Here is a 72,089-nt window from a genome sequence, read left to right on the forward strand (position 1 = left end):
GCCCGATGCGGGACTCGATCCCAGGACCCTGAGATCATGACCTGAGCCGAAGGCAGAGGCTTTAAACCACTGAGCCACCCAGGCGCCCAAATTCTAGACACTTTATTAAAGCACTTTTTTTTTGGCAGGAGGAGTGTTGTCTTTTCTGTGGGGCCCCCACCAGGCCTGGGTCGTAAGTGTGTTTCCACCGGGGTCGTCCTGCAGCGCGCACGCACACGTGCCTGGGACGGCCGCCTCCCTCCCGCCAGCCTCCCTCCCGCCAGCCTGGCGGTCCCTTTGCACGGCGTCCCTCTGCATAGCCTCTGACCGGAGCAGACAAATGCAGTATGGGCCCCTCCTGCCCGCTCCCCCGTCACCCTGGGCAACCCCTGTGTTGGGTGCAGGACCGGGCTGAGGCTGGGGGCCGGTGAGGATGACACAGGGCCGCAGGCCTCCGGCACCGGTGCTCTTGTTCTGTTTGCTCATGAAGATGACCCACACACCCTCCTCCCACCTCAGACACAGAAAGACATGCACTATTTCGAAATTTAGAAACATCACTCTGGCCGCAATAGAAAACAGAAAGTTGGATGCCATTGAGAAATTGTAGGTAAAAGATATTGGTGACCTCAGTAAATGTAGGTAATGGAGTGTGGTATTAAATAATTCATCAGAATTAACATGTGAATGATTGGGAGGGAAGCAAACAGTAAAAATGATGCCATTTCTGTTTTATGTAACTTGGTAGTTTGAACTTCTGCTTTTATGTAAATGGTAGAACAATTTAGTCTATGATAGAAGAGATTTTGGAAGGAAAGAAAATGAGTTCAGTTTAGTTGAATATGGAAAATCCACAGAATGCCCAGTTAGTACTTAGATATGTGCACTTGATATTGTAAGACCAAGGATATGTATATAGGTATGGCTGTTATGCGTATATACACAAGTAAATGACAGAAGTGTCAAATCCCAATTAAAGTAAGAATGAAAATGAAACATTGACTCTATTGACAAATGTCATGGAAGTGCCCAAGAAACATGAGCTTTTGAGAACAATCTGAATGAACATGAATGTAGAAGCCAAAATATCACTGGTTGAGAAATAAGAAGTGAGGAAGCAAAAGCAGTGAATGGAAGCTACTCTCTCAAGTAGATGGTTGCTAAGTGTAGGACAGATACCACTGAACAATGCTCGCTTAAAAAAAAAAATATTCAGTATGTTGCTCAAAAGAGTTGTATTTTTTTTTCATATATATAAAGCAAAATTCTACCAACTGTGTATTATTGCTAAGCTAGAATTAAACCACCAAACATAGGTCTGAGATTTATTAGGCTTTGTACATTTTGCTTTCCTTCCCTTGTTAGGAAAATCAGGATGTTTACCATCCCTGGGAATACCATTTGGCTTTTATTTTCATGTGTAATGTCAAGATTGGGTATAAGAGTCAGAGAAAAAAAGAAGAGAAACTTGAGCATATTTCTCTTGGGTTTGGATCAGCTGAGATTCTCCCTGAAGGTTGGAAGTAAGCTTATTAAAATGAAAGTGCCTGCTCTCTTTTAATTATTATTTCAAAATGTCAGATCACTGGCTTGAAGGCCTGACTAGCTGAGCGTTAGCCCTTGAAACAGTCAAAAGGCACGGCATAAGAAAGTGAGTTCAAGTGTGAGAAATCTCCCCGTTCCATTGGATTGTGGCAATCAGAGCCATGGTAGGTTAGAGCAGCTACCCACACTAAAGGTCAGCAGAACTGGGATGCTAATGTACTTCTGCAGAGACCACTATCAACTTAGTGTGCAGAGAGATTGTACACTAAATTTACACAGCACAAGGATTTTGGTCATAATTCTTTAATCTTTGTTAGTGAAACAATGGACTGAATTTTGCATCCAGTGTTGACCTGATGCTGTAAATCTGTAAACTGATAAGCTAAGAAATTTGTCAAACCCATGATAATTATTTCCCAGTGCAGAGCATTTCTAATTCATTGGTCACCTTGTTGAGTGGGCCATACCATGCTCTGACAGCTGTGTACGATAAGATAATTAGGTAAAAATTCTTTGATCATTTGAGTTCAAATAAGGGAAGTGATCTAAAATATCTTAAAAACTATTTGCAATGTAATTGGTTGAATTAGCATCTAAATCATATTTTATTAGGCTTTTTATTTAGTAAACTCATCTAGTATATATCATTAAAATGGCATTTACTGTTCCTATTTAGTTAGCAATTTTTTTTACCCCAAGTAATATGGGATGAAGCTGTAATATAGGAGGTAAGAGCCTGGGATCTAGAATCAGACAAACCTGGTAAGAATTTCAGTTCTACTATTAACTAGCTGGGTAATCTTGAGTTAACTATTGCTTTCCTCTGTGTCTCAGTATCCTCCTCTATAAAAAGATGATAGGAATGGCAACACTTGCCTTGAGATATGAGGACTAAAAGAGATAACTTAAACCTTGCTGTAATAAACATTCAGTAAGTTTTAGTGGGTCTGACTTTGGTATTTACTGCTTGCTCTGATCCCCAATTGTTCATAACTAAGTTACCTGGCATATCTCATAGGTTGATCTGGGGAGCAAGCAAAATAGCCATAACCTCTGAAAGAATGATCTGGGCAGCTTAGCACTGGGAAGGCCCACAGGAGGACACAGACTGCCTCTTGCTTCCGCCTCTGCCCCTCGCCTCAGCTGTGCGTCCAGCTATGGCTCTTCTGCACTGACGGGGCTCATGTTGGTGTAGGCTGGACTGCTTGCTGCTGCATATACTCCTCTTGCTGAAATTGCTGGGCCAGCTCCAAGTTGCTGGAGCCCAGTGTGCCTTGTGGCTGCTCCCACTTTTTGCTTCAGGCCAACCTACACAGATTATGTATATACACATATATGTATATATTCATGCATGCATGTGTATGCATGTATATGTGTGTGTAAACACAACATTATAGGCACACTTTATGCTATATAAAATACATGTGCCTGTTTTCCCTTATATTTTAACAATGGAAATATATTAATTTTAAAATAATAAAATATAAAGAGACAAAATGACTTCCTTAAAAGGTAACTATTATCTTGGACAATAATTTTCCCTTATTCTAACAACTAACAGTAAAAGACTTCAAATCCATCTTGAGATGTCACATAGTTTATATATGTGACTAACATATTCTGTGTTTCTCCTGAAAGAAAAATAAAAGAATCTCTACATCATCTGATACTAACTTCATAATGGGTTCAATTGAAGAAGTGAAAATGGGCAATTTGAATTTCATTGTTATGAAGCTTGGTTACTCTTCTAAGCCCCATATAGTTATATTTTACTATCAACTATTATAAACAATTTTGATAGGAATGATGGAAATGACTGTGCCTATAAAGATTTTGTCCAAAATTTATAATCAATGTCAACAAAAATTGTTTGCAAATGTACATGAGATCATCAACAGAATTTCAGTAGAGACAAAATACTTCTTCTGTGTGTGTGTGTGTATGTGTGTGTGTGTGTTTTAATCCATTAGAAGATTTAGTCTGGTCTGCCTGACATAAGGGTGATAGGTTTCTATCTCTTAGTCTAATTAACACCTTTAATCTTTTTTAATGGTTAGGCCTTCTCTCTTTGGTTTTGAGGCATGCTAGAGATAAAAGCACGGGAGGCTGGAGGTTAATCCTTCCTGTATTTTATTTCTTAATTTCTGCCACAGGGATTCCCTTTCTATCGTGGCTATTTATTCAGGAACCCTGATGATATGCTTTGAGTACGAGACAACAGATAGTTGGTTTAGAACTATCATTCAGTATTACTTAGACATCAAATTACAGGGGCTATAATTAATAGTTAAATGAACACAACTCCAATTTCTTATATGTCTTTTTTATTATTATTCCTAAGAAATGAACCAAATTAGTGCTTTTAGAATTGATATTGAAACCAGATGGCACCGTACCTTGAATTAGTCTATCAAAATGGTAACAACAGTGGCAAACAACCCTAGATTTAGTGAATCAAGGATGTTACAGATGAATACTGGCATATTGATGATGGCTTCCTTTTTCTCATTAAATGAAGAATATTGAATTTCCTGGTATTGATAATAGAAATATGTTGATTAAAAATTGGCAATCAATAGATTATAGAGATTTGATTTTTCATTTTAAAATTAGGACTTTTTTATGATTAATGTCTTACATAAGGTAAAATGTTTTGACCATTTGCCCCAGAAGCCTTAACATATATATATATTTTTTAATGAATTTATTTATTTGAGAGAGGGAGAGAGAGCACAAGCTGGCAGAAGAGCTGAGGGAGAGGGAGAAACAGACTTCCTGCTGAGCAGGGAGCTGGATTGGGGGCTCCATCCCAGGACCCTGGGATCATGACTTGCACCAAAGGCAGCTGCTTAACAGACTGAACTACCCAGGCACCCTGCCCTAACATATTCTTAAGAAAAAAATTTTTTTCAGAATTTTTTAAAATATACTGAGATTTGATTTGTAAAAATGTTCTCTTTGGAGAGAGCATTCAAAATCCTCCATTTGGAATTTTAAGCAAACTTAGATTTTTAAGTATTTTGAAATTATTAAAACCTCTTTAATACATTTGTATGACTTGAGATTTTGGCTCCAATTTTATATATTCGATATATGTATATTTATATATCTTTAACCAATTTTGCTTTAATTGAACCAATATGCCATCTCTTCAGATTTGTAACTGAGGAAGAGCTTTTTAAAATGGATTTGTTTTCTTTAAAGAAAACAAAAGAATTAAAATTGTCTCAATTTGATAAGAGTTATTAAAGTAAACATTCTTGCATTTTACACACATATGCACACACACACATTCTAAAGCTCTCTAAATAATTTTAGGTAGAAAAACTCAGGAGTCAAGGATGTTAAATAAATATTTTAAAATGGGATACATTCCCTGGAGAAAGTTAAAAATATAAATTATAAATTAAAGCACTTTCAGAATTCTCTATTATGAGCTTTTTGGAATGTTTTGGTAAAATATATATGTGGAACACATTTGCAAAGAAAAATACAATAATCAGCTCTATCTTTACTTCCTGCTATGGGCACTGCTTTTATTCTGCATATATAACTACATAAGGTAAAATATATCGGTCTAAAAGATTTGTTTTCTTTCTGAAATATTCTCTTTAGTGATTTGTGAAGGGAAAAAAAGAATAATGAATAATGTAACAGCGGTCTAATAAATTTGAGTATTACCTGCTTTGTGTCTTCATAAACCTAACTTCCCTGGTACAAATAGATGATTATTATTCATTCTAACTTTTCTTTATTTTTTTTTTTTTTGGATTATGCAACTTTCATGTGCTTATTGAGGAAAATCCAAGTACAAAACACATTTTTTTCTGTCCTGCCTCCTCTCCTGCCATTCCATTTACTAGCTGCTTGTTCTTGACTGGAGTAATAATTGACCTAGAATAACTGTTGAATTCCACATCTTTAACTGAAAAATGAGGATTTGCCTGCTTTAGAGAGTATGTGTGTGTGTGAAAAGAAAATATAATTTTTACAAAGTTCCTAGCACACAGACTACCCTAGACAAATATTAAGGGTGCCTCTCCTTTGAAAGATTTTCCATCTTGTAAGTAGTTTTATATTACACTACTGAGTTGTGGTAGTTAAATGGATATAATTTGTCATCTTTTGCAAAGCCAGAAAATCATGATTCAAATAAGTATTAACCTCTCCCAGGGCAGATTGTCTTTGTTCTTTTTTTTTTTCCCCTTTCCTTCATTATTTTTTATATTAAGTGTCTGAACCAAACACTTTGCTATCTTTCCAGATTCTTCTCCTTTTCTTTTACAGTCATTGGCTTATAACAACTACAACAAGTTTATCTACAAGAGAAATCAGAAAACACAGCACATGTTAAATCTGTAGAGATTAGACAGTGCAGTTAGATGTGTTGGAGTGATGTAGGCCACACACTAGAATGAAACCCTGTGATCCTGTCCTTAGGTCAACCCCTCACTGTCCTGTCAGGAGACAGAAGACCTAGTCCTTGGCTTTGTTTCCCTTTGGATGTCTGCTCCCAGGTCATTTTCATGGGCCTTGTGACCAGATTGGTCACACACATTCAAAAAAGTCCCACCGTTGGTGTTCAGTACTTTGCTCTCTGGTGTTGAAATTCTTAAGAATTTTATCTGTAAATTTACGTCTTGTGTGTGAAGCAATATAGGATAATGGAGCATGTGGCCAGGACTTGGAGACTGGCACTCACGCTGTCCTCCTCCTCAGGATGGGTTCTCAGGCCAACTCCCAACTCCCTGTCTTCTGCTCCCTCATGCCCTGTGCCTTCCTCCCATCCCTCCCCCATGACTACTGATGCCCTCTGCCTGGGGTGGCCACCCATATGAGACTCTTTATTTCTCCATCCCTCTTTGACCTCTGTGAAGGCTGGATAAGGACCTGGGATGGATTGGGGTCAGGAGTACATGCCCAGTGATATTTCAGGGCAGAAAATGGCAGTAGTATTCCTGTCCCAATAGACAACTCAGTGATGTTGATCCTGTCACTCATCCTCTGGGGTCCAGGAGTACAGTATGTTTAGGCACAGGAGCTTCAGTCTCTAGGGAAGGATGCTGGCAGGTCCACTGTGTGTTGGCTATCAGTAGTGGGAAGGGGAGGTTGACTTCCCTATGCTCCCAGGTCTGTGGGTCTATCAGGTGGCTTTAGGTAGGTGTCCTGGCAGTGGTGGCCTACAGATCCTTGCAGGTGGGGTCCCTGGGCTCCTGCAAGGGTCTGCTTTTTCTGGGTGAGTATTTCCGTGGCAAGTGAGGGTGTCATTAAATAGCAAACAAACGCAACATGACAGGTCAAGAAAGAAACCACAGAGTAAGGAACAAGTTTTATATTTTATTACCTGTAATGACACATTTATCCTTTTGGGTTTTTTTTGAATAAGGGACACTGCATTTTCATTTTTTGCTCAGCTAAAATTGTATAATAAGTCTCACCTATTGATTTGTTCTCTGAATCTTCTGCACTGGCTACCAAAGACTGTATATTCACTTTCCTTCCCTGTTCTCTCTTTCAATCCAACCAGTTACTTTGAACTCTAGCCAAAGAGAGTTGGTCTGCTGAGGGTCAGGGGCAGCCACATTGTCCTTTGACTTCACATGCCCTACTGGGGCTTAAGCATTTGTTCCCTAAGAAACAGAGCCTTGATTCAAATATTAACTCCAAAATTTATGGTAATCACACTAAGGGGTCCTTAAAAGGATGTTGAAAATATTCACACGTATTCCTAACATTGACCCTACTATACTATTCCTTAATGTTTGTCATTTAGCATTTTTTCTATTTAATCAATATTTCTTGATTGCTTACTAAACACCATCCACTCTACCAAATACTGGGGATACATTCATTTATTCAACAGATATTTATTGAATGTTTACTAGACTCTGTGTTCTATTCTAGAGATTAAGGATACAGTGGTAAACAATAGAGCTAGGATATTTGCTCTTGTGGAGTCTATATGTTAGTGGAATGAGGAGCAATAGACAGACAATGAACAACTAAATAAATAATGCCCTACTTTTCCAAAGTTTAACAATACTTAGAAGATCCTGAAATGGTTTGAATTTTTAAATTACCTTTATAGAACAATGCACACACACACACACACACACACACACACACACACTCTTTTACTTATTAGAAATATGGGTTGATTTTTCTAGCATAGGGAATTACTTTTCTAGGGATCATATATTATCAATAACCAATGGAAGTTAGTGATATAATCAATAAATTCCATGTGACTACAGGTGCAAAAATGAAAGAAGACTAAAAAGCTTGAACGGATTATGAAAAACAGAGATATTTGGCAAATTCTATTTTTTTTTTTTTTTTTTTTTTTTTTTTTGGTAGAACTGTGGTTTGTTAAGCTATGCCTTAGTACAGGCTCTGGGGCTTGCCCATGGTGCTCTTGATGTTCTGCCAGTTCTTCTGGAGCAGTGACACCAGGAGACTGATAGCTACATGGATGTTGTACACAAGCTCATCATCTGTTACCTTCATGTGGCCAATGGCCACCGCCAGGCACAGCACCTTCTTCATCTGTAATTTGATCACGGACTTCATCCATTTTGCCACCATTTTCTCATTGAGCATCAGCAAGGAAAGGAACTTGCCAGCCTTCTTCAGGCCTGGGCCCAGGATTCATGGTATCTACTTGACCAGGGATTCTGAAGCCAAAAAGATATTATATTTCTGGGCCAGCTTCTTGACTAATATTTTTATTCTTGTTGAGTTTCTTTAGTGCCTCACTGTCCATGTGGGGAGTATCCACAGCCTTGGCCTCATCACAGTGCTGCTGGTCCCCCAAAATACATAAGGAGAACTTGAGGTGAGAAGTGGATTTAAACCTGATGGTGCCCGGGAAACATTAAACCTGATGGTGCCCGAGAAATATGACCCTTCTGAGGGTCATAGTTCTTCAAACTGTATCTTCAGCTCCTCTGTCTGCAAAAACTTGCCGTGAGCCTCTTACAGGGTATTGTGGGAGACTTTGCTGCTCATGGTGCCTTGTGCCACAATAATAGGAGAAAAGTAGGCAAAGAATTTTAGGCATTAGTTTGTAGATCATGTAAGACACTAAAGATCTGGGTGAGACATGACTGGAAATGAGACTTTTAAAAAGATTAATGTAGTGTTAATCTATTTGGTGGCATGACTCACACAGAAAGTAAAGGTGAGGGATAGATTATGATGTTGTGGAAAACTACACAATTGTGAAGTGACAAAAGTTTGAATAAGGATGAAGGCATTTGGATTAGACATGAAATGTGGGATTAGCACGATTTGGAATGGGTGCTATGGAAGACAGAAGACTCAAAAATGACTGAGGTTTTCACCCGAAGTGGTGAAGAGAAGTATGGAAACTTTCACAGGATCAAAAATAGATGATGAATTTAGAAAAATGAACAACAGCAGCAACAAACTAAAAAGCAATGTGTATCTACAGCATCCCACCACCCAATGTTGTTAAAAGCTGGAACCCACCGTTCTCCCTCTTCACTAGCTCCTTGACTGTGTCAACTCAAAACTTGACAATGTGGCTGACAGTCCCATTTGCCCTTAGAGGCCAAATAGCATTCACTGTCATTGCAAATAACAGCATTTCCTCAGTGAAGGTTGAACTAAATTACTTTAACAAGGCTAAATTAAAAATCAAACATGTTGATGCATTTAATGTGAGGTACAGAGGACACAAAAGATCATCAAAAATGAGTGGCAATATTGATTGTCATAAACAACCCTTCATGGAATAAAATAGATTCAGTGTTGACCCCTTGAAATGCAGTTACCCTATTTCTAGTATATTTACTTATAGGTTATGTAATTTAGGAGAATTATTTCTTTTTTACCTTTAATGTGTTATCTTAACCTTTCTTTCCTCACCACAATCTATTTTTCTCATAAATGAGGATAATGATGATAATAGTAATTCCATATTAAAGTTTAGAATTTTATGAGTCTTTCATTCCTTTATATTAAATGTGTAAAATAGATGAAATATATGTAATTATAACAGGCTTTTATTTATAAATAAAATCTTACGGATTTTAAAGATGTTCTGACAAACAACGTGGATATTATGAAGCAGTACAATTTTTATTGACTCTGCTGAACTTTTACTTTATTTTCATCCATTTTCTAATGGAAGAATGTGCCCTACCTGAGCCTTACTATTTTGGAAGTTTTAATTATGTAAATTAGCAGAGGATGGTCTTTTAATTTGGTTGTGTTATAAAATGCTGGAAAACATCATGAAATTATCTGAAATTTGTTTAGATTAAATCTTTACAAAATATCTTAGATTAAATCTTACAATTCATATCTAAGAAAACTTTAGATGAAGTTAAAAAATTATGGCAGAAATTCTGGGCATTAGTATGATAATTTGTTGTTGAAAATTTGGTGATCTTCTTTTACTAATTTAGAAAAAAAAATATTTTTTAATATTGATTCTTTATCTTCACGGACAGTTTCACCAAATCCTAGAATAACATGTGTCAAACTATGGAAAATATTGTTCCATGAGCTTAAATATAAATAAGTACAACTTGGTTTCTATAAATTTATGATTGATCCAGCCACATTATGCTATTATAAGAAGTTAGAAGTATTTTTGGAATAAATGCATAAGCCCTTTATCTGCTTAATTACTATAAAGTGTGGCAATCGTGCTTTTCTGCCTAATATCTGTTATCAGAATTGCAGTACTGGGTAGGATATGTCATGGATATGAAGCAGATTAACAGTTCTTATTTTTTTCGTACTATATATTCAGAATGTGTAATTCAGCCCTAACATATAACACTGCATGAATCATACTCCCATTCTTCAACCTAATATCCCAATAAATCCATAGTAGTGTCTGCAGACATGTCTGCCAATCCTACCACAAGTATATCCCATCTTTAGCCCATTCATTATTCTACCCAAGTTTTCTCTCTAACACATAGACTCGATTATATCCCTCCTATGCTTCAGAGCTATGTCTATAGAGTAAACTCCTTTTTGTTTTGTTCAAAGTCCTTCAGAATCTGGCTGTTGCAAACATTTTATTCTCTCAATAAATAATTACTAAATCCTTGCTCATTGTAGAACCTCTGTGGCAGCAAGGGTTTCTGGGGACAGGGGAGGAGAAGAATGGTCTCTGCCCTCAAGTAGTGCATAGAGAACAAGCAATTACAATCCAGCGTGGTCAATGCTTATTCTTTGCACATGTGTAAAGATCAGCTCAAACTGGAATAGTGTCTGAGACTTGTTTAACGGCTAGTTCATCAGATGGAAAAGAAGTGAAAGGATCTCTGGAAAAGGAAAATGACTTTCACAAAATCTCAAAAGCGTTACCAAATGTAGTATGCTCCACAAAAGGCAAATAATTCCCTACACCCGTGCATAGGGTTTCAGGAGAGTCTTGGACAGGTACGATGGAGGAGGCAATTACAAGTAGCTTTCTGTTCAAAGGGATGTAGTCTTTATCAAACTATAGAAGGAATCATTAAAGGGTTTTGAAAAGGTGCATGAAAGATTATCTATAGGGAAGTAGAACAAAGGAGGATATACAGAATGAAGCGAGGATTTGTGCAGAGGAGAGCAGGTAGCTGAGCTAGAAGGAGGCAGCTGACAGGATATGAAGACAGGGCACACCAGTGAAATGTAATAAAAGTAGCATTGTCACGATTTCATGATGAGGTGGATAGAGAGGAAAAGGAGGAATGCAAGATGACCTCTGTGTTTCCAGCTCGTGCAAATGGCAAAATGCTGTCTAACACTCCAAAAAGAGAATGCAGAACTAGAAGACAGTCTGAATCAAAGTAGGGAAAGAAGAGATTAAAAAGGTTAGTTTGGATCCATTAAGTCTGAAATCCCATTAGGGATCTGAGTAGAAATGTTGTACCATGAGCAGTTGGGTAGAAAAGCCTCTAGTTTAGAAGATAATTATGAACTTAACTATTGGTCAGAGAATCATTCAGAGACAGCTGAATAGGGGCAAAAATTGGCCAATGGTTGTTTTCAAAAGTCCATACTCAAGACGGTCTTTTTCCGGGCCAGATTTACAGATAAATTTGGTGTACCCTTTACCTGCTCCTAATTTTTTCTGTTTTTCTTTTTATAAAAGCCTCAATGAATTTACTCACTTCTCCTTTTAGACACATTCTCCATTGGCCAATATATTACCGCTACTACATGATCCATCAGTGAAGTTTACATCTATTGGGTTAAAAAATTCTTATAAAAAAAATCTTAAGGTATTATCATAACTTTTCTAAGTGATGATATGTTTTTGTTCTTGTTTAATTAATTAGGCACCCTAATTAGGCACTCTATGATTATGTTTTCCATTTGAGTTGCAGTGTACATTGAAGGTATACTAATTTTACAAAACTTAACATACCTTCAATATATTGAATCCCTCCATCTTTCACTGCCTATAGTGAGAAATTTACTTCAATGGCATTTACTGTTTACTTGGATAATCTGCCTGAATTTGTTATGTGTTTCTTGTTAGTATAGATTTATTCTTTGTTCCTCCTCTTAATGTTCACAATCATGTTTTAGTCTTTATTTGACCCACTTCCACAATTAGTTTAGTTAATTTGCTTGACTTTAGTTAATCCACAATATAAAAAGAGAAAACAATTCCCAGGGATGAAGCCAAAACTGATACAAAAATAAATAACTAAGTATATATCAGATTCTAGTTCATAAAAGCTAAAATTGTGATAACTTGTTCTAAGGGTGTAGAAAAAAATTAAATCTCACTGGTAATCAATGAAGAGCAGAATATCAACATTTCCTAAAGATAAAGAAAATTCTGATAAATATTCTAATGCTTTGCATGAAGAGATTGTCATAAATAAGAACATTTTTAGAAGTAGTACCCAAATACAAGGAACCAAAAATGTAAGCTATTTAACTATAAGTAGAGGAGACTGTATTTCTTCCTTCCCTAAAACTATCTAATAAATCAGAAAAATAAACACTTCAGTGTTTTTGACACATGTTGCTCCTTTTAGCCGTGAATCAAAATGTAACTCCAGTTCTATATCCTTAAGTAAAAGAGCAGTTTTAGGCTTATGGGTAAACCGAACAAGAAGTACAGAAACCTAACGCTGTGGTGACAGATGATACTTTCACTGAGTTTTAATTCTTTCCTAAGACCCATAGGAAGGACTTGTATGGGCATTAATATCAAGGGGATTTGGGGCATTGTAGGGCTTTGCTCTTCTTGTGCTTGATTTGCCCATCATAAAAGAATACAACTCTCTGAACTTAGAGTTAACCAGTTTTCCATAGATAGCCAATACCATGCAACTTAGAAGGAAGACAAATGCTATCACAGAAGTAAAGCCAGAGCTTGAGTCTGTAAGAACAAGGCTGAGAGAGAAACAACTTATATAGGACCTTCCTCTGCAAAAGGAGAGCATATCCCTGTATGAGAGAAATGACTAGATTCAGGGATATTGGACTAAATTTGTCTCTTACACTTACCCTAAATCCTTTATATATGTGATGATTATTTGCCTTTCAGGATTTATTTTGAATTTTTAGGGCAGAGAAATTATTCTGTGTGATAATGTATGATGATACATGACATTATTCATTTGTCAAAACCCACAGAATGTACAATACAAAAAGTGAACATTAATGTAAACTCTAGAATTTAGTTAATAATAGTGTGTCAATATTGGCTCATCAATTATAAGAAATGTACCACACTAATGCAAGGTTTTCATAATAGAGATAAACATGTGAGGGAAGAGAGTGGTATAGTGGAATTCTGTATTTTTTGCCCAGCTTATCTGTAAGCCAAAAACTGATCTTTTGAAAAGTCTATTAATTTAAAAAAAAATCAAATTGCTCTCTGTAAAAAATCCAAAATCAGAAAAGTAGAAAGAAGGAAAAAAATTACCCAAAATCTTACAACTCAGATATAACTACTCTTAAGATTTTCTAGTGATTGTTGTTCATTCTCTGTTTCTTTCTCTCTTTCTCCCTCCCTGTTTCTCTCCCTCCTTTTCCTTGTCCTCTTCTGCTCCTTATCTCCTTTTTCCTCTTGTATTCTGTTTTTCAGAATTCAAGTTAGAAGCATAGATTGGTTTATTCTGCCTCTGCATAGATTTTAATCCTGGCTCTGCTTCTAAATAAATGTGTGGATTTAGGCAGGTTATCTACCCATTTGTGCTTCAATTTCTTCTTTTATAAAATAGGAACAATAGCAGTTTTTATCTCATTGGATTTTTGAGAGGATTGGATGTAAGGATACTTGGTAAGAGTTGATCTCCCTGCTTGTGCATAATGAATACTATGTTACTTCTCTTACTCCTTCATGTTCTCATTCTTAATACAGTGTTATTGTATATCAATGAAATGGAATAAATATCATCTTTAAGGTGGCCAACGCCATCAATTATTTTTATCAATCCCCTTTTGATGAACACTGAGTTTATTTCTATGGAGGAGGGAACATAGATGGCTTTTATATTATGCTGTAGTAAATATCCTCATCCATGAATCTTTACTGATTTATTATCTCCTTAGAATAAATTCCTATTCATGGAATTGCTGGACTCCCAATTACTTTTAAGCTCAATTACCTTTACGTGGTGTATTTGGGTCTCCATGAACTTTCACTTAACCTGCTTCTCCAACCTCAGCTGTTTTCATTCCTCTTAACAGCTACTTCCATTCTTCCTTCACCTTCCATTTATTTTAGGACACTGGAAGGCCCTCCAGTGCTCTACACCCTTTTTCTTTCTTGGGCACTTGCATAAATTTCTCCCTTTGCCTAAGGCATAGTCAACACATTTTCAGTTTATCAGCTATTTCCTTATGTATGTTTCTTACTAGACTACAAGCCTCATGAAAACAAGAAGCATCTACTTCTGTCTTTGGAGGGTGTCTCATCTCACTTCTGACACCAACTGAAGTAATGATTCTGGTGTTCTAGACCAGAAAGCTTCTACTGTCCTGAAGTAAATTAAGATCCTGATTTAATTATCTATATAAATGAAATTTTATAAAAATTGATGTGGCTACCTTGTGTAAATCTCACTACCAGAGTGGCTTCCCATGGCTCACTGAGACCCTAAAAGCAGCACATAGTTTCTGGTAACACTTTTTGCCCAGATTAGGATCTTGGATTTGGGAAGCTCCATTCCACAAGAATTTATGCCAATAATCTACATGTTTCTCTTTATATTCACCATATCAATTTCTCCTGTTCTTGAAACTAAAGTTAGCATCAGAATGATTATGGTGGGGATGACCTTCAAAATTTTCTGTCTTCCTTTCTTCTGCATATGAGCCCTGAATAATCCCCAGGACTGTGAATATGATGAATTTTATTTCTCTGATGAGCTTGTGTTAAATGGCACAGTTGACCTTAAGAGATTATCTGTGTGAGACTTAGCTAATCACAGGTTCTTTAAAAGCTGAGAGTGGTCTCTGTCTGGTTGCAGAAGAGGAAGTTAGAGATTTGATGCAAACGATTTGACACTCCATTACTGACTTAAAGATGAAGAAGCCATGTTGCAAGGAATTTGATGATGTCTAGGATCCTAGAGCGGCCCCAACCAACTGGAAGCCAGCAAGAAGACAGAAACTTAGTCCTAGAACTGCAAGAACTAAATTCTGACAATAATAGGAATGATCTTGGAACTGGATTTTTCTTCAAGCCTCCCTCATGATAACTCAGTTTATCCAACACCCTGATTCTAGCCTTGTGATATTGTAAGGGAAAGCTCAGACATACTGTGCTTAACTTCAGACCAACAGAATTATACAGTGATAAATGGACATTGTCTTAAGCTACTAATTTTGTGATTATTGTGAAGCACTAGACAGCTAAGTGGAAATGGAAAAGTAGAGTGTGTGCCCAGGTGGCCCTGAAAAATATCTCTGCTTCCTGTTTTGAGCATTCTTGAGAGTCTGGAAGTATTTGTCCAGTGAATGAACATGAATCAAATCAGTGGGGGACATAATAAAGAAGGCACACACTGGGAAAGAACTGCAGCCTGCCGTGGGTTGTACCAAGGCTCTGCACAGCTACAGAATGCCTGATTTCCTCTCTACTGATGATAAATGACCAGGTTCTATTCATGTAGCTGATAATTGGGAGTTTGAGACGTTTACCCTCTTTTTTTAAAAATTTAAACTTAATGATTTTTAAATATTTTCTTTATTGACTAAAACATTTCTACAACTGTGTAAAAGATGTGATAGTGAGTGGGCTATAGGGAGAAATCCCCTCTCCAGTAGTGTAAGGTATTTTCATGAATACCAATGCAAGTTAATGGTAGGGAAAAGACCTCCCCACTGGTAAGTGAGTCCTCACCTAGTAAATGATCAAAATCAAAGATTCAGAAATAGTTATTAAATACCATTAGGCGTAGAGCAAAAAATAGCCATCTTTCTGTACTTGAGAACACATTTATAAAAGAAGGCTCTGATGGGTTTGAGACAGAGACATAAACTAGCTCACTAAAGACGTTATTAAATACTCAGGGATTTTGTGATCTGGTGGTCAAACCATTGGTAGCTTGAAATCAGTCTTTATTTTTTTCCGGCTTTATTGAGATATAATTGACATATAACACTGTGTAAGTTTAAAGTATATGAGATGATGATTGAAGTCAGTCCTCTTGGGAGCATTTAATCAGTAAACACTATAAATCAGGGCTTTGGGAGAAAAAGCTGGTCTATCGGCATACTAATACTACACTACATTGTTTCCATATGATATGCCACATGCCTTCATTGTCTAACTTAAAATCAGTGACTGTCCTTAGGTAATGCATGTCTTCATCATTTGTAGATTACATAAATACATTCTGAAGAAAACTCTAGTCAGAATTAAAATTCCATGGAGGTGGAGTTAGTGGGAAGAGATTTCTTAAGGGTATTCATATTAAGGCAGGCCTTCCTGTGTTGACAGTAAGGAAAAGAAAGGAATTTCCAGATAAGTGGAGAAGGGTCATTCAAGTCATAGATGGGAAAAGAGAAAACAAAACAAAACAAAACAACATAATAAGATGGATGCATGGGTGTATTAATTTCCTATCAGTTATAACAGATTGCCACATATGTAGTGGCGTAAAGCAATAAAAATTTATTATCGTACTACTCTGAATGTAAGAGTAAAAAAAATGGGTCAGAGGGTCTCATTCCTTCTGGAGGTTCTAGGGGAGAACTGTTTCCTTGCCTTTTTTGCTTCTAGAGGCTGCCCACATTCCTTAGATTGTGGCACACATCTCTCTGACTCCTGCTCTCTTTGTGGCATCTTTTCTTTGACTCTCTTGCTTCCCTCTTTCACATAGGACACTTGTGACTACATTGGGCCAGACTGGATAATCCTGAATAATCTCTCCATCGCACGAACTTTAATTTAATCATGTTGTGCAGTCTCTTTTCCCATGTAAAGTAACATATTTAAAGATTTGGGGAATTAGGATACTGACATCTTTGAGAGGCTGTTTTTCTGCCTAACATGATGGGCAACACTGGCCAGTTGATTATGGGTCTTAAAATGGCAGACTGTGGAGATTAGAGATTTATTGATATTGAGCAAGGGAGTGATTTAATGAAAATAGTACTTTAATAAAATTAATATTGCAACAGATGGCTCATCAAAACTGGAAACAGTTTCTGTAGTAGATTACTCATGGTAATCTGTGTAAGACTGATTAGAGTGTGCACTAGGGAAAGACACTGAGATCTGTGCTAGCACTAGGTATTGTCAGACTTTGACATGGTTGGATATAAAAAAAATCTGATGTTTCTAACATCAGATGTTAACAGCTGATTTTAAGATATAATTCACACCTCATACACCTAGTACATTTAAAGTATACAATTCAATGGTTTTTATATTCACAAACTTTTACAGCTATCACCAAAACCAACTGTAAACCATTTCATCAGCCCTAAATAAACCCCTGTTCTCATTACCAGTAACTTGTCATTTCTCTCCCATACCTCAGCTAGAGACAACTGCTGATCTCTTTGTCTTTATAGATATGTGTATTCTGGGTGTTTTACACAAATCACACAATATGTAGTCTTTCATGACTAATTTCCTTCATTTAGCCTGTTTTTAATGTTCATCCGTCTTATAGCATGAATCAGTATTTCAGCCATCTATTGCCAAATAATATCCCATTGTATGAAGATGACATTTATTTATCCACTCATCAGTTGATAGACATTTGGGTTGTTTCCTTTTTTTTTTTTTTTTTTTTTTTTTTTTGCTAAAGTGAGTAATGCTTTTAGGAATGTTTGTGTACAAGTTTTTTGTATAGACATATGTTTTCATTTCTTTTGGTATGTACCTATGAGTTGAAATGATAGGTTATATGGTAACTATGTTTAGAGGAACAGACTGAGGAACTGCCAGCCTAATTCCCAAAGTTGGATGAGTAGTATACATTCTAACCAGCAGTGTACAAGGGTTCCAATTTTTCATTTCCTTGCCAATTTGTTAAAATATGTCTTTTTTATTTTAGCCATCCAACTCTATGTGAAGTGATATATTTTTGTGGTCTTGATCTATATTTTCCTAATGACTAATGGTGTTGAATGACTATCATTCATTGTGTTTATTGGTCATTTGTATATCTTCTTTGGAGAAATAGCTATTCAGATCCTTTGCCCATTTTAAAGTTGTGTTATGTATCTTTTTACTACTGAGTTGTAAATTTCTTTACATACTCTGGATACAAATCCCTTATCAAATGTATATATGAAAAAATGTTCTCTTGTTCTATGAGTTGACTTTTATTTTCTTGATGCTATATCCTTTGAAACACAAAATGTTTTAAATTTGATGAAGTCTAGCTTATCTGTTGTTTCTCTTCTCATGTTTACTTTAAAGTCATATGTAAGAAGGCTTTGCCTGGCCCACATTCATGAAGATTACTCCTATGTTTTCTTCTAAGAATTGTATAGTTTTAACTCCTACATTGAGGTTTATGATCCATTTGCCTGGTAAGAGGTAATGGTCCATCTTTATTATTTTGCATGTGAATATTCAGTTATCCCAACACCATTTGCCAAAAAAGACTATTCTTTCACAACTGAATTTTCCTGGTACCTTTGTCTGAAATTAACTAATCATGTGAGACTTTATTTCTGTACTCTCAGTTTTATTGCATTGATTTTTATTTCTACCCTCATTCTAGTACCATACCATCTCAATAACTGTAACTTTGTTGTACATGTTGAAGTTGTGAAGTATTCTTCCAACTTTGTTCTTCCATTTTAAGATTTTGCCTATTTTGGACAAGAATTTTTATATGCATTTTAAGAACAGCATGTTAGTTTCTAAAAAGAATCCTGCTGGGGTTTTAGGTGGACTACATTGAATCTGTAAAACAATTTGGGGAGTATTGCCATTTTACCAATATTAAGGTTTCTGATCCAGAAACTCAGAATGTCTTTGAGTTTATTTAGATCTTCTTTAATTTCTTTCAACAGTGTTTTGTACTTTCCGAGTATATGTTCTGTCTTTATTTTAAAAGTTTTATTCCTCATTTTGATGACATAATAAATGGAATTGTTTTTCTTAATTTCATTTTTAATTTGTTAATTTCTAGTGTATTGATTTTTACATATATATATAATATATATGTATATAAAGTGAACTCTCCAAATATATGGAATTCATTTATTAGTCCTAATAATATTTTTAGTTGATTCCTTATGATTTTCTTTGTATAAGATCATGTCACCTGTAAAAAGAGTAATCTTATTTTTCTTTTCCAATCTGGATGCCTTTTATTTCATTTTCTTGCCTAATTGACCTGGCTAGAAACTTCAGTAAAATGTTGAATAATGTAGTGAGAGAGGATATACTTTTCTTGCTGCTGACCTTAGGAAGAATTCAGTATTTTATCATTAAGTGAAATAGTAGCTTTTCAGAGATGTTTTTTATCAGGGTGAGGAAACTCCGTCCCATTTTCAGTGTGTTGAATGTTTTTATCGTGAATAGATATTGGGTTTTGTCAAATGATTTTTCTGAAACTATTGAGATGATTATCTGGTTTTTGTCCTATTTTCCATTGATATGGTGTATTATATTAATTGATTTTCAGATGTTAACCCAACTTGCATTCCTGAGATAAATCCCACTTACTCATGTTATATAATCCTTTTTATATGTTGCTAGAATCTATTTGCTATTACAATCAATCCTCATTATTTGCAGTTTCCATATTTACGAATTCACTTACTCACTGAAATCTACTCGTAATCCCCAAATCAATATTTGTGACATTTTTGTGGTCCATTTGTGAACATGCAGAGAACAGTGAAAAATTCTTACCCAAAGGTACATATTTCAAGCTGAAGTTGAAAAAAACAATATTCTGCTTTCTTTTTCTATCTTTCATACTTTAAACAAGTATCTTTTTGTGGCCTATTTAATGTCATATTTTCCATGTATTTGTGCTATTTGTTGATTTGCTGTTTAAAATGACTTCCAACATTAGTTCTCAAAAGCTGTCTACAGCATCTAAGTGCAAGAAGGCTGTGATGTGCCTTACATAGAAAATGCTTGTTAGATAAGCTTTATTCAAGCATGAGTTATAGTGCTGTTGGCCATGAGTTCAATGTTAATGAGTCAGCAATATATATTAAATAAAGTGCCTTTAAACAGAAACACACATAAAACAAAGCTATTATTGATCAGTTGATGAAAATGTTATGACCAGAGGCTCTTGAGAACCTAACCCTGTATTTCTCTTATGAACAATGGCTCAGTATTCACTAATTTAGGGTTCCCAGTGACTTCCTAGAACATATCTTCTGCAAATAATAAGACTCACTGTAAGGGTTTTTGGAGAATTTTTGTAATTGTAGTCACTAGAGAATTGGTTGGTGATTTCTGTTTCTGTGATGTGTTTTTTTTTTGTTTTTTTGTTTTTGCTTTAGTAACAAAGTAATACTGGCCTTATATAATGAGTTGGAACACGTTCTTTCCTCTTCTTTTTTGGAAGGGTTTGTGAAAATATGATATTAAGGCTTTATTTATTTATTTATTTATTCATTTATTTTTAATGCTTGGTAGAATTCACAAGTGGGGGAAAATGGACCTTGGCTTTGCTTTGTGAAAAGTTTTAAATTTTTTAATTGTGCAAAAATTAGAAAATTTCTAATTGTTCAGAAGAAAGTTAACTTACAGTTGTCTGGTGTCTGGGCACTTGGATTTGGGGTGGGTTCCCATCATTCCCAGAGTTGATAAGACTCACTCACTGTGTCTTACCTATTTGTACCAACAATGTGATTTATGCTGAACACCTGCTCTTCCTTCTGCGAGTCTGTAATGTTGATATGTACTAGGCAGAAGCTGTTTATATGACCAGCTTTAGGATGCTGAGTCTCTTGTGAGCTCTCATTAATCAACATTTCACATGTGTTGTCACAACTTTTTGTTGGGGGAATTAAGCATGAACTTCATGATTTCAGTGAGAGATGACCCTTGGAAACTCATGCCTCGTTTTCCTTGGGCTTTGCCACATGTACGTTTTCCCTTTGCTGATTGTGTTTAGTATCCTCTCAGCCATGGTGTTCTCATAGCCATGAATACAATTATGTACTGAGAGCTGGAAGTCCTCCTAGTGAATCATTCATCCTTAGGGTGGTCTTGGGAATCCCCAATATATTTATTAAGGTTAAAGGCCTTTCAGATTTTCTATTTCTTCTTGAGTAAATTTCAATACTTTCTTTTCAAGAATTTTTTTTATTTCATTAGACTTAATTATTTTGTTGGCATGTAATTGTTCATAGTTTATTACTTTAAAATCCTTTTATTTCTGTAAGGTCAGTAGTAATGTCCCCTCTTCCATGTCTCTGTTCAGTCCAATTAAAGGTTTATCAATTTTGTTGATCTTTTCAAAAAATCACTTTTTGATTTCATTGATCTTCTCTATTACATTTCTATTCTCCATTCCATTAATTTACACTCTAGTCTTTATTATTTCTTTCTTTCTGCTTGCTTTAGGTTTAATTTGTTCTGCTTTCTCTAGTGTTTTAAGGTAGAAAGCTTACTAGTTTGACATCATTCTTCCTTTATTATTATTTTTATTATGAAAAGACATCTGTATGTTATACTTGGATAACTGTAAGTTAATATTTCTATTTCTATCAGATGCCAAATCCTGTACACACCTGTAATGAAATATCTCTTAACTTAGTTATCTTACCAGTTATCAACACTTAAACCCAGCCATGCTATTTAAAAAAAAAGAGATAATTAACATACATTATTTTTAAGTGTATACCAATGATTCTATATATGTGCATATATATGTATATATTTTGAAATGATCACCACAATAACATATATCACTATATATAGTTAACAATTTTTTTCTTATACTTTTAAGATCTACTTTCTTAGCAACTTTCAAATACATTATACAGTATTAGCTGTAGTTACCATGCTGTGCAACATATTCCCAGGACTTATTTACTTTATAACTGGAACTATGTACCTTTTGACCACCTTCTTCCATTTCTCCCACTCCCAACCCCCACCTCTGGCAAACAGCAATTAATCTCTGTATCTATGAGATTTTTATTGTATTCCCCCAGATTCCACATATAAGTTAGATCACAAAGTATTTGTTTTTCTCTGTCTGGCTTATTTCACTTAATGTAACACCCTTTGAGGTAGCGTCTTCAAGCTAATTGATTCTTTTGCCTGTTTAAATCTACTGTTGAGACTCTCTCTCTCTCTTTTTTTTTTTTTTTTTTTTTTTTTTTTGCTGTTGAGACTCTTTAGAGAATTTTTTGTTTCAGTGATCTTGTCAACTCCAGAATTTCCATTTGGTTCTTTTTAAGTTTCTTTCTCTTTGTTGATATTCTCTATTTGATTAGACCTTGTAATTATGCCTTCATTTACTTCTTTAAGAGTGATTTCCTTCAGTTCTTTGAACATATTTATGATGACGGCTTTGAAGTCTTTGTTAAGTCTGACAACTAGGCCCTCTCACAATTAGTTTCTATTGCTTGCTTTTGTTTACATGTGTAGGTCACATTTCCCTATGTCTTTGCATGTCTCCTAATTTTCAGTAATACACTGTAGTAACTTGAGATACTATCTCTCTCACCTCTTAAGGGCTTTTTATTATTGCTGCTTGCTTGCTCATTTGTTGACTTTCCTGGACTATTTTAGTAAAGTCTGTTTCCCCACAGTGTGGAGTCACTGATGTCAGTCTTCAGTGGGTACAAAGTTGAGCATGTACACAGTCACCCTGAGATGACACTGGCTTTATTAGGCTCTTTTAGACTTTTTTTTTCCCTCTGGTCACCCCAGGGCTAGGCTACTAACTGCCAGCTAATTGTGCTACTGTACTTTATAATACTTTGGAACATAATTGCCCCCCCCCCCAAGGCTAACTAAATTTGAGCCTCTTTACAGGGACAGTTTTGAGACCAGTCTTTGAGATTTATTCTAATCCTAGGAGCATTCTTCCTAATTTTCTCTTACCCTGGTTCTCTTTTATAAACTAGCTGGTGTTACATCTTGTTTGTTCGTCTTAGGGAGTTCTTAGCTTCTTTTACTGCTTAGGACCAAAATCTCCATTATTTTTGAGAACAACTTTAGAATTGAACTTTAGTTCCTTTAAGAGAGATCCTTGGCAGTCTCCATCATGGGCTACTGCTTCCCTTGAGGAAAATCTCCAGGCCACTGCTCTAGAACTGGGGATGGAGAGAGTACCCCACTTCTTCAGAGTGACATCCCTGCTTCATGAGTGGGGTATGGAGGAGGATATGTAGCCTCTTATCTTTCTGACTCACCTCTCCCTATGTGAAATCTCCTCCCTATAATCAACCTGAAGTGTTATAAGGAGCTTATTCTTGGTCTGCTATATCTGGGGTAGAGTATCTGACCTGCAAATGGGGGCTTGGCGGACAAAAGGAGTCCTTAAACTCTGAGATGCAGTCATCTGGAATTTAGTTTCTGTAACATGGAGCTGGGGGAGATAGGAAGTGTTAGTGGCCTACCCCTTCCAAGAAGAAATCGTAACTCTTGAGTAGGAGCATAGGGGAGTGGGAGTCCCACCTTCTTAGCTGTACCTACAAAGGGTAAATCTTCTGTCATGTTTAGCTGAGAGGGAGCAGAAAGGGGTCAGGTCATGGCTTCAGAGTTGCAGACTCTCATTTTTTTTTTTTTTTCGTTTTGTTTTTGTTGTTTTCCAGATCTACAAATTTACCATTTCAGTAAATTTTCTTGAAGAAGAAATATTTCTTGATTTGTTGTAAGCCCTGGGGCAGCGTCCAGATATTTAAAGCTTTTTCTGTATGTGTATAATTCTCATCAGTTCTTTCCCTAGGGAGTGGGTCTGCAGAGCTTCTCTCAATGCCACAGCCAAAGTAGTCATCCCTCCATATTAAGAAACTTGCATTGGTATTACTTTAGAGTGAAAGAAACACAATATGAGAGAGAGTAAACAATAGCTGAATAATCTCAAGTAAATTATTTAACCTCAACTTGCTCACTATAAAGATGCAGATAATAATTCTTATGTTATAATGTTATTTCATGAATCAAAATTAGACACTGAATGTAAACATTTAGTATAGTGCCCGTCACACTCCACGTATCTAAAAAATGTGCTTGAGCAACTGAATGAATGAATATGTATTTGCAAAGAGATATGTGTCTTCCTTGTTAATCATTCCTGCTCACAGCTTACTTTCCCTCCTTCTTTCTTAATCATCATCACTTTGCAATTTTTATTATTAGAAAATACCAATGACACTTTTTTTTTTTTAAGATTTTATTTATTTATTTGACAGAGGGAGATCACAAGTAGACAGAGAGGCAGGCAGAGAGAGAGATAGAGAGAGAGGGAAGCAGGTTCCCTGCTGAGCAGAGAGCCCGATGTGGGACTCGATCCCAGGACCCTGAGATCATGACCTGAGCCGAAGGCAGCGGCTTAACCCACTGAGCCACCCAGGCGCCCCCAATGTCACTTTTTGTAGTGGCCATCTCTACACCACCCTGGATCACTGTCATGCTCTCTAACATGTCTTCTTTCATAATTCTTAGTGATTTCAATATCTACACAGATAAACTTTCTAACACTATGACTCCTTAGTTCCTTGACCTTTTTTTCCGCCCAAGTGAGGTGTTTTCCTCCCTACTTCAGCCTTACTTCCATGCTCATTCCTTTGGCATTTTTTCCCAATTGCAATGACCCTGCAATCAACTCAATTTCACATATCCATCTCCTTGATTCTCAACTCCTATCTTTTGAGACACTACCTTTATTGTCCCAAATATAGCATTCTTCAACCCCACCTACACCTAGTTAGCATTAATCCTACCAGCTTCATTCTTCTCCTCATCTTCTAATAGTCTTTTATTTCCTCCTTACACACCTTAAGTTTTGTGTTCAGTCATTATAATCACTCCCTTGCATGTATCATTAATTCCATTGCCTCTCTTGCTTCACCACATTTCCTGATGAAACTGTAACTCAAGGAAAGTAAAACTTTCTTTCTGCAATGCACCTGCACCTGTAATTGAAAATAAAACAAAAGAATGGGCACCTGGGTGGTTCAGTCAGTTAAGCATCTGCCTTCATCTCAGGTCATGGTCCTGAGGTTCTGGGACTAAACCCCTCATTGGGCTCCCTGCTCAGCAGGGAGTCTGCTTGTCCTTTGCCCTCTGCCCTTCCCTCTGCCTACTTGGACTCTCTCTCTCAGTCTTACTCTCTCTCTCTCAAATAAATTAAAAAAAAAAATCTTCAAAAAAGAAGGAAAGAAAAAAACAAAGGAAAATGCACAGCTCTGATAACTGGCCTTACTTTAAATTCATTATCAATAGCTTTAAGGGACTCTCTTAATGGGAGATTACTATAATTTTTTCATCGATCTTCCCTTCCATTCTCCTGGATGATTTTCTATGATTTCTTCTATTTCTTCAAACCCTTAGTATCTCATCCTTGATCCTTGCTCCCAGTTGATGTCTCAGTTTCCTCTGTCACTGAAAAAATTGAAACATTTAAAAAGAGAACTTCCGTAAGTTCCTAGTGATGTGTAACACACTTAATAGTACCTATATTCCTATATTCCACAGTCTCTCTGGTTAACTGTGTTCATTCATGTTTCTACCCAGTCTGTGTCTCCATCTATGCATAAATCCCATCCATTTTTGTCTATTCTGCATTTCTCCATACATTCAGTAACATTATTTTTTCTATCTCATTTGCATATAAGCATGCTGTTAATTCACTCATCATAAAAACCTTCACTTGATAACACTTTGTTCTACAGCTATGTTCCCAAGTTTTTCTATCCTTTATAGCAAAATTTCTTGAGGAAGTTTCTTACCATTCTCTCTTCTATTTATTGCAGTCAGGTTTTTTCTCATAGTTCATTGGAATTCCTTTTGTCAAGGACACCGAAGGCATTCACATTGGTAATTTTAATTACCAATTCTCATATTTGCACTACCCATTGCATTGAGTGCAATTGATACCCTTTTCCTAGAATTGCTTTTTTTCCCTTAAGGTCCATCATTTCTCTGATGTCTCTGACCACTCCTTCTCAGTTACTTTTGCCAGTTCCTCCTTATTTTCCTAAATTCTAAACCTTACACTTTTTTATTTTCTACCTATACTCACTTCCAAGGTCATGTAATTTTCCTCTCATTTTTTTTTTTAAGATTTTATTTATTTATTTATTTATTTATTTATTTATTTATTATTGAGGTTTTATTTATTTATCACACGTAGGCAGAAAGGCAGGCAGAGAGAGAGAGAGGGGAAAGCAGGCTCCCCGCTGAACAGAGAACCTCATGCGGGGCTCAATCCCAGAGACCCTGAGATCACGACCTGAGCCAAAGGCAGAGGCTTAACCTACTGAGCCACACAGGCGCCCTTCCTCTCATGGTTTTAAATACCATTTTTATGTTTAGGACAACAAAATTTGTATTATGCAGTTAGGATCTTCTTTTCTATATTAGCTAAGGGGCTACATTTTTCCAGTTACTTGGATCAAAAAGTTTGGTATAAATCTTGGTTCCTTCTTCTTATATATGGTCCATGTCACTATCATCTCTCTCCTGGATTATTGCAGTACTTTTAAAATGGTATCTTAGCTTCTAAATTTGTCCCTGTAGTCTGACAGCCTATTTAGAATTTTAAGTCCGCCCTTGATATTTCACATATTCCTTCTTTGCTTTATGTTTTCCCTTTAACATTCATTTCCATGATATTAATGTTACCACGTTTATTATCTCCCTCCCTCAAAAACATGCATACTGCATGAGGACAGGTAATTTTTATTTTTATTTTTATTTTTTCCACTACTCTATTTTCGGTGTCTATAAGAATGCCTGTCTAACATATAGGTAGAAGCATGAACAGTCTTTTTTTTTTTTTAATAAATAACTAATAACTAAGGAGCCTATAATAAATTTTGGAGAATGGAACAGGAGAGGAAGTAGGAAATAAGATGTAAGATGTCCAGGAGATAAGAAGTTTAGTATAGGTGAAATAATTAAAACAGTTGAATGTAAAAAAAAAAAATGCAAGTGTAGAGGAAAATCAGCAGATAGACAATGAAGAGAGTCACTAAACTGAGTGGTAGAAAGAAGAAAAAGCCCAGTTGGTGGGAGATACAGAGAAAAAAAATCACAGATGGTATCATGGAAACTAAAAATGAGATAAGCTGTATAAAATGTAGTGGAGAATTTGAAGACGATCAGAATAAAGAAATTCAATCCCATTAGAAAAATGACTTAATTGAGCAGTGTCAGGATATTGATGGGTCCATAAATCAGATCACAGGAAGTTAAGGAAGTAAGGGATGCCTAGTGAGAGCAGTGAGGTCTGGAGGTAAGTTGCTTGTTTGAGGGTCTTTTGCTATAAAATAATGTCAAAGAATAGGACGGTGATTAAAGTGGAGCAGTGGTTTCAAAGAGGAAGAATTTTCAGGGTTATGGAAATGCAAACATATTTCAAGGAGCAATTAGAGTTAAAGAAAAAAAATACTAAAGTAGAAAAAGTGAGTACTAGTATAGGACTGTAGTCTCTTTGAAAAGATGAACCCATCTAAAACAAAGGATGTCAGGTTTTACTCTGAAAAGGCTGTGTGTGTGTGTGTGTGTGTGTGTGTGTGTGTGTGTAAAGGGCATGATGGGAAGAGAATTGCTGTGGGAAAGTGAAAACAGTGAATTAATGGCCAGTAAGTACTCTTAGGGATTGATTAGAAAATTCACTATTGGGAGAACATAGTTTTAAGTATCTAATATTAAACTGACATTGTGGATTGACTTTCAACTTTGGTGGAGGCCTCTCAGAAATTCAGTAACTCTGACTCTCAAATAACTAATATATGTGCTTAACTCTGCAAGCATGTAGAATGATTTTGTGATCAGTGAACCCATAATCCAAAGGCTCTCAAAGCTCTCAGGCTGTGCGTAGATGTTAGACCGAGGCAACCACAATAGGCGCTTGGTTAATAAAGTAGAGGGGCTCTCCCTCCAGACTAGGTGCTCTAGGCAAACTCCTCCTTTGACTCTGCCCGAGGCAGGCCTCTGGTCTGAATATAACCTGGGAGGAAAGGAACTGCTTGAAAACCCTGATTCTACCACTTTCATTCTCTGATCTTGCCCCCTTCACCCCTTGATGCCCCAGGCTTTTGTAATCTGCACCTTAATTTCCTCACTGCCCATCCTAAGAGCTTAATATGTAATTTTTATAGTATCTAAAAAACGTAAAATTTAAGCATTGCTGATGTTGTGGGTTAAGATGGAAGATTACTCAGTTTATGAAAAAAAAAATAGTAGTGATGATTGTGATGTTGAATTTTACTTCCAAAAATATATTTGTTCATTTGTGAGTTCTGTCGCAGTAGTTATTTTAATACAAAATTGAATGTTATTCCTGGCTGGGTAGGAAAAAAAAGCTGCTCTTTGAAGGGGTCAAGAATAATATTTTGTGATTAAGACTGATGTTGGTTTAGTGCAACTCACTCATTGTTATTACTATTGTTATGTTATGTAAATAAAACTGGCCTTTTTCTTCAGTGTGGTTGTGTTGTGGATTTAATTAAATTTGAAATTAGGGAAGGGCAGGGAGGCTTATCAGTTTTAAAGAAATTAAAAATGGATTCTAACAATTTAGAGTTATAAAGCATTGTAGTCTGTTTAAAGTTGATATTAAAATAGGTTCTTTAATCAACCACTGTTATATTAACAGATTCAATCCATTAAAAGCATTCAATAGAACTATATTTCCTACATAAAATTATCCCATATCACCACTGCTGCATGGTATGGAACTGACCAATGATATGATTTTTACTTAATTGAAGGTCAAAAAATTTCAGATTTTTGAGTAGGATACAGAAATAGTTTCTGGTCAGCTATATTATCTGGAATAATCTCACATAATGTAATGGGATAACGACCATTTTGCTATTTAAAATCTTTCTATTAAGGGCATTTTGGTTTTCAGCTAATTAAAATTATTCTTTTTTTGTGTTGGGGGTGGTATTTGTCTGTGTTGAATGTTTTACCTTTCTGGAACATGAAATTTCTGCCCATGAAAGGAGACAAATATAGTTTTTTTTTTTTCCTTTTTCACTTATACACCAGTATAGAGGCATCTGTGTTCAATATTCAGTACTTATATTTTAAATACAGTTCATTCATTACAGATTATTTGCCTCCCTTTCTAATTACAGAAGATTTGTACCTAGTGAAAAGTCATTATTTATAATCTTTGGCCAATTTAGTTAGGGCATTAGTTAAATCTTTATTCTTTCGTACTATGAGGAAGTAATTATGATAGAAGAAATACTGATTTAAAAATAGAGGCATTCTTATGTGGTTTTTATATGAACAAAAGGATTTTAAAAATAGCTTCAGTTTAGATTAATTCATATTGCAGTGTACAGCTAAGAAAGGAGTCACATTTGGGATTAAAATGTCAGAAAAATTCATAAGTACTAACAGTGAAATTATGATGCCCAGTTGATCATGCAAATTTGACTTAATCAGAACTTTTGTCTATTCCTATAAAACTAAAAAGACAGTTGGTCATAGCAATTATAGTATAAATAATGATCAGCATCAACACAGTACAGCCAGTGAAATCTATTGTTTTCTGTTAAAAGAGCTAGAGATTTTTAATCCACATTATAAGAACTGTCTTTCTTTCATTGTAGTTCAATTTCTACCACTTAATTTTATTTTTTTAAAAGCCTCCTATGTTTATTTTTTCACAATTAAAAAAAATAATTTCAACATTATTTAAAGTAAAAGAACAAAATCTGGGATTAAAAAAAGAAACAGCTGCCCATCTGTCCCATCTCCACACAATTGTTAAAACTGACAAGCATTTATTCTGAGACCTTATTTCAGCAAATGTGGGAAATTGTGCATTTGCAAATGACTAAAAAAATCATACTGATATTTCAGTAGTATTTTATATTGCCTCCTTCATAGATGAAATATGGTATTCTGTTCTTAAAAAAAGAGAGAGAGAGAGACCTTGTCACGTGATTGATTGCTATAGAGTTTTCCTTTAAAAGACATATCTGACAATACAGAATAGCAGATTGCATAGATGGTATTCATATTGTTCTGCTTTATAACATAAAACTTGTTTAGTAAAGTACATTTTAAAAACGGGGACTGTGTGTTATGAGCAGAACAGTGTTGCAAAGGTAGCTAGAAAATAGGCAATATGCAGTTGTCTTTTGAAGAAAGCAATAATATGGCTACTAGAAGATTTCTGAGAATGTCTGGTATAAATTCCAGCCTCTGACCATGTGACTGAGTCTAAAATGAGCCGAGGGAAAATTCCTTCCATGTTAACATATTTCCACTTCAAACATTCTGAATAGACAGACTCACCTTGCTGGGGTATCTCATGTATGCAATTTTATAAACAGAGGAAAATTACAGAGTCCAAGCCCTAACTTGAAGATAAAGTGTTGAGGATATAATTCCAATATCTTGCAGGTACTTGTGCATGCCTTGCTTTTCAACATGCATATAAAATGGCTACATGTAGAAAGGAGTTATAACCATGGTAATTGTCGGGATAAATGAATACTGAATGTAAGAATTGTCACTATGACATGTTTTACACTACCTACATGTTAAAAATCCTTTTATGTCAATAATTTGCATAACATGCTTAGACAAGCATATGTTGTCCCTCAATTTCCTAAAAGAAATGACCCAAGTTAACAGTGCAGTCAGAAATGTCTTCATATTTCATTATACACAGTTAGTGTGAGCTATAGACGATCCCACACTAAGTAGAAGAAAAAAAGATAGAAATAAGGAATTTAGAGAACTGTTAAACTCGTAGTTTGACAACAATACACACGCACACACAAACACATTTTGTGTATATATATGTGAGTGTATGTATATATCTATATATTGGAATTTTAGGAATTTATCCATATGAATGTCTTTCATGTTCTTTTCTTCTGCAGATAATTCCAGCTTAGATGGTCAAAACGTATGTTGAATATTTATATTTACAATACTGTGACAGTATGCGTTTGATGTTTAATCTGAAAGATTTATATCTATTAATCCAACTATCCATAACCAGTACAAGAGCTTCCATAGTTTTTTAACACATACATTAAAACCAGTTGTCAAATCTGAAGAAAGACCAGGCTCTGGAGATCCTTGCATATATATTTTTTAAACAACTGATAATCAGTTTATTAAAAGAATTGATTTAAGCATCTGCAATGGTGACTTTAACCTAGACTCCGGGCTATCTCACCTATCATGTACGTGTATTCCAAACATCATCTACCAAAAAGTTAGCATGTTGCTTTAATAGATCCACTCCAGTAATGAAGAAGGGGCTGTAGAAAGACTTTCTGCACAGCAGCCTTGGCTAGAAGAGCTGCACTGAAGTCATCACAGTCTGCAAAATAACATAGCTGACTTCCGGGCTAGGAGAATCCATGCCCAATGGAACTGCTGCATTTACCTTCTTCTGACTTTCACTGTTTACTTGAACTATAATACAAAAGTGCCATTAATCAACTTTAATTTGAAATCATCCACCACTTCAGTTGAAGAAAAATAGCAAACACAAATAAAGTCTTTTATCATAAATAGAATCACTGTCATTACTTAACAGAATGAAATATCACAGGAATGAGAAGGTTGACCCAGATACCTTACCGTTGCCAGAGACTTTCTATATAATCACCTGGGAAATAAATAATGAGATATAGGCAGATAGTTTTGTAATTTTTGGTAATTTTTGTTCTCAGATATTTCAGGCTGGCTTCTTACCGGCTTACCTGGTTTCAGGTCATGTAAACTCTGTCCTGAGGATTATAATGTCAGATAATGTGTATAAAGGACCTAGACAACACAGTAAGTTTTTAATAAATAATAAGTTCTTTTCCCCTTCACCATTTTGGGTTTATTTTGAATCGGTAATTGTGACACTTATAGTATTTGGATTTAATTCAACAGTTCTAGATTTTGTGTGAATTCCTTTTTTTTTTCCCCCCCCTCATGAAGTTTCTGGCTGTAAACTAAAACTCTTAATAAGCTACCTCTTTCTTAAAAGAGGAGTAATCTGATAAAGACTAATGAGTGATCCTCTTTTCCTCTCCATTTTGAATGTAAGCAGCGTCCCCCCTGCCCACCTCCATGTTTCTCCCATTCTACCTAGATCTACCTAGATCCCCTGTATGAATCTTTGGGCAAGCAGGAGGCTGAGTCGAGATTCAAGAAATTGAATCATAAGCTGGGGAAGAAAGATATTTTCCATAGCTGTTCTCAAATAGTTAGGTGGATGTTGCCTGTGTCATACATCCAAGGCTATGCTCCATCCATCTTATACACCTATATTAAACCAACAGATGTTAGTGTCGGGAAGCACACTAGCAGTGTTAACCTCTTGGCAAGGCTGTAGATAAATCAGTGGAAAGTACTTTATTTGGTATGTACTTTAGTTCTTCACTATCAGTTTCTTTATACTAAAAAAGGGAAAAAAGGAGCATTTTTATAACATCTACAGTAGTAGATTAATCTCAATTATTTTCTTTCTTTGCTTTAGTGGAGATAGAAAACAGCTGGTTGGATTGAAATGATTATCTTCTCTTTAGGACCAGCTATCATGTGGTGGACCAACCACGGGACTAAGGGTAAGGTTCCTGGGTTCTGGTATTATCACTGCTTTCCCTTTTAATTTAAAGGCGAATTGCTCACACTTTCTGAGACTGTTCCCAGTCTATAAATTGGTTTAAAATAGTATTTTAATTGCCTAGAGTATGGCCTGTCACATAAAATTGTTAAAAATAGAGGGTGAGATAGTATACGAGCTCAGTAATCCAGGTTCTTTCAAACTTCCTATTATAGAAATCCGCATGTATATCTTCATATATACATATACATACACACATACATACTACCTAATATTTTAATACTGTACTCTACCCTCCTTTTGTTTCATTAACAATAATATGTTGTGGCTGTCTTCCAATTTCATATATACTATAACTTCAATTTTAATTTTAGTATAGTATTTCATAATGGGTATATTCTATAATTTATTTGATTAGTCCCATATGGATGACTATATAGACTGTTCTTAATTCCCCATTATTACAAATAATGCTGCAATAATATAGTTGTGCCATCTTGGTTTTGTGTTTTCTTTGTTTTATGTTTGTCTTATTTTTCAAAACAGAATTTTGATATAATCAAATTTGTCCACATTTTAATTTTTGTTTGTAGTTTTTATGACATGATTAGTAGGCTTTTCCTAAAGCCAGCTTATAAATATTTTAGTCACTTTCTATGAGTAGATTCATGATTGCATTGAAGCAAAAAGAATTATTACTATTTATATTCCTGTTATTATTGTTAGGTGGGGGAAATGAGGAAGAGGTCCCATTTTATTTTTATTTTTTCCAAATGGCTAACCAGTACTTCTGATGTCATTACTGAATAATCTGTTTTCCTGTGAATTTGACTATTTTCTTATTTATTATTGCATTTATTTCTGCGTTGTCTATTATATTCATTGGTTTGCCAATGTTTCCACTGGCACTATGCTTTTCAAAATACTACAGGTGTTGTGAATAAAATCATTATTTATCCATTATTAACATAAAGATTTAGTAGCAAAAAATACGCAGCTAAAAGTGGGATTGGAAGAATTAGTTCTGGACTAATTCAGGACTTTGAATAATGTCTGGAAAAGGTCGGTGGGAACAGTGAGAGAAGGTAAAAAATGAGGGGGTGAAGAAAAGTATAGATGAATAGCCTTGTAATTCCAAAGGGAGTTGGAAGCTGTATGTACACTGAGGTGCTGACATCTACTCTCCCATACAGCACTGGGTACATTCATATCAGAGTGAAGAAGGGATATGATTGGATTGTTCCAGCACTGATATGGGCTTGAAGGCACCAACGAAAAGCTAAATAACATGATGATCTATGAGGCCGATGCTAGTTGTAAAAGGATATAAAACTAGGAGAACACTGAGTGAGGAAAGAAGTAAGAGTCGTCATGACATTGTAGATGTTGACAAAATTCAAGAACACGTTGAACATTAACTTAGAGTAACAGAACTGAGTGGGTAGAGTCGTGGTCAGAGACAAGAATGTTGACGTTTATGTGGCTGTGACCAGTATAAGGAATCCATTGTTTTTTCCTCTGTGCTTTCTGTTTTTATAGAAACCTATCAAAGGATGAGATACAAGTTGGATTAAATGAGAGCATAAAAACTTTACGGACAGAGAAAATCTAGAATTATTCTGCTCTAATGAGGCAAGAAAAGGTTTAGAAGGAAAGAAGGACAAACTATTTTTTAAAAATGAAGACTTATTAGGAATAGGGGTGTAAGCAATATATTTAAGAGGAAAAAGAGGAATAGCAAGCATTTTGGAAAAAATGGAAGTGGAACTGATCTAAAATGTGGTGCAGAATTATTGATGATATGACAGGAGGAGAAAGAAAGTGGGTATAAATATTTGAAAGGAGTTCTCCAAGTTCAGTTAAATGCTTAGGCAAGTCCCCAAATTAAATTAGATGCCAAGAAATACTTGGCAAGCAAAGTGTAGTAATTAAGTGGCATAGGGCTAGGAAGTGCTGAGCCTCACCACATTATGCCACCTTTTCGTGGCCCTGTTCACCATTCCTTAATGGGAAGCTTAGTAAAAGCAACAAACAGATCACAGTCCAAAAAGGCACAAAAAAAGATCACTGAAACTAGATACTAAGCATAAACACAACTGTGGCTAGAGATGCGGATTTCAAGGGCAGCTTTGCCTTGGCCAAATGGGAATTTACTCTGTTATATGAATAACGTGCCAGGCTCCTGGGGTCCAGCCTGAATGAAGGAAGATGCAGTGTTCACAGATGAAAGAAAAGCAGACAGTAAATTAATAAGCTATTAAGTGTCCTTCAAATAAAGATATCTGTGGATTCATAGCCTGAGTAATAAACCAGAATTTTAAACTTCCCATGTAAGTTCTAGTAGACAGATACTGGGCTCACATGGTAGCCTGGGAGGAAACTCTTAAGTGCCTACAGAATAGGGCCCTTCTCAGATCAGAATATAAGTAGCAGAATCTTGAAGAAGCGAAGAACTTCTACCAAAGGTCCGATGTTAAGCCACAATTTGTAAACAATGTAAATATGTATATTTCACTTGTAGTTTGATTTTATTTTGATTTGGTTATTGTAATGGGATTTAATGCAAGCAATCCCACCACCACATTTATTTTGGTGTTTTCTATAGTTGTTTTTGTAGAGTGGTCTTTCTGGTGGAGTTGAGAAGGCATTATAGAAGATTGCAACTGGCAGAAGGAAGTAACTTGGAGTTTATTTGTGCCCGAGATCAGAGTATCTAGCAGACACACTTAATCACTTCACCTCTAATGGATAGCATTAGTTTTGCTGTATATGAACACAAAGGGGAAATTGTAGCAGCTGAAAGAAGTTTCTGTTGCTACCTAAGCATTTTGCAAGGATCAGAAACCACTTAATCCAATGATTTAGAGTTGTGAGATATTGTAAAAAGTAGAGATTCAGAAATTACTTCTTAATTATTGTTAAAAACCAGTCAAGTATCTACAGTAGAGGAAGTCCTCTGCATCATGGTTATAAAATAGGAGGTAGTTTTCTTCCATTCGTTTTCTGAAGACAAATGATTGCATCCATTCACACAGCCTCCTTTGAATGAAGTAGACTCAGGGACCATGATCTCCAATTTCAAGATGTACAGATGGGTGCAGACAGCTCTCAATGAACTGCTCAAAGAAGTACAGCCGGTATCAGAGCAGAGACCAGATCCCTGCTACTGATTTAAGTGTCCCCTGAACTGGCCCATGCTCTCTTTTGTACTATTGGGATTCTTAAAGCCTAAGTGGTCGCTAGAATGTAATTCTTCAATAAAGCAGTCTGTACTATTACAATATCATAGAAATTGTAATATGGGATTGCTCTATTCTTGATAAATGTAACTAAATCACCAACAATGTACTAAATTTCAGGTATAGCCTCAAGTGTTTTTAACTGAGTTGCAGAAAAGCATAGAAAGCAGAAAAGTTTTCCACTTTTATAACTGACAGCCAAGAATGCATGTAATAAGTTTTATTTTTGAATGGCATTATGTGTTAGAGAATTTTGCCTAAATACATAAATTATCTGTGAAATGGGAATGAAGCCTATGACTCTTTTGCTTTATATAGAGTTAGGATTAATGAATAACCCTGACAGACTGCTCCAAAATGATTGGAAAAGACTTGAAAGAGGGATTCAGGGTATTGTCAAAACACTAGGATTAATGGGGAAAGAGATTTTGTCCAAGATGAAATGTTAATTTATTTATAATTTGAGTGGTAAATCCAGAAGATACTTATGTGAGCTCTCCATTAGAACCACATCCTAAATATAAGGTTAAAGCAGTTTTACTTTATCTCCAAAGAGAAACAAATATGAGAGAAATTCAAATTTAAACAATAGAGATTAAGAATAGATATTTTTAAATCTCATTACTTTGCAATCTGCTAATTTATCATTTGTAACAGCTCAACCAGGAACGGACTGAGCTTTAATGTAACACTTGTCCTTTTTTTATTTTTTTAAGACTTCCTAATTAAGTAGTTAATAAACAAAATTGTTCTGTTCCTCTGAAAAGAAATATTTATCTTACTTAAACATTCAGGCTGGTTTTAAGTAGCTGAATAGTACCTACAGGCTACAAATAATATTTTTTCATATGTTCATTCTAACAATCCAAACATTTTGTAGAGTATCTACTTCTCAATACTTTATCTACTGTTATTTTTATGTTACTATCTGTAACTGAAAGTCATTCCACTGCCTTTCAGTTTTTAATCATAAACTTAAAGCTTTCTAGTGTTTAAACTGACCAGTCTCCTGAGAATCAAGCTTTTCTGTGACAAGTCTCATACCCTCGCCTTCTCTTCCAGCTTTTCCTAACACTCATAGCTTAGGCCACATGATTTCTCAAGTAGCTTATCGGATGTCTTCTAAATGTCATTGTTTCTCTGGCACAGACACTGTCTCTCACAGGTCTCTCTCTCTCTCAGTGTTCATCTGAACACTGTTGCCACAATGATATATGCAAATGGCAGGCATTATTACTACCTTTTAAAAAATTCTTCAATGATTCCCTATTGCCTACAGAGAAGTATGATACCATAATCCTGTCATACATGAGGTTCCATGCCTCACCCGAGTGTTCTTTCACAGCTTCATCTCCTAGCCCTGGAGTCTATTTCAGAGCTTACACTGAGGTTTACTTGTTTTTCCTGGATCCTTACTCCTTCACTTTTCATGCTTCTGTATCTTTTTTTCCGAACTGGTTATTCTTCCAGAAATGCCTTTGATTGCTATCTTAGTCTTTTCTACAAAAGGTTGAATAGCTCATGTATCCATATATATTCAAGCTTTACCATTTCAGTGTTGACTTTCTCAACCGTTGTTTTTTACACACCTACTGAACTTTATAAACACACTGAAAAATAATAATGATAGCTATTGTTTATTGAACAGTTTTGCTAATCACTTTATGGATTATCTATTTAAAATTCACCACAATTATGTGAGATGATACATATCAGCTCCTCTCACTGATACAGACCCTAAGACTTAGAGAGTTTAGGTAATTTGTTCAGGGTAGTTTAGTTAGTACAGGAGTTGCAGAAGTCAGATCCATGCTCAGATCATGTCTTCCAATGATATTCATTTGTTTTAGGTCTATCTTTCGATACTACAAAGCAAATGCTGAGAATGGAAACAATGCCTCTTCAGTATCTCCCACATCCAGTAGAGACTGTAGAAAGAAATGTTATCAAATTGTGACAGGAACAATTCAAAGATGTAGTGAAATCATTAGTGATACAATTGTGAGATTAAAGGTTATGTTTACCCTTGGTTTCCTACTGCGTTTTTAGTTTCATTTTATTAAATGCCAGATCTGGTTGTCTATCTAACAATTGTAACTTGCCTTTACTTCTTTGCTAAAAGAAGTCTGTATTTGGCCAAGGTGTGAAGGACTACATAGTTTTGGAGAGGCTTCAGGAGTCAATACTAATTAGTCTAAGCCAATCGATTATTTCTTCTTTACTGGTGATTAGTTTAGGAGTGATTATGTGGTACCATTCTAGCTGGAAGAGCTAGTGTTTCAGGAAGTTTCTGGGATGTCTTAAGAGCGGATGTGTGCAATGATGTGCTTCCTGGTGCTCCTGTAAACATCTTTGATCATTAAAGGAACAGACTCTATGCTAAATTAGGCAAAAAGGAAAGATGGAAAGAATATGGGTTCTTGCCCTGGGTTAGATGCTGAACTAGTCAATTCTGGTACTACTCCATTTCCAGACATTTTATCATGTGTGGTAAGACATTTTCTTTTCTGCATATGTTACTTAATTTTTTTTAATTGTTAGCGTTTAGTAGTTCCATTATAAAGTTTCACTATAAAGTGTCTAAGTATGGTTTTCTTGGTATTTATTCTACTTGGTTGGGATTTCTAGGTGGATATATTCATTGTGGATTATGGTGTATTTTACCAACTTCAGCAAATTCTTGTCTATTATCTCTTAAATATTCTCTCTAGTTCATTTTCTCCCTTCTCTCCTTCTGCAACTCCAATTATTCATATATTACATTGTTTGGTGTTGTCTCACAGACCTCAGATGCTCTGTTCTATTTTTTTTTTTCCTCTGTGTCTGAGTTTGAATTACTTCTGTTGAAATTGTCTTCAAGTTCACTTATTCTTTGTATTCTGTGTTCCACCTGCTGGTAATACCAAATGAACCCTGATTTCTGATATCTCCTTTATTTCTAGTTTTACTTTTTCCATTTGGCTCTTTTTAAAAATTATTTCCATGACTCTGATGAAATTTTCTTTCTGTTTACTTGTATTGTCCACTTTTCCATTTTCATTTGACGCATTCATTTAAAAGTCCTTGTCTAATGCTTCCGATATCTATTTCACTTCTGGATCTGCTTCTGTTGATGGGTCACCTTTCCCTGCTTCTTTATATATGCCATCTTTTTTTATTGTATGAAAGGAATTATATCTAAAAAATAGTAAATACTAATATGTAAATAATACTAAAACTCAGGAGAGAGCAGACTCATTTTTCTCTCAGGCATCTAAGGTGAGGGATTGAGGCAATCTAATCTATAGATGAGACTGTTCTCACTGTAGTTTGATCCAAATCACCACTGCCTTCAATGATTGGAGATCAAAATCAAGACATTCCATTCAGCAGGACAGGAGATCTAAGCACCAGGAGACTCATACTTTTTGTCCTTTATAGAGTACCACCACCTTTTAAGTCACAGGACATCTCATCATGCTCCCAGCAGGCTGCTGTTTGGCTGGGTTATCATTTGTATCCTCAGCTCTCCAGTGTTGAGCCCAGGTTTTTATGCTTTAGGACTGTCCCCTTACCTCCTGCTGCTACCATGTACTCAGGTTTGGAGGGCTAAAGGGGTAGATTTGGGGAAGGTCTGAATTGGCCATGAGGAATTTTTCCTCAGTCCCTTGGCTCTGCATCCAGCTTTGGCTGGCCCTGCCTGCCTCGTCATTGGGAGGTAGTCTCTGTTAGCTCTTCTGCTCTCCCCCAGCCTGGGGCAGCCACTGATTCATACTCTGAGGGAGTATGCTGTCCCTGCCCTTAACCTCCATCAGCTCTTGGCTCTACCCAGTCTTCCATGTGAGTACTCAGGAAGGGCCTATGACAAATTGTTGGTGGGTGGGGACAGATTATGCATGTGGCGGCTGCTTCCTCAATTCTAACCTGTCATGTCTGTCCATATTGGCCTTAAAAGTTTCTAAACATCGCAGTGATTTCTCTTTCCTTTTATCTGTCTTCCCTCACTGCTCCTCCAAGAATGAAAGTGGTGGTGGGAAGAGTTTGTCACCCTCTAGATTTTAGTTATTTAGGTTTTTGCATCCTCAGGTCTGTGGTGAGGAAAAACATACACACACACAACTATGACTGTAAAGGTAATCTGGCTTATACTCATTGCTAGTATGGAAGGACATTACCCTGTACGTGTCTTTAACCTAAGTGGAAGTGAAAATCTCTTTAAGACACTGTTAATTGAGTTTTCTGGTACTTGCTGCTGAATTTACCCTAATCAGATCTATATTATATTTGAAATTGTTCTTTAGGATGAAAAAAACCATAGATCATTGTAATTATTTTTTCCTGATTATAAAATTAGTCATTTTTGTTATAAAAAATACAAAAAATATAGAAGAATCACAAATAGGAAAATAAAAATTACCCATAGTCACGGTTCATAGATGTAAGTATTAATGTCATTTTGTTATATATCTTTTCAAATTTTTTCTGTAATATATATCTATTGATTCATAGCTTAAAACAAAATATGCAATTTTACAAACTGCTTTCTATACATATAGGACTATATCATGCACATTTTCTATATTATTAAATATTCTCAAAGCATGATTTTTAATGCAGTATTATATTTCATGATTTTTCAAAAATTAATATTTAATCCATCCTATATTGGGCATTTTGAATGTTTGGGCTTTCTGAGTGTTTCAGATTTCTCACAATGACAAATAGCCCTGACACGAAAACTCTTCTATACTGGGAAGGTTGAAGCTTGTTGAAGGTCAGATAGCTCGCTGGTGGCTGATCCTGCACCCGTTGTGGGGTCTACACGACTCTTCTTTCCTCTGCCACTGCTCTTGACTCTACCATACACTACTTGTAATGGAGCAAAAGGAAGTGTATGGATCAAGTTAAAAATAAAGACCAGGGAGTTTATTATGGTAACAATCAGGATGTAGTCTAGGAACCCAGAGTGTAAGAGATCGACAATGCAGGAAAAATCCAAGTTAGAGAAGTCTAGGGCTAGACAAGGTATCTGGTTAAGTGTTATGAATGGACTTTCTTTAATATTTCCTGGCCAGCCGTAAAATGGATCCAAAGTGTAATGTGCTTGCATTCTCAGTAACCACTGACTGATATCATCTACTTCTTTCATGGAGCATTCACCTTGCATTGCTTACTTCCCTTAACTGAGTGGAAACTTAACTCTCTCTTTTTCCACTCCTTGTTATCAGTGCCTTGTTTCAGCATCTCACCATTTCTATTTTTGATAATTGCAACAGCACCCTTTTTGCATTTTTCAATGGTGGCTTGGTCTCCATCTAATTTATCTAATCATATTATTCCCTCTGATTTAAATCCTGTAGTGTCTTTTTATAGATTTCAGTAAAAATCAAACTCCTAGCTTGCTAGACAAGACCTTTTATGATCTTGCCTCTACCTACCATGTTAGCAATATCATTTGCCAATACCCAAAATAGACCCTTCATCCAGGGAGCTTCTAGTTTCCCAAGTGTATGTGTTTAACTTCCCTACGCATTTACCCATGCTCTACTAAATGCCTCCACTCTCCCTCCACCTCTCATGCCTGTTGTTATTCTTGTTAATTTCTACTCGTCTTTTGAAACACAGCTCCAGCTTCATCTTTATTGGAAATAGTTGATAATCCCTCAAACTAATATCGATTCTTTACTTTCTGCTGCTCAAATATCCTTTTCATACACTTATCATAGTACCAATTATACCATACTACAATTTCTAGTTTTGTTTTATTTCTCTTTGCATAAACAATGGTTTTGTTTTGACTTTATATTCCTAGCACTTAGCACAGAGTTTAGATCCTAGCAGTTTCTTATTTGATATTTATTGGAATGCTATTATAATGGTAATATATTAATCAGAAAAAAGTGGAAGTGCCTTATTACCCAATTATCCACCCCCACCATCTCTCCTCAAGCCTTCCCCACATCAGTAAGAAAGCCTGCCACCATTTACAGAATTGTTAGGGCCAAAATTTAGGAAATCATCCTTGATATGTCTCTTTCCTCCATACTCATAACTTAACTTCATCAGCAGGTCATGCTGGGAAAAATGTATCATGACTCTAACCATTTCTCTTCTTTCTGTCATTCCATCCTACCCCAAACTATTGTCAGTTAGTCTTGGCTTTATACTGGTCTCCCTGTCCCTGTCTCCTTCTCTTTCCCTCTACCTCCCTCCCTCCTTCTCTATCTTTTTTCAACTCTAACATTTTCACCATAGTCTTATCTATTATTTACATAGTGCCTGGAGAGTTTTTTTTAGGTATTGAAATCATTTCTTAGTTCTCCAACCAGTTTTACCATCCTATTTAGGATGAAATCCATAGTTCTTTGGAAAGCTAACAATGTCCACATTATTGGAAGCTGTCTCTCCTCTCTGTCTCTGGTCATTTCAACCACTCCCTGCCTTGATCATTCCAGTCCAATTGTACTGATTTTCTTGCAGTTCCTTGGTTTATGCTGATCTTTTTTTTAAAACATGTAATGTATTATTTGTCCCCGGGTACAGGTCTGTGAATCATCAGGCTTACACATTTCACAGCACTCACCATAGCACATACCCTCCCCAATGTCCATTACCCAGCCACCGCATCCCTCCAACCCTCACCCCCCAGCAACCCTCAGTTTGTTTCCTGAGATTAAGCGTCTCTTCCGGTTTCTATCTTCCTCCTGATCCCATCTTGTTTCATTTTTTTCTTACTTCAGGGACTTTCCATTTGTTGTGCTCTTGGCTGACATGCTCTTCCTCACTCTGTTCAGGTTCCTGATCAGATATGTTAGTTACCTCCTCAGTAACCTTTAACAGTCGTATTGCTATAGGCCCCATCCTGTCCCTGGTTTCATTCTCTAATCCTCTTGTCTTCCTTTCTTTTCTTCTTGGCACTTATCATTAGAGATTACACCATGTATACATTTTGTTTACTTGTTTATTCTCTGATTTTTCACTGTCACAAAAGTGCCATGATTCCACAGACTTTGTCTTATTCACTGTTGTACTAGTGATAAGTATTTTTGAACATATACATTAAGAGATGCATTTCATAGTCTAAGTTCTTTTTTTTCCTATACTTTTTATATGCTGTTTTATTGGAAGATCTTCCCAACTGTTACGAACATGATTCCCTGTAAGAAATACATAATACATCATAATATATACACTCAGAGACATACACGTAACTGAAAATTGTGTCTCACAAAACAGTACTTATCTTTACTATATGAAATTCATTCTCTTTTTTCTGTTCTGTTTTTCATAAAATTGATTTTACTACTTAATTATGGATTATAACAGGGTTACCACTTATGGCTTTGCAGACAGTATTCTGCCAAAGAAGTTATAGCCAAATCTATGTATATATGTATGTATCTATGCAAAAATAAGAGTGTAGCATATGCACATATTTGAAAGTGCTTATTCCATTAAATTTATTCTCAGAATAGCAGAGTTAGAAGAAAACATAAATTTAGTAAAATATTTCTTGGAAATTAGGATCTTGCTTTTTTTAAAAATTAAACTAGCAATTTCTTTAGAGATATTGACAACTTTGAGACAATATTCATTTTTAAATTGTATTAACTATAAAATTATTTAAAACTAAAAATAATTAAAGGATTTTGTATGTAAGGAAAACAGTTTTAAAAACAGGGGAAAACTGTATATTTTTGCTAAGAAAATGTACATGACAAAAACTTCAAAGTCAATGTAAGAATAAATGAAAGTCATTTTCTTGAGTTCTGATCTTGACTCCTTTAGCTAGGAGTCCAACTTGAGGAGTAAGGAGGTAGGTGCACCATCTTTGTTAACTTGTCTTTAGAACTGAAGTCTGGCAGCAATGGGAGTGCATACTTAGGGGCTCTGTAGAAAAATGGCACTGATGAAGTAGGGTCAGAAAAGTTGAAATAAGGTCAAGGGATTATTTCTAGATCCTTTTTTTTTAAGCCTGTAAATTTCACTTTGATTTGTCATGTTCATTCATCTTGTTGCATTTCTCAGGCAGAACACTGGGGAACAGCAAAGAGAATTTTATTTATATAAATTAATGTGCTAATTAGTAGCAGTCTCACAGCTCTTGGAAAATTGCCATTTCATTTTATTGCACATTAAAGATTGGGTGTCCCAACCCTTGTATGCCATTGGAAATGAAGAAATAACCCTACTAAAATATTTTTGCCACTCCAAAGGGAAATGTTAAATATAGTAGCCTCATGTTCATTTTCTGGGTGCTTCTTAGACTTTTTTTTTTTTTTTTTTTTTTTTTTGCCTTTTGTCTAGAATCTCTCCTCTTCGTTTTTAGGGGAGAAAGAGGCTAAAGTCCTAAAACATTTTAGCTCTCAAATCTTATATCAATTAGCAATTGTATTTATATATAAAATAGTGTGTGTGTGTGTGTGTGTGTGTGTGTGTGTGTGTATTATATATATTATATATATATAAATAAATACTGATGTATCCAGAAAAAATATTATGCTAAGAAACAAACCACGTGGGGCACCTGGATGGCTCAGTGGGTTAAAGCCTCTGCCTTCAGCTCAGTTGATGATCCCAGGGTCCTGGGATCGAGCCCCATATCAGGCTCTCTGCTAGCAGGGAGCCTGCTTCCTCCTCTCTCTGTCTGCCTCTCTGCCTACTTGTGATCTCTGTCTGTCAAATAAATAAATAAAATAAAATAAAGAAACAAACAAACCATGTAAAATGCAAAAAAATATGAATCTCAAAGGCTGGAATATTTTAATTAATGTTTTAAATTTTTGGATGCCATCCCTTTAAGGGATGAGTTCCCAAAGGTTGTATTCTCTTCTGGGATCTGTCAGTATTGAGCTGAACAATCTTCATTAGCTAACTGGACTTTTCTTCATTTTGATAATTGTACAATGAATGAACTATTTGCTTCCTTCATATTTCAAAATAATATTTTGGAAAGGAATAGCAAGCACTTCAGCTTTCTCGGAATAGCTTTGAACTTTTATAAGTTCAACGATATACTCATGAGATATTTACTACCACCACACACAAACTCCAACTAAATTAATACATGTGAATGTTAGTTATTAATTAATGCCACACTGAATACTAAGTTAATACAAATATAACAATGTGTTTCTGTCCATCCTTCTTACATTTAAGATTTAGGACAACTGGCTTGGTTCCCTATTTTATTTTGTTTCCTAAACTGCTGCCCAAGAGGAGGATTTGCATTTTTCTACGTCTCCTATGACTCCTTTCTATCAAAAGATGCTTAAGACTCTTTTTAACAGGTAGTTTGTGAAGTTTAATCACAAGATAGCGTAGGCCTCCTGGAACACTCTACTCCTGATTTTCTTCCCACAGGTAAATCTCAGTGACTGGTGATGAGAAGGATGTCCTATCCTCTCTATCTCCTCCGTGTCTTTGAAGTTGGAGGAATGTTCCTCTGTTGAAATTTCTTAAATAGTTCTGTATGTCCCAGAAAAAGAACCACAGCATTTTAATGATTCTTTTATCTTCCTGAAATAGGAAGAACACCAAAGAAAACATCATGCGAAGGGTAGTACGAAAACAATGATTGTAGAACATAAAAGTTTCCATAGGGTTATAGGATTGTGAATGACGCAGCAGAATGCAAAAGGGGTAGGTACACTTTTTAGATGGCCTATTCTCATTTCCTCTTCCTGCTAAAAACAAACAAACAAACAACAACAACAAAAACAAGTTTCCAGAAAGAAAAAGGTAAAAATATAATATCCTATAAAGAGCACTACACCAATCAGTGTGTTATGCGATCCTGGTGCTGGTCTTGGCTCTCCTGCGAAAGATTTCCTTCAGTTCAGGCCAGATTGCTTCATTTCACTGGTACATGTTCTATCACCTGTAGAGTGAGATGGCTGGCCTCCATACGTCCTCAGGTTCATTCTAGCTCCATAATTCTATAGCTGTATTTTTATTTTTCAGAGACTATATAACCTGTTAATAAATTTCTACATATTGACTATTACAAACCATTAAAAAATTATGAAAAACAATAGTGGAAAACTTTGCCTCCAATGCTAAAGTAGGCAGAATTCTCCAAAAACATTATTTAATAGAAGTGGTAAGATAAACAGGTAGCTTGGTAACTCTTCAAATTTTTGTGTTTGAATATTCTTGAGTTGAAATAAAATAGTTCCCATTCTGTTAATAGCTATGTGCGGTAGGTAGCATGTTTTACTATGAATACTGTCCAGGGAAGAAGAAACAAAGGAGATCCTACAGAAGTGATAAGTAAGAGGCTAGCAGCTTTTTAAAAGCTATTGCATACTCTATTCTGTTTTAAGTCTTTTCTCTAAAAGCCAATCAAATGGGGACTATTTGGGAACATCAGCGTTAGCCTACCAGACAATGTCATTTGCATCTTGAATTATTCTATTAGATTCTAACCTTGGCACAGTATAACCCTTTTGCTGAAATATTTATAATTGCCTAGGAACATGGGATATAAACAATTTATTCCTATTATCTCTGTGCATGTTTTGATACAGAAGAAGCAAACTGTGAATGACTAGATACTAATAAGATCATGGAATGTCCCCAGCTTGTCATAATGGCTAGTAACAAATATTTGCATCAAGCCTTGGTTATCCAAATATCCTTGTGAAGAGTGTGGCTGAGTGAGTTTGATTTCTCTAACCTTGCAGAATCATTTTATTCTATTGTTCTTGTGATAGATATGTAGGGTAATGCAGTCCAAAGCCTCCAGGCAATGCATGAATTGAATATTTGCTATTTGTGTAGCATGTTGTTTCTGAAGCGTCTAATTTGGGAGTGATTTAGTAAATACAATCATCAAGAATGTGGTGATGTTTTCCCTTTAGTTTTGCATTGAGGATTTTGAAAGAGTATCCCTTCCCCCAATCATCTGTAAGAAAATGGGAAAAACAGCTTAACTTAACGCTTCTATTTGGCAAAAATGGGGTGAAAAGCAAGATATATGTATTTTTGGCAGTAGGGTCACCGAGTTTGAAGGAAGAAGATGGTTTCAACTAAATGCATGGATCCACATTATTGAATAGCTACATTTTTATGTTTAGTTTTATACTACCAATAAAAAAAAACCCTCTGAAATTATTACACAAGTGTGCTAACACTAACTTACTCTGATTAAAAAGATCATGTTTGCAGGGCACACATGTATTGTCATGGACATTATCTGCAAAACTGAGCATAACATCAAAAGGAAAAGCCTCATTGCAAGTCAGAACTATTTTAATTTAATGAACTAATATTAAAAAGATTCACATAATCTCTCACCGTCTTTTAGCTGGAAAGTATTCATTAAAGAAAATCTTTGCTAATGTTAGCAACATAAACAGAATTCCAAATAAGGAAGAACGCAATGAACATACTAAAAGCCCTGTGGTTTCCTTAAAGAATTCACTGCTTAGCAGTGTCCATGTGGCGGTGGTCCAATACCATCACAGCTGCCCCAGGTTAAGGGTTCCAAACACAATCTTGATGCTGGCTACCATCACTGCTTATAATGAGGGGACACTAACTGCTTTGGAAAAGTTTTGAATCAGCTCTAGTTTGGTGGTTTCGAAGCTTGACCTATTTTAGTCTTGACTTCTTCTTTTATTCCCTCTAGAAAAATGTATCTTTGGATTATCTGGGGGCGGGGGGACAAAAAATAAAACAAAACAACATAGCCTAAATGACTTCCAAATCTTCTCAATTATGAACAGCATTAAATCAGCTACATACAAATAGATCAAGAAAAAGAGACTGTATTTTTCCTTCCATTACCCAGTGGAGTAGAGGGTGTGTCTTAAAACATCTTAGAAAATTGCTTCACATTTTACTGATACAAATAAACTAAGTGACCATGAGCAAAGTCATCTTCTACCTCTGGGTATTGGTTTCCTCATATACAGAATATGGGATTAGAGGAAATGATTGAATCCCTTCTTGCTCTGAAAATAAGCTATTGATTAATCATATTTTTATAACTTTGCCTGATAAAGTTTGGTGTTATAGGAAATGTATAGGAAATCTGAAGGAACAGGGAAGCTTTGCCTAAAATGTTCAGAAAATTCTTGAGCCCTACATACAGTAGAAGTGGTTCTTAAAATTGGTTTTTAAGCATAATGGTTGAAGATAAAATAACATATTAACAAATTACAGAGAATTTTCATAGCACAATTACAAAGACTATCTTTAAGTGAAATTTGTAGACTCTTCCATTTAAGTCAAAAAAGCAATAGAGAATTAAAAAGAGGAATTAAAATATTCCATATATTTACCTTTTAAAATACCTAAACCTACACATGAAAAATTGGCCCAGAGGAATATCTTAATGGATTTAATGGCTCCCGTGCCAAGACAGGATCTTATATAATCTATGGACATTTACCTAATTTAAGTAATTCAGTACATAAAATGTTCATAATTGGATATTGATAAATCTAATATGACTAAGTTTTGGTTTTGTTTTGTTTGTTCTTCAGGCTCTTTTTTTTTTTTAACTTCTTTTCCACAGTACATTGGGATATATTAGTTCTTTCATATTTCAAACTTTTGCAGTCAAAAATAACAATTTCTCCCAACAGCACATGATATTTTAATGACACATTTTCCTGGAATGCGGGGAGGGTGAGAGAAAATAAAATATTATGTCTTAAAATGATTTTATTTTATAATTAAAGTTACTTTAGTATACCTTTTAATCCAACTTTTATTCTAAGTTGATTTTAACCCCTAAGTAAAAGATTATTCATAGGGAGAAAGCACTAATGTGACTTATAGACACTACATTTAAAATTTTGTAATTGTATGGTTTGCAATAAATAGATGTGTGATAATTAATTTTATGTGTTAGATGCATACATCAGAAATTGGAGACTCAGAGGGCTGTCGCCTTCAAATAGTAGGGATCTTAAGACAATGAGTGGTATTGATCAAAATATTACTAAAAGAAATTTCAGAATTTTTTCACCATCTATGACATGTTCTTTAAATTACACAGACTGCTGTCAAAGTCCGAGAACCCTTTTTCCTTTGAGAATTATTTTGGTTCGAGAAACAATGAGAATTCATTCCAAGTCAAGTCTAATGTATAAACTAAGTATTCCAAACAAGATAATGCCATTTTAGGGGTCTAAAATAATAATGCTAAGGTAAAAAGACTGACGATCTTGTGTGACTAATAGAAGAAGTGTCCAAATGAAGGACTCTGTAGGCAAAACCCAGTGAGTTGGAACCAAGTGTAAAAAGCTCTCTATTTACAAATGGCAAACCTGGCAGAAAATAATGAACTGGCTGGGACCCAAGCTACAGAATATACTGTATATATAGCAGTTTCTAACTTCTCTACTCATAATTTTTGCTCGTAAAATTTTTTTTCTTCTCTTTCTAGATGTAAATGCAGTAAAATCATAGAAGGTGTTGCCATAAAGTAATGAGTATGTATATTAAAAAGTAGCAAATTAGTGGGCTTAGACACAGCTATCTTGAGCCCATATATCTAGTTCACCAATACTACTCTTTCTTCAGAACTTATTTTGGAACTCATCTTTTAGAATGATCTTCTGAATATGTTCATGAATCACACAAGAAGACTGGCCACATGATTAAATCACCCAATCTCTTGTAATCTTTCTCTTCTTTTTCTTTCTCTTTACCTAAAACAAGCTAGGTCACCTGTCAGTTCACCAATATTGACACTGAATGATAATAACAAATTCTCTCAATATACAATAATTGGACCTCATTGCAGATTTGTAAACAGGACGTCCATCAAGAGAGTAATTTTAAAGAGAAGAATGGCCATACAAATGGAATAAATACAGACTCTTGAGGTGATGCCTCTGAAGAAAAAGACTGATTTGAAAATGTAAGTTTGGGGGCGCCTGGGTGGCTCAGTGGGTTAAGCCGCTGCCTTCGGCTCAGGTCATGATCTCAGGGTCCTGGGATCGAGCCCCGCGTCGGGCTCTCTGCTCAGCAGGGAGCCTGCTTCCTCCTCTCTCTCTACCTGCCTCTCTGCCTGCTTGTGATCTCTCTGTCAAATAAATAAATAAAATCTTAAAAAAAAAAAAAAAAGAAAATGTAAGTTTGGATTAGATTGATCTCATTGCTTTACATCAAACCTCCTATGTTTTGTATCATTTTTATATCCCAAGTCAGGAAACAATTACGTGATGCATGAATGGGATCTGCCAGTGGAATTGCTTGTAGCATCTTAGAAGGAAGTAACTTCTTCTAAAGGAAGAGTATTTAGTGAGTATTTTAAAAGGACTGGATATATTCTACTAGATTAAGATATGAATTTTTAATTCACACATATGTTCCCTTAGAAAGACAAAGATTGTATTCTCAAGGAATTAGCCTCATGTGAAAACACTAGCATTTCAAGGAGTTATACCACATATCATATGTGAGATATGGGGGAGAAGTGGGAAGTGGAAACATTCCTTGAAATGTTTTAAATCCACAAGGTATAGAAGGTAATTAAATTATCCACAAAATAAAATTTAACTTCCTGGTACAAAATAAATTGGAAAAGAACAATCTCCTTTTACACCCCCAAGGAAAACAGGAAAGAACATCTTTAGTTTTCACTTTCTTTCAAATTTAGTAGTGCTCATTCTTCAATTTGATGATTTGCTGGGGAAAAAAAATGAAAACTATTACTTTTTTCATTAACTGAAGAATGAACACTGTGTAACTTTACAAAATGAGGGTTGCAATAAAATGGATACTCAAGCTTAGACCCTTCTTTTGTGTTTGGGCTCATAATTTTTTGTTTGCTTTGTATGTCCAGAACTTACATGATATCAAGAATATACTAATTTTAGATAAATTAATACATTTTATATTCTTAACAAGCAAAGATTTGATTATTTTTCACATTAAAATAAACAAAACAACTGAGAAGGCACAGCTTAGGATATATTTATTTTTATAGAATCATTTAAATTAACCCTGTTCCCCTTAGCAAGCATGGATATATCAAACCATATTTCTAAATATATCCTGATCACTTTGCTTTGAAAACAAACTCCAATGAGAAAGAGCACAATTAATACCCCATTTAGATCTTTAACATGCAAATATTATATATTTTGGCTCTCTGAAGTAATGGAGTCAGGATCATTTTGTAGTTGAAACATGTAAGAAACATTTGACACTTGTAATCAAGGCTTCAGAGATGCCTGCATGCGTTATTTTAAATACTTCCTGCATCTATGATCATTTTTACTTCTCCATAGACATGAAGCTTTCCTACCCATTGTTCCCTCTGTCAACACACACACACACAGACACACACACACACTCACACACATACACACTCTCTCTCTCTCTCTCACACACACACACACACACACACACACTACATCCCCCAAAGTAAATAAGATGATCAATTAAGCAAAATAACTGTTCAATTAAATACAAAAAAAAATCAACGAACTTGTTAAATTGATTATTACACTTATTTCAAGATATTCCACTATATCTTTAATATCAAGTTATTTCAGTCAATTAAAATGATCAGTGAAAGAGGAGAAAAAAAAATGTTTGCCCGTATGTCAGAAATCCTATGTAATAATGACTGGGGATTTTGCTGGTTTTTCAGCAAGATGCTCCTAAATAACTCCCAAACCCTTATTGATATAAAGGGGACCATTGCTTTCTTCAGGGTATTTTTTTTTTTTTTTTTTTTTGGTGAGAAAGTTGGCAAGAAAAAGAGATCTTTCTGTTACCTGAAATATTCTTAAGTATACTAAAATGGGCACCTTGTTTACACACCTCATTGCACATTTTCCTCATTATTTCAGTTAGCCGTTCTCGTGGCTTTGCTTCTCACTATAACATTTTAAGGTGAATGTATACATACATCACACACACACAGATATCATCAAAGCATACAAAACAACAAGGTCACCTGAAACAAATATGGAATTCACAGCCATGTGTCCTTTTCAAATGATGTTTGCAAATGGTCACACTACACATCTGCGGTTTGCTCCAAATGATTGTGAGGTTAGAGCATTACCTTTTTAAACCTGCAGATTCTTCTTTCTGTAAGCTTTGGCTCCAGCAAATCTCAGCTATTCCGATTACAGCCCTTTCTCACTTGCTCCCAAGTGAGGAACGATTTGCAAGGCTTTTTGGCAAGGCGTATTGTTAAAGCTGAGCTCTTCATCTGATAAACATTTTCACTATAATACAGTGTTTTTTTTTTTTATTTTTTATCTTTTGTTTTAAATAACTGACCAAAATCTAAACTATAGAAAGGGGGAAAAAAGCCAAAGGTGATTATCATCTTCACCAAAGTAGTCACCATAATATTGTTCAAATAACAAATTTACTTTCTTGCTTCCATGCAAGCGATCTAGCTAACATTTTCATATGATCGACTATCATATAACCTTTGCAGTTTTGTTTGCAAGGAGCATGCGGTGATGTGGTAGTGTTCTAATAACATGGTTTGGAACAAAAGTACTGAATACCAAATTATATAAAATTTGTAATATAATTTTTATAAGAAGCAAAATCCTCCAGAAAAAAAAAAAAAGACTGGAAGGAAATATTCTAAAATATATCCAGTATTTGCCTATGGTTGTTAGGATTGCAGAAAACTTATTTTCTTGCTATACATTTTTCCTATTTTTCCAGATTTTACACATGGGTTAAAAAAAGAAAAAAAAAGTAATTACAAATGTGTTTATCTTTGAACAAAAAGAACTCGGGGAAAAACTTAAAATGTTACTCCTCTGGTGAAGGTAAGGGAGACATAAATGCTTTTTTTAAAGACATAAAACAAATTTTCTTAACAGAGTCAAATGATTTGAGTAGAGACTAGATAATTTGTGTGATTAAGCATCTGCCAGAGTAAATTCCTAATTATAAGGAATATTATATTAACCAAATACTACCTAGAAAGAGTATGTTGATATTTCAACATTCCTGTGGGATAGTGCCATTATTATCCTGTGATAGTTTTGTTTCTTTCTTTAGAGTAGCATTTAACTAAATTATTTATTTATTTATGTCACAAATTAAAAAAAAAAATGCATAAGCTAAAGATAGTTTTAAAATGCCAGTCCTTTCCAGATATATATTTTAAAAATTCCTAGGTGGCCAGAAGAATTCTCTCTTCCTTGATTTACATTCCACAGTTTTTTAATTTTGAGGTATCACGCATATATTTGGTAAGCAAACTGTTTAGGGATTTTTGTTCAAGTAGAGATAATAGTATTTCAGGTTTTAATATGATGAGCAATTATTTGGGTATTACTTTCATTAAAAGAAATCAAGGCTTTTCACCAATTTAATTTTTTACAAAAAAAGTTTTATAAATCTTCCTCATATACGCTTCTTGATTCTTTTACATAGACTAAAATCGAATTTCTAAGGCATGTTAAGTATTGATTACATTATTTAAAGGCATACATAATAATTTAAAACTCTTTTCCAAAATTGTGTGCAGAAAAATAGGTGAAAAATAGGGAGAAAAGGCAAGTAAAACCTTCTGAGGTTCAGTTGAGCAGTGTGTACCCAGTAATTTTAAAATACTAATTTTGTTCCATTTAATGGTAAAGAAATATTTCTTTTTCTTCCTTTGCCTAAAGGTCATCTATAATTGAGGACAAGTTAGCAAGAGTCCAGAGGCTGAGTGTGGCTTTGATCTAGGTGTCCAGCCTTTCTAAGTGCAAATCATTCTGGGCAGAATGGGAGGAGTCACATCAATGAATTGGTTGCTTTATTAAAGGTTATCAAGATCCCCTCTTCTCTCTTCCCTAGCCTCCTCCCACCGCCCACTCTTTGTGAGCACCTTTGCATTTCTGTACCACTTTGACTTTGTCTTGCAGAAATTGTATTCAGAGATAACACTAACCTTAAACCTGTTCTTCTTTATTTGCACTTGGTTACCCCGATTTCACTTTGAGATTCATGTCATGTGTTTTCATCTCTGACCGCCTTTATCAAATCATTTAAAAAAATATATATAGCACATGTTATTTGATTTGGGATAAGCAGAATATTCTCATTCTCAAAAAGGAGTATGATATCATTTGTGAGTCATTATAATGCTTTCATTCAAGATTTAGGGCAGTAACATTGATACTGTGGATTTTCTTTTGAAATAAAAAGAATGGCACTAAATGTTCCATATTACAGTGTATCTTAGAAAATATTAAACAGATATATGTAGAACCTGCGTACATTTATGGGCTTCTTTGGTAAAATTGTTATTATGTTTTTACTTACAAAAATTTAATAAAAACAGGAAAAAGATTAAAATTATTCTAAATAGCCTTTTACCAATTATTTAGAATGCCTTGTACAATTTGAAAACTTGGCAGTAATTTTATCAAACATCTTATAAATCACTGTCAGAATAATGTTAAACAGTCATTTTGAATTACACTATAACCAATTATTTTTATAATCAAATATTTCATCAATTATAAAATGCATTAATCTTTTATCCTATATAGGTAAAAATAAGTGAGCTATTTTCAAAAGCAGTGCTTCTTGTAGGTGCTTTTGCCTGACCAATTTATGGTCACAAAATTTTGCAATTTTTTCTATTAAACAGAAGTCTTTTTTCATTGGAGCATTGATAGTTTTAATTTCAATTTCCATACTATTTAATGATCGAAACATATTTACAAAAACACTTTAAGTATTGTTCTGAAGTTAAAGAGATGATGATGATAGCTATATATTTCTTTCTAGTGATGTCTTAAAGTTATAGGGCAAATTATTTTAGAAAAGAATAAATCCTGTAACAAATAGTTACAGATACTTCCATTTATTTCTTCGGTGATTCAATCATCTTAAAGAGTTTAGTGCAGATACACTAAATTTTGCATTTAAAATGACTATAGCATTTTTGTGGTATCAAAGTGAGTATTTACTATTGCTTACTAAAATGACAAATATGCATTTTTTATATTATTTACCTTTCTTTTGGGATGATTCCATTTCATTTAACACACTGTTTCTACAGGGTGTTTTAATAATAACAAACATCTAATTGCTCATATGTCTGCACTATGTGCTTAAGATAAAATATATTTTAATGTAGTAACATTGTGTGTCAACTATACTTTAATGGAAAAAGCTAAAATATAGTTGACTATATGTTGAATGAATTTAGTTTACAGGTTTATAATTTTTGCATTATTTATTACCAATATGAATAATTTCATAATGTGTGCTATGATCACTTTTGTGGTAACATCATGAAACATCAAAATAAATTTATTGCCTTTAATCAGTTATGTAGAAGCAAACCTCAGGATACATAGAAAATAATTATATTTATAAAGGACTCTGAACAGTATTATATTTATATATAATTTTTGTTCTTAACATTTTGAATAACAAATTCTTTAGCCTTTAAAAAAAAATCTATCAACATGAAAGCATCTACTTACTTTTTAAATCATGACAGGACTATTTTCTAGAGCATTCTATCTTAAAATTGAGCACAATATTGCTATTGAATAATATTAAATTTAATAATTGAAAATAAGTTTTCATTTTGAAAAATTCCCAGCACTTTTCTATTTTCTAATAAAATATTATTTCATTTTTATGGCACAATAATTAATCACCTTTGCCCTGATCATATATCAGATAGTCTTAACACTTGCTTTCCTGTAAATATCCAATTCTAATGCTAACAAATAGGAAAAGCTTTTGAATGTAATACTTTATTCCCTAGAAAAATTACTCTTGGTTTTGTCTGAAAGTCATTTATAAAGCAAGAAATGGTTCTTTTTCCAAACATGTGATCAATATGTGTCCATTTTCATATCATTGTTAGTAATAGACACAATCTCATTTAGGAGCAAGGCCATTTTAACATAAGTGTATCCTAGTATAAAAAGACGCTTGTCACACTCCGCCCTAATAGTGAAGGATTTCAGTTCCCCCTTATGCAGACATTTGCACCTAGTATTTTCCAATTCTGTAATACAAACATTCACGGAGAGGTTAAATACAATGTTGGCTTTGCAATATGTATGCAGAAGAGCTGCACGCATTTTGCACAGGCTTCGTTGAATTTAACCCTGGGTCAACAGACATGTTTAAATGTGGACTTGAACATAAATGGTGCCTACCACGAGAAAGTAAATGAGTGTGAAGTTACTCTAAAATGTCACAATTGATAATAAGAACAAGATCTCAAAGCGGGGGAAAATAAAAGGTGTGGACTGATGTTCCAAAATCACTTGGTTGAACATGTATTTCATCTTTTTAATTTGGTTACTATACCAAACCATCCGTGGCCAAACTGGACTTACAACTATCCACTGATATTTTCTTTCCTACGTTCCTGATACGTTCTCTCACTTTCCGACTCTTCTATTTCCAGGCAGTTGTACCATATGAAACTGACAGCAATTGTTCTGATTCATGGTTTAGGAGGAGTAGCTGATTAATCCCATGTCAGCAGTCTTGACCCTATGTGGAAAATAGAACCTCAGACGACCCACTCAACAATATATCAGGGAGTAGAGTGGTGTGGCTTGCCTTGCTCTCAAATGTAATGAAAGTTTAGGGCAATACTGAACAGTGATTTGATCCCCCCCTCCAACCCTTTTAACCTATGTTTCAAAAAGAACATTCTGGCAATGTAATGAGGGGAGGGAGTGAGCAATTAAGATTCAGAGACAGAATCTTATGTTTCCAAATATTTCATTTGCATTTTCCATGAAATGCTTTGGAACATGTTCTTTCCTTAAGCATAATCATTTATTTAAAAAAAAAATTAACTGGTCATATGTGTTTATTTTGAATCTTTAAATTTTCAAACTTGACATTTTTTTTTCCATACAGAATGCCCTTCCACCTTTGATAAGGAGATCTAATTGTACTTATTATAAAACAATTACAAATAACTCCAAATTTTAAAATCATGTGTAATAGGTACATATCATATTTTAAAAACACAAAAGCCAAACTTTGAGGAACCCATTTAGTGTTTAAGATCACCTTTTTTTCACAAAAGCCCTAACCTGGGCATGTATTTCTGCTATGAATTAGGAGAAACCTTATTGCTCTGTATTATGTTCTTGGTACCTATGATTAAAATAAAGGGATAAAGTGGAATTACATCTTTTTTAAAGGGGACCATGTGCATGAAGGCACTAATGTGTGAATTTTATTTACAACTACGAAGCAGATTGAAATGCCAAAGCAACTGGAAAATCTGTCAAATAATGCTAAATCTTAAAGCACATGGTGCTGTAAATGGTGGTCACACAGTACAAGTTGGATTTTAGTATTGGAAGCCATGAACAACTAGTAAGAGAAAAGAAAAGAAAAAAAAAAACACAACTACCTAGCATAACTAGATAAAGCTGAAATGTGCTGAAATCTTCCCGGGCAAACTGCATAATAGCACTTCCAACGGCCCCTTTCTGTCACCCACCGTAACCATCAAGCCCGGATTCTGTAGCAGTCAGGTGAACGGCCGCAGAGCTCTTATGGTTGGCTGCATAGAATTCTGAGGAAAAACACATCTGTACAATTTTTCCTTGGACAATAATAAACAGTCATTTTGGGTGCATTTAGATTTTTCCTAAATAAATTTGAAACGGATTATGCAAGATTTTCTTCGGCGTCTTCTTAAAGTGAAGGTTTTATTTTGACCAAATCCTTCACTATGAACGTGCAGCCCTTTGATCAAATAACATTTGCATTTCTGTATGGGGTAGGGTTTTATGTTCTTTTTATACATACTGTCTACTACATGTATCATGTTGGTTTATGCTAGTCACCATTTAAAACACTAGGTACCAAGTGTCGCCTTGTAAACAGAATCCATACGTATGTATAAGCTGAAGGCAATAGAATAGTGCAATTTAAAATTCAAAATTAATAGGTCCTTTGAATGAAACATATTTTTAGTGTGGTATTTTAAACATTCTATGCTCAGACACAAAATGCAATAGTTTGGTTTTTCAACACTGTATTTTTAGAGTAGCCCTGTCTTATATATTTGAAAGCAACAACAAAAAAATGAAATGCTTCTCAAGTCTTTTCTTCAGAGCCAAGCACTCTGCACATACTGTCAAGGTGGTGGAATTAAAAAATAATAATAAAACAAACCATAGGTTACATTATGTTGTCCAAAGACTGCTTAAACATGGGGCTCTGGTTTTATGAAAAAGTGTCTTTTGAGGGATCAGCAAGCACCTGTATTGTCTACAGAAAGGGAAAGAATTTGTAAGTGCATGTGTGTGAAATGATCTTTATCTTCACCAGTTTTTTTTTTTTTTTAAGGCGACATTTTTTTTCTTTGCTGCAAGGAGAAATGTTCTTCTACCTTCCCTCAAAAAGCTAGTAGAAAACAGTTTTCCCTTTTTTGCTAGTTTTGAAGGCATCTTTCTGTAAAGAAAATAGCAAAACCCTGTCTGCTTCATTTATCTACGTGTGACTATTAAAACTGTGCAGATCTCAAAGGCATACAAACACCTTGTCAATAAAGTAGTAAATTAAACAACTGGCATTAAAAAATAAAATCTTCCAGCGAATTTTCTCATTAGCAGCCAACTATTTTGGGTGCTTTCAGGCTTAGAGCTTTAACATTTGGTAAAATTTAAATAATACAGGCTTTGGGTTTATGGAGAAGTATAACAGACATTGAGCAAACTCATCCATTTTGTCATTTTTTAGAAGAATATTTCAATTTAACTTAGTTTCTCTTAAAAGAACAACAGCTTTATTTACTAGGTTTCACATAGCACATTCTTCTCAAAAATATGATTTAAGTTTGCGTTTTGAAGCACTGGCATAGCGTTCATCAAAAATAAAAGCTAAGCAGAATACAAATTACATATCTCTCAATCAGAGAGAGTTTAGGCTCTAATGTCAAGAATATATTATTAGAGAAGAGCCTTTTTGTGTCTTCACTCATCGGATGGTTCTTTCTGCTTTTCCTCACCTACTGAGCGAGGCAGCATGTAATATCTCTGAAGAAGCTTGATGTTTCTTAGATAATATGGTTTAGAAGATGCTGTTTGCAAGCTTATTTGCTTCTGTGTTGTGTTCATAAGCAGGAGAATATAATTCATTTCTGCATATCTGCTAGACTGGACAAATCAAGGTGACAATCCGTGGTTAGCTCTGTCAGGCCCTTTGTCCTACTGCTGCTGTGAATGGAAGTACAATGGGAGCAAAGTGGAATATGTAAGAGTCCAGCTGCCTTGTTGTGACAGCCTGGTCCCCCCATTGCAGTGTGTCAGCTCATGTTTGTGTACCGGTAGCCAATCCATAAGATGACAATGCAAATTGTGTGAAAAGTCTTCTATAAGATAACAAATCATGTTGGGGGTTGAGGTACAGGAGGAGAGGAAAAGGGGAGGTTGGACACATGTCTTAGAAAAATAATGACCCGTAAAAGGTTATATTTTTGGTACAGTGATTACATTCAAATGCAAGGCCCTTATCCCAATTCTGGAATGTGTCTCAAAGACGCAGGTAGGTGCTTACACTTAAATCTATCATATCATTGCTGTGTGCAAGGTTCTGCATTAATGTTACTTTTAGGGCTGTTTATATTTCATTTACGCATGCAATTAATCATCTTTACTGTGTTGATGCTACTGGCGTCAGCAGTGTGACTTAATTAAATTTGAAATTATAGTACAGTAAATATAGGCTTCCAACTAGCCAGTCCAAATTAAATGCTGTGGTCTATTTCTTACCCATGGTGTTTTCCAATTTAAGTGTTCATTTGAAAGGTTACATTTCAGACTGAAATCAGTGTTTTTGTTTTTTTTTTTAACTTAACTGTTGCTAAACTAGAATAGCTCTCTTTCAATGAGTCCTTTATTCCTATCTATTATCTCTGTTCTTAGTATACAAATACAATGCCATCTGTATTTATTACATTACCTTTAATATTTATCTGATTAGATACTTAATATTTTTTAAGGAATGTCTTTACCCCCTTAAAACATTTCCTCTGCTACATCAGCCCTGAGCTGCTTCCAAAGGTCTCGCCTCCATTTTGTTTCAGGCTGGTAATCAAGCAATTAGCCCACAAAATGGAGGTTCTCAGCTCTGCTCTATATACCGGCTCTCAGATGGGTGGTTTTACCTGTTTGAAAGCTCAGGCAGAACGGTTTACTGTTGATCTTGGTAAATTGGCCTCTGAAGAATGTTCTTATGATGTCAAATAAGTAACTCTTGCTTAGAAAAAACCTTAGTTGCCTGAGACCTTTATGGTGTTATCACTAGAGAATTATCCCACCTGCAAGACGTGCGTGTCTCTGCTCTTCTTATGTGATAGAGTGAACATTTAAACCGTTCATTCACGAATTCCAATGGTGAAGTGCCAAGCTCTAAAACACTGCTAACTTAATTTCTTTAAATGTTTATATATTATGTATTATAGTCTTCTTCAGACAGTTCATAAAATGTCTAGCAAGGTGTCTGACCAGAAAGGCAGTCACTCTCCTATCATATATACAATACAGGGTTTGAATGCTGGCAAATTTGTCATCCGTAAAGTGCAGCACAGGACTTGTGTGTAAAAAGCACAAGCCCCCGCCCCCTTTTTTTAATGCAGTGCTGCCTTGTCTGCACTTTTTGAAATTGCATATTTATCAGTCCATGAATTATGCATGAGATTGGAAAAGTGGGGGGGTGGCAAGAGGATGAGGAAGAAGAGCATACAAAAAAATGTATGCTTGAAATACTTAGGATAGGAGATACTTTTAATGTGCCATGCCAGCAATTCTGCTCAAGGATAGCTGTATTTTGATTTTTTTTTTTTCTGTATGTCATGTTTAGATTCAGTGTTGTATATTTTGGTATTTAAAAATCGTTATGTTGCTCGTCTACTTTTTTCTGGGTAAATTCAAGAAAGTGCGGTTTAAAACTAAGTGAAATAGGAACTAAAATGAACAGAGTGTTTCAAAAACTTTTAAAGTGGAGAGTATTTAATAAATTTTAATCTTTTGTCTGTCAGCCTTATTGTCAAGAAAGAGCTGACAGATTGAGGATTAATGAAATGTTTCATAAATTAGAAATGAAACTATCAGCAGAATGTCCAAAGTAGGACTCAAACATTGCTCGGACAAGAGCTCTGGCCCAATAGAATAGTCCATTCTTAAATCCAATCCCTTTTCAATCCCACGGGGTAAAAATAAACCTCTCTTATCCACTGGGTGAAAACGTATCCTCAGCTTTCATTAAATAAATCAATGTTGTCTACATGTTTTTAACATGTTATTTTTCACTTTTCTTTTCTCAAAAGCAAATTAAAAATGAAAGAAAAGGAACAAGGAAAAAAAAACATCAGAAATGACTTTAAAACCAGGAAACTCAATGTGAAGAGTTTTGTTACAGAGTATAAACATTTAACAGGTAGAATAACACCAAATATAATGTGGGATTGCAAATCTCCTATTCCCAGAACACTTCACGGGGGTCCATGGGTACTGGGGTGGGAGGTGTGCGTGGGTTTATTGGGACAGGAAAGAGTGGCTGTATTTAGGACCATGCTGTAAGTTCCTATTATAATCCACAAAGTAACATCATGATGAGTCAGTCCCCAACCCCCAAAACCAACCCTCCCCGTTAAAGATACATGAATAGTATAATAGCGGATTCTAAAAACACTGCTTTCTTATTCTTAATTCCCACAGAATTTTTTTATATAAAGCATGCAACTCAGGAAACGTGTTAGCCTAAAATAAATAAAGGACATGAGATGTGTTGAGGCCCGAAGATGTGCTGTGCTAAAAAAAGAAAAATATTTTGCATGTGTGTTACGTGACAAAGTCTCCAGTTGGGATTCAGAGAATCCTGGTTCAGGTATTACCAGGTTAAAGGTGAACCAAGAGACCTTTAAATTCTGTCTCTTACCATTCCGGTCATTTGGATTTCCGCAAGATTTTTCCAAACACTCACCTGAAATACCTTCCTTCCTACCGGCTGGAGACATACAATTTGAAAGGGGGCTAGGAGAGTGTATAAAAATGTTTAGCCTAATCACTCCCTAATGACAGCGACTTATGTCCTTAGTGCAGTCGATTTGTTTCCTGGGTTTTAAAAGTAGATTATTTCCATGGTGCAGGCTTAGTGTAAGCTGTTGAGAAACTACAAGCACCACACTTCAGCCTGAGTTTGGGACGTTCGCCAAGGGTAATCTGATTAAAAGGGCATTTTTTTACAACACTGTGCTGCTTTGAAAATTCTGTGCAGCCCGATAGAGTGGGGGCCAAAAAATTGCTTCTTGAAGACGAGTTTTCTTGAACAAAATTAAAACCCCAATGATTCTCTTCAACCTAAGTGCAATGGATAAACAAAAGTCCTTGGTGTCACATCTGTTACCACCGCAAGTCGTTCCATGATCTGTTTCATGCAGCTGTTTCGAGGCTCTTGCTTTTAGTCACATGGAACTTCTGACACAGAGGCACCACCCTTTAGCCCTGTTCCGTGGAGAAGTAGGAAAAAAGAAGTTTCCAGCTCTAGCTTTGTGATTGTGTGACCTGCGCTGCGGTCTGCCTCAAGTAACTGTTATGGTTACCTCGAAGTTAGCAGCTCTGAGTTGTTCAAAAGTAATTATCATATCTCAAATCTTGCGTGTCTTTTAAAAGATGGAATATAATACTAATTAAATATGTCATGTTTGCACACATCAGAATGCACTCAAAAGAACCCTTCTTGCGTCGCTTATTTTATTGAAGTATTTTCATATTCTTCCATGGGATCTAAATAGGCAAGTAAGATAGATAACTGAATCTGTTCCCGTTTTCCAAACATCCCTGGGGTGGGATGAATAGTAAATTCATGTGAGACTCCATCCCTTTAATTAGCATAGGGCAGTTTGAATACATAGCCTACAGATGAGTGTTAGGTTTCTGTTGCTTTTTTAAACTCACCCTGCTAATGGAACTTGTTGGCATTTTGTCTTTGTTGGAGTTGCTGTCACCAGTTTCCTGCTCTTCTCCCCCAAAATCAAAGCTCTTCAATATAACTGAAAGGTAACGAGATGCCATGACACAGTTCTGATGAGAAAAATAAAATATTTTTTAATTCCATGTACAATTGGTTCAGCAAATGTGCCAAGCACCGTGTCCATGCTATATAGGAATTGATTCCTGCCCACAAGCTGATCGTAGTCTACTGAGGGAGAGACGGTATTATGCAAAAGTGGTACGCACTCTATTTCGTCCAGACACCAATTGCCGAGGGACCAGAGTGGAGAGAATGGTATGACTTCTTGAAAGAGATTGGCATTGGTGAACTACAGTTTTAAGAAAACAACAACAAGGGGCTGCCTGGGTGGCTCAGAGGGTTAAGCCTCTGCCTTCAGCTCAGGTCCTGATCTCAGGGTTCTGGGATCAAGTCCCACATCAGGCTCTCTGCTAGGCAGGGAACCTGCCTCCTCCTCCTCTCTCTCTCTCTCTCTCTCTCTACTTGTGATCTCTCTCTCTGTCAAATAAATAAAATCTTAAAAAAAAAAAAAAGAAAACAACAACAACAAAACAGAAGTATTCCTTTCAAGAGTGGAATGTCTTATATTTGCCAAGTTTTCCTATCACAATAGAAGCTAATGTCAATGAAAAGACATAGACAATTTCACATACATACTTCACAACATTAAGATCTCCTATTGTCTAGCAAGAGCTTTCCTACATTTTAGTGGTATCCTAAAACACGTTGGATTCTTCTACATTGCATGTTTCTAAATTCTGCAGTCTGCATTTTCATGGAAATAAATCCCTGCGCATGTCGTTCTCAGTAAATATAAAAAATGGTGGCATTTCTTAAAATACACTTTCTAACTTTTGGTAACATGGAGAGAATGTGCTGAAAACAACTTGAGTCAAAATAGAAACCCAGAGACACTGCAAATTGAATTAGGCCTTCCCCCACGACAAACATCTAGTGGATTTCTTTATTAAAGATTACAGTTTTTCTTCTGAGCCATCTTTAACATCCTGGGAACATTGCTATGGAAGGGTTTAGGATTGTGTGCTATGGTGAAGATGGGTCAATGCTAAAATACTGTGTTTCCAAAGAAACTCTTTGCAGTTATTAGCTCATGTTCCAGGAAAGCCGTGCTGTTACTTCAGAGCAGAATTCCCATCTGTGACAACGGAGTTGTCCTTATGGATTCAGAGAGCATTTTATGGTCTTTCTTCCCCTTGCAGAATAGAAAGGGTAATTTGACTCAGGCACATTAATATGAATGGCTTGGAGTTATATGATTGAAGATTTTTTAATACTAGCACTAACGTCAGCGTGTAGGGTAGAAACAGTGCTCCAGGGTGCCAATGAGCCAAAGTACATATTACTGGGACCAGAGAGACAAAGAGAAATTATTTTATTCTGTAGAGGCATAGGTAAGAATGAAGAGGTGTTTTCCTGCTTTCTCTGTATCTGGCATGTTATTTCAGAAGCAGTCCTTTGAAACCTTCTAGGAACAATTGGCCATGAGAGGTCATAGCTCTACTTCTCTGCCTGTATAAGCTTTTTGTAGTAACAGTAATGTTTGTTAAACAATTTTACCCTTTGAAATTCAGAGGTAGATTTGTTTTTTTGTTTGTTTTGTTTTTTTTTTTTCAATTTTAGGTTTTGGATATCTCTTTAAGATTTTTGAATTTTTTGCCACTTAAAATGAGATATTCATGTCAGGGAGATGTCCTGCTGTTCTAGGAAAGGGAGGGGGACACCATTAAAAAAAAAAAATCTTGATAATCAAGGCCACCTGTGATCCTATGCTGCTTTCTAGAGCACAAAGGCACGGAGGAAAGCTGTTCTCCAAACCAAAGCAAAATTTCTGTGATCCACAAGACACTTCAGCCTCTTCCTACTCAGAAAGAAAGAAAATCATACTACAGCAGGATCAGCTGCTCTCTGTTCCTTCTTTAAAAAAAATCGAGGTGGTTGCTATTTAACAAAGCCCTGTGACCTTAGTACCGTGGCTGCTTTGAAACACCGAACTATTTAATGATGCAAATTACAAACAGAGGGAAAACATCAGAAGAGTCTGTCTGGAAATTAGCTTGTTGGACTGAAAATTAGCTAGCTTAATCGAACTTGCAGGACTCAGATTTTCTTTGCAGAAGCCTGGCTTGGAGCTTTGGTCCATTTGCATTGTCTCACTACTCAGTAGAACCCTTGGAATTGTTGAAAATTAGAGACAGGACATATCTATCTTCTATTTACATGGTTGAAATGACCAAACGACCTCTTGGATATTTAATAAGGGCCTCACGTTTTCCAAAGAAACGTGGCATTAGAAGCTTGCAAAAAGCCAACCTAGAAAAATCAAATTAAATTATGACTATATTTCAACAATTCCTAAAATGCTGATTCAAATTGTTTTTTCATTCTGAAGAGTTAGGGTAAATCATATATGTGTTGATACATAATTACATTTTTCTTTGGTGTGAGGACATGGTAACAACATGACCCAATTCATGCAGAGAGAATCCTTGTAAACATCGAATCTAGTCAAAGACTTCAAAGACATGCTTAAAACACAGGACTATGTTTGAGGCTTATGAATAATTCCAAAGGTCAAAAAATTGTACCAGCACCAGGTCATGAAGATTCTATATTAAGAACATCAGTTCTTAAATTAAGGGAAGGACTCAACAACTTTAAAATCATAGTTTTATTTTCTAAGGGCTATTTCTTTGAACAGCTTCAGAAATATTTGTGCTTTCATATATTTCTTTTGATAGCTGGAATGACCATTTTTTTCATAATACCAAAGGAGCAAAAGTCCAAAACCATTTGCCAAGCAGATCTGCTTCATGTCCAGGCTAGCAATCAAACGTTTCTCTCTGATTAAAAAAAAATAACATGTATAAATGATGACACCCAGTATAGTCTATCCCTGAATTAAAAAAATAATCTGTAAGTGGTAGAATATAACTCATTATAATAAGTAAGCTCCTATCCAAGCCCCCCCCCACCCCACCAAAGAAAACTGTAAGGAAGTTTAACTTGAGACATGTAGTAGTTTGGAATAGAGTTAGAAGCAATACAACAGCACAGAGACAGTGAAATATAATAGAATAATATTGATGACTTTAGGCAGAATTCATCAAAAAGAAATGATAAATATTTTTATCATTTTTCTATTTTAAAAAGTAAAATATGTCATTATTTGTTATTTATAGACTTTAAATTTTAATGAAAATCTCTGGTAATAGTTTCTAAATTTCTATTGAGGCTACTGACAGTTCATAAATATGTCAAATTTCGTTATTAGGAACATATTGTAATTCCTAACTTTTTATAGGATGGGTAACTTATTATCTTTGCAACTATTTTAAAATAGCTGAGGTTATTTGAAAACTCGGTCCCTGTTAAATGTTTTAAAATGGATGTTTTTCAGTGATGCAATAGCCTATGGGCTTTCACAGAATGCCAGTATCAATAGCACCGGGTAGTCAACGTGTTTAATTGTGATATTCTAGTCTATCTTAGCTAGAGTAAAGGACTATTTCTAAGCAGTTTTTGCAAACTAAACAATAGATATTATTGGTTCACATTTTGGCAAGTGTTGAATAAAATGTATTAGCTATTATTAAATGCTTATAAAATCCTATTTTACAAATTAATGTGCAAATCTTACCTACAAAAAAATGATGCTATCATCACCTGCAGTCTACGTGTAACTAGCACCTAATATTTTGAGTTATTTATTTACTTGGCTGTCAATTTCTGTGATCCACTGATAGAAAGACAAAAAACCCATGGTCCTCAAAAAAAAAAAAAAAAAAAAAAAAGACTGTGAAACTGGTTTTTTAACTCTGAATTTCTCTGATGTGTACAATCTACTGTTTGTTGAATGCATACATCCATGGTTTCTGGTTTCATTCTCTTATAACTGTGACAAACAGCCAATACAAAAAAAAATAAATAAACCATTTATTTAAGTAAGATAATTCTAAATACATTCAGGGGATGATAAAGTATCTTCTCTTTCATTACCATTTAGGGTCAATTTTTGCAGTGCTACTCAACTTTGGGTGGTTGGTTCTAAATAACTCTCATTTTGTAATCTGAACAATTTGCTGAAAATATTTCACCTCCAGAAGGAAATTACCCAAGATCCTCTGCCTTCACCTTCCCCACTGCCTCTCCTTTGCTCTACCTCTCCAATTTTCTGAATAAGTGAAAACATTATCACATCACCTGACTCAGTGTTTAAATCCTTTACCCTCATCTAACTATTCTAATACATCAGCCCTAAGTTTGATTATCCCTGGGGAATCCTTAGACTAATAACATAGTGGTCATGCCAACAGAGGGACTAGGAAGAATAGAGCCATTCTCTTTATTCTATGAGATATGATTCGCACTGTGAAATTCACATTGGTTCAGACATTTTTGTTATTATTCTATTTGGTTGGCCTTGATTCTTCAGCATTTGGAGAGCGAAGCCCCCCCATGAGTTAAAAGCACAGAGTATGTTTAGTGACTAAGCTAATTCTGAAGCCTAACTTGTTTACACAGAGAACGAGTTACAAGAGCACATACATAATACCTATTATGATGTATTTAGACTCTATTAGTATATCTGTATATAGACCACTGTGGGTGGCAAGTAATTTTATTTAGTTCATGTTATTTAAAAAAAGTCTTGCGTGCATTGAAACTGCAAATGGTTTTTAGGCAGAGTGTGTACATTTTATAATGGGGAAAAATATTTCCTTAAAAGATCATAATAGCTATTAACTTTAAACATTCATGTTGATAGATTCTGAGTGACTCATCCCCAGAAAGTGCGAGCTGAGGGGAAGGGGTCAGCACGCCCTCCCTTCCTGTCTGCGCCGAGCAGCGGTTGCCCTGCGTGGGACTGTGGGGCGGGGGTGCGACTTTGCAGAACCGGCGCCTCTGCCCTCTGCCGCACAAGCACATCCATCCTGAGCCCTGGCTATGGACAGCTCCTCCGCGGAGAAAGAGCTGAGGACCGCACCGTCCTCTTTTCCTCCTTCTACCCTCCAACCCAGGGCTCCTGTTCACCACGGTCTGAGCTCTGCGTGTGAGCTGCGACGTCTGACATTCTTGCAGCAGAGCCTGTGGGAAGAAACAATATTGGGTGCGTGTGCGGGGTGGGAGGGCACAGGGCGATCAGAGGGAAAGATGGGGTGGCAGAGAGGCACAGGCAGGAAGGGAGACGAGGCGCGGATGAGGCTTATCTCTTCCCCCTAGATCCCCCTTGATCTCAAGGCCAAGAATAGAACCGCCTATTAATAAAAGCAAATCCTATTTAAACACATTGCCTCCTCCATCGGCGAGGACTATGGGTTTCAGGTATCAGACTCCACTTATCATCGCCTTAGGTGGATTTCAGAGACCAGGAGCCCACCAACAATTTTTTTTCCCCCTCTTTCACAGAACTGCGTTTTCTAGAAAGTTTCCACGTGTTTACGTATTCTACCATCACCAACAGGTCATTTGTGTTTCTGGCATACTATGGTCATTACATAAGAGTAAATATTATTAACAACAAGAATAGGAATTCAGAATTACTTTGCCCACATGTAAAATTAATGCTTTCCTTCCTGCAGAGACAATGGGAGCTTGAGAGGCTTATATAAAAAGTGCCACAGAATAGTACAACTAAGCATTACTGCGACTAGCATCCTCTTCCTTTTAAAAAATAAACATTGAAGAAGTAATTAGCAAAGAAAATACTGCTTCCTTAAAGATAGAGATGACACTTCCATCAAATAAATTCTGTAGATCCTAAACTTTTAACTTTTCATCATGTGATCTCTCAAGCAATAGCTCTCACTGAGCATTTTCTCATTTTCTCAGCGTAGGCATCGCTCAGACTAATTCAGCGGCAGCGAATGCATTGAGTGTACACTTACACCCTTCATAAAAAGATCTGATGGGAGGCAGACAGCCAGAGAGAACTTCAAGGATTTGGCAAAGGCAAGGACATATCTTAACCTATCCCAAATTCTCATTTCGAACATGTAAAATTTCAGTCACTTAAAAAAATAAATTTAATTATGTGTAGCTCAGTACTTTCTTCACAGTACTGGTACTAGAAATAGTTTAAGAACAAACTGTTCTGGGTTTTATTTTTACTGGATCTGTAGGTAAGACTGCCAAAACTGTCACTTAAAAAATGTTGTTTGCAACCAGATTTTGGAGTCCTCGTTTCTGGTTCAGAACTTTGAAAATAGCAGCCAAATGTTTGGATACTTGTTCAGTTGTGGAGATAGAAATTCCAGGACCGTCCAAAGCATTCCTACCTCTAAACAGAAATAATAGTAATAATAGTAATAATGATAATAAAGAGAAAGGAGGGGAGAAGGGCAGGAAGGAAGGTGAAAAGGCAACCTAATATGAAAAGTTACTAACAGCGGGCTTTGACCTACTTTGGGACTTTTCCTTTCTACCAGACTGTATTTTCAAAGACAGAGCCCGCTTCCTCACAGAGTAATGTGATTATTCTTTCATGGCACCTTAGAATTCCAGAAAGAAAAGACCTCTGGGGTCACCTTGACATCTCCTGCCTCTGCAGGCTGCAGCCGGGCCTCAGGGATGACTCCCTGTGATGCATTACGGTAGGTTCAGATGTTAATGTAGCTCCCATGATTAGAAGGGGGAAAAGATTTCTTTTACAAACGAGGTTTCGCAACGACCATTTCCAGATTGCTCAGCCACACGCACCAGTTCTACCTTCCTCCTGCTCTTGCCTCCCTCCCACTGCAAACAAAAGGAACAGTACTCTGAACATTTTTTGTTGTTCTCTGGGTTGCTCTGGTTGGGCAAAGATCATCATGCTCTGATTTAGTGTTTTCAAGTAAGTGTGCCCTCTGCTGCAGCAGTCTATTGAGAGACAACACAGCCCAAGCGGGAGAGTTCAGCATGGCCACTAATAAAACACAAGCGCGGCTTTGTCAGGCCACGAGTGATTACTTGAACAAGTGCCAACGAAGAAACCAAACATTAGAGCTCAGCGCTTCAGACCCTCAAGACAAAGGGCCAATTGACTTTCCTCATTAGTTTTTGTGCCAAACATGTAAACACAGTTTCCTCTCTATCTTTGATGCTCAAAACATGCCAGCTTGTTAACATCTTGGGTGGTACTGTGGTTTATGAGGCTATAAAGACTATTATGTTGGGTTGGGTATTTTTTTTTTCTTCTTATTGGAAAAGATCAGCTTTTCCTATTTAATTTTTTTTAATGAAAGTAGAGTCTTTGGAGGCATTTTTCACTTATCACTAGTCCCATTGATTCAAATATAATAAGCGAGGATGAAGAAATAAAGAGAAAGAAAGAAAGAGAGAGAGAGGGAGGGAGGGAGGAAGAAAGGAAAAGGAAAGGAGAGAGAGACATTATCCTTACTAATTTCTGCTGAACGTGTAGGGTAAAAAGCCTGTTACAAATGTTTCAAAAGCAAAACCTTTCAATGGGTGATTGTGAAAATTAGAATAAGGAATCCTAGGGACTGTTGGATGAGACGTAATAATGGTTATCAAACCAAGTCAGAGCTCCATCTTGGGGTGATTGTTATCACACCTCCTCATCACTCGCTTTAAATTTTAGAGTCTTCTGTCAGTGGCTGGAGCTCCCATTGTGTTATTTCAGGTGCAAATTTATTTCTCTTCTCTTTCTGTTCTGTAGCTATGTTGGTTAATCTTTTCTACCTGTGCTTATCAATGCTTCATGCCTCTCGACCTCTCACTCCTGATTTCTCAGGCTAGAGAAAGTAGATGCCTACACATGTGTTGTTACTTGTGTGGTTATACAGAAAACACTTTTCCCAAATTTGTCTTCATAACCAGGCCAAGAGGAGCAGAAGAGCGTTGGCTTAGTGTTAGTTAGTCATAATTGTGAATCCTGGCTCCATGAGTCAGTTGTATTAACCTTTTTGATGACAAATTATTTTTCACCTATTAAATTGACCGACAGTGAAATATGGTAACACAATATATTCCTGAAGTAATGTCAATTGTACAGACTCTGTGGATGGTTATTTAATCATATTTATCAATATTAAAAATGCATATATCTTTTGTTTCAGCAATTCCATTTCTAAGAATAAATTATACAGATAAACTCAAACATATGTATAAAGGTATACATATAAGGCTGGTAATATATGTAGCATTTTGTTTGTAACAGAAGTTTGGGGAGAAAACTGTTAATGTCCCTCAGTAGAGGATTAGATAAATTATCTAAGTAGGGTTGGAGCCATACAATGGAAAGCATACAGATCTATTAAAAAATACATCACTTGTCACCAAGGAAATACAAATAAAAACCACAATGAGCTATCATCTTATGTCTGTTAGAAGGACTAAAATGAAGAAGACAAGAAACAACAAGTGTTGGTGAGGATGTGGAGAAAAAGGAACCTGAGTGTGCTGGTGGTAGAAATGTAAACCAGTGTAGCCACTGTGGAAAATGGTATGCAGGTTCCTCAAAAAAATATAAATATAAATTTAATTCCACTGTTGGGTATTTACCCAGGGGAAAATGAAAACATTAATTTGAAAAGATATATGCAACCTTATGTTTAATGTAGCATTATTTACAATGTCAAGACATTGAAGCAACCTAAATGTCTATCAGTAGATGAAAAGATAAGGAAAATGTGGTATATATACACGATGGAATATTATACAGCCATAAAAAAGATGAGATTAAGCCATTTGAAACAACATGAATAGATGTAAAGGGTATTGTACTAAGTGAAATAAGTCAGACAGAGAAAGACAAATATATGATTCCATTCATAAATAGAATCTAAAAAACATGAATAAAGAAATAAAAAGTAGAATCAGGGGGACCTGGGTTGCATAGTCAGTTAAGCATTGGACTTTTGGTTTCTGCTCAGGTGGTGGTGTCAGGGTTATGAGACTGAGCTCCACATCAGGCTTTGTGCTCAGGGCAGAATCTGCTTAAGACTCTCTCTCTGCCCCTCCCCACTGCATGCTCTCTCTCTCAAATAAATAAATAAATCTTAAAAAAGGTAAAAGCAGAATCAGAGCTCTAAATACAGAGAACAGACTGATTGTTGCCAGAAGGGAAGGGTGGAAGGTTGGGCAAAATAGGTGACAGGGAGTGGGAGAAACAGGACTCCAGTTATGGAAAGAGTAAGTCACTGGAATAAAAAGCAGAGCATAAAGAATACAGTCAGTAATATTATAGTAGTGATGTCATGGGACAGGTGGTAACTATACT

At 35.6% G+C, this 72,089-nt stretch overlaps 1 pseudogene; it reads right to left on the minus strand.

Annotated features, from left to right (window-relative positions):
* Positions 1-7,905: 7,905 nt before the first annotated feature.
* Positions 7,906-42,760, minus strand: LOC111155387 (annotated as a pseudogene).
* Between the last annotated feature and the right edge of the window lie 29,329 nt (positions 42,761-72,089).

The sequence above is a fragment of the Enhydra lutris genome, unplaced genomic scaffold (genome assembly GCF_002288905.1).
Source record: "Enhydra lutris kenyoni isolate GAN:26980312 unplaced genomic scaffold, ASM228890v2 scaffoldscaffold41, whole genome shotgun sequence".
NCBI lineage: Eukaryota > Metazoa > Chordata > Mammalia > Carnivora > Mustelidae > Enhydra > Enhydra lutris.